The 70,993-nt window shown below is 53.0% G+C and overlaps 1 protein-coding gene and 1 long non-coding RNA gene across 2 annotated transcripts; both read left to right on the top strand.

Annotated features, from left to right (window-relative positions):
* Positions 1-34,934: 34,934 nt before the first annotated feature.
* Positions 34,935-38,126, top strand: LOC311617874 (E3 ubiquitin-protein ligase RNF113A-like; the record flags this gene model as incomplete). The annotated part of the gene is made up of 1 exon (XM_084874761.1): positions 34,935-38,126. One exon carries the CDS (start codon positions 34,935-34,937, stop codon positions 35,937-35,939), a length of 1,005 nt encoding a protein of 334 aa, XP_084730887.1. The 3' UTR covers positions 35,940-38,126.
* Positions 38,127-52,582: 14,456 nt separating this feature from the next.
* Positions 52,583-58,762, top strand: LOC311617295. The gene is made up of 3 exons (XR_014794099.1): positions 52,583-52,702; positions 52,823-52,961; positions 58,255-58,762. It is a non-coding gene; the product is annotated as an uncharacterized lncRNA (long non-coding RNA).
* Positions 58,763-70,993: the final 12,231 nt, after the last annotated feature.

Here is a 70,993-nt window from a genome sequence, read left to right as displayed (position 1 = left end):
TGTGGAGGACAGAGAGTGACACAGGCAGGTGAGGGCGGGTGATGTGGAGTCTTCGTAAGAAACAGCCACGTCCCGTGGACCAGCGTCTGCGCCGCCAAAGAGCAGCTCCCCAGGCTCAGTGGCTGACAGCCGCACTGAATGGCGATTCTCCCGTGGCCGTGGGCGTGGCGGGTGCCCAGGGCAATCCCCTCCTCTCCCCCATCAGCATCCCCAGCACAGCTCAGCGGATGATCTGCCATCACCCCCGGGCCGGCCCTGTGCATTGGGGTTCCCTCTTGGTGTGTGGACACATCCTAGTGGATACTCAGAGCTCGGCGGCCCTCCAGCCCCGCCCACGGGCCGTCTCCTGGGACAATGAGGCCTCGCGATGGGAGGACAAAGGAGGGCAGCCGCAGCCGTTAGTGTCCTCGCCTCTGAGGCCGGGAGGTCCGGCAGGGGGCGGCTTTGATACAGTCCGCGGGCGTGTGCGCGGTGAACATCCCCCGGACGGCAGGAAAGCCCGGCGCTGAGTCACGGCGTCTGAACGGCTCTTCTGTGAGGCCCGGCGCTCGCGTGGACAAACAGAGCATTGATGAGCGGAACAGTCGCTTCAGAGGAAGAGGGAAAGTTTTAAAAAGTGCCCGTGGCCTTGAGGAGACAGCGCTGTGGTTTATAACAGCCCCCTGCCCCCCCAATCTGCAGTCACATTCCAAGAAAATCTCTGCTTGGCCACACGCACCATCCGTGTCCCGCGTGAGGGAGACCCGTGTCTGCACAGGACACACAGTTAAATACAGTGTCAGCCCTGGCTGGTTTGGCTCAGTGGATAGAGCGCCCGTCTGCAGGCCAAGAGGTCCTGGGTTCGATTCCGGTCAAGGGCATGCACTTTGGCTGCAGGTTTCCTGGCCCTGGTCAGGGCGTGAGCAGGAGGCAGCCAATCGATGTGTCTCTCTCACATCCATGTTTCTCTCTGTTTCTCCTTCTCTCTTCCACTCTCCCTAAAATCAATGGAAAAATATCCTTGGGCGAGGATCAACTAGCTAACTAGTTAGATAGCTAGCTAACTAACTAACTAACTAACTGACTACGGTTCCATGTGGAAGGAGTCATGTGTCGGGCTAGTTCCCGGCTCTCGGTGTGCGGGCCCCGGGCCCAGCGCTGCCTTCTCAGTGGGGAGCACGGGAAGCCAGGGTTCTGGTGCTGAAGTGCCGTCTTGTCAGGGTCAGATGGGGGCGATTGTGGGTTCAGGTGCTGGTGACACAGCGCGGTCACTCTGACACACCCGTGCCCCCCAGTCGTTGGAAGGTGTAGGAGGACCGGGGAGGGCCCAGAGAGGGGCAGAGAGGTCCGGGGCGCCAGGCTCTGACCGGATCACAGGAACCAACCGCCTCCGAGGGCGCGGCCTGGCCTGCTGCGGGATGGGAAACACCGCCATCCCCACAGAGCGCTCCAAGGGGAGGGGGTTCAACGCAGAATAAAGTTACTTGAGATGCGAGCTGGCGCTGGGTTGGGAACTCGATGGTGGAAGTTTGGGGACAGCGAGCCTCCTTGTGGAGACGAGGTCACACTTTCCAGGTGGAAACGCCCCTCGCTGCCCCCGGAGGCTCCGGGGCCGCGGCGGGAGGGGGGCGTGTGAGCTTGTAAGAGCCCGGCCAGAGGGGCGCGGGGGGCAGACAGAGCCGTCTCCATCTGACGAGCCGATCCTCCTCCTGATTGAACCTGTCCCGTTGCCCCATGGTCCCCGAGACTGAGGGATGACAGAAGAAAGGGGGACTGTAGCCACGCAGAAACCCATTTTCTCTAATCTGGTCTTTTCTTGGGGTTTTCCCCGGTGACTCAAACTGGCCTCCCCAGGCCCTGCCTCACCCGCCCTGGCCCTCCTTAGTCACCGGCCCTCGGGACAAGCGGTTCCTTCTGGGCCTGCAGAGCGTGCCCTTAGAGACAGGCCGGGTCTGTTGACTCCTGGGACAGTTTTCACTCAGACTCAGCACAGCGTCTTAGCCTCCGTGTGTGTTAGCCCAGGAAGGCGGAGCAGCCTCACAGAACAAACCCGCGCAGAGCTGGACAGAACAGCTCCAGGCTGACATGGCCCGGGTGCAATGACCTGCCCCAGGCGCCAGCCAATCGGCAGAGGCCAGGGCTCTGACTCCATTAATCACCATGATTCATATCCCCTGCCCCCATGTAACCCGTCCCCTGGAAGACATGCGACCAGGGTTCTGAGCCTGAGCTACTGTGACTCCGGGCATGGCCTGTGTCCTGAATAAATCCTTACTTTCTTGACTCCAAACAAAACAAACAAACAAACAAACAAAAAAAACCCAACAAAAAACACACCGGAATATCCAGGTCATGGCCTTAAATACTTTACCCTGCACTCTCTGCCCTAAACTTCCAATTTCCTTCTTTTTAAAATATATTTTTGATTGATTTTAGAGAGGAAGGGATAGAGAGAGAGAATCATGGATCGGCTGCTTCCTGTACGCCCCACACTGGGGATGGAGCCCAGAAACCTGGGCCTGTGCCCCGACCAGGTATAGAACCATGGTCAACCACTGGTTTCTGGCTCAGTCCCCTCTGAGGGTATGGGGGGGATGGTTGATTGATGTTGCTCTCTTACATCAGTATCTCCCTCTCTTTCCCTTCCTGTCTCTCAAAAATCAATAAAAAAAAATATAAAAAGGGACTCGAGCTTTGCCAACATTTAATATAATTTAATTTAAATTTAAAAAAAATTAAAAAATATATTTTTATTGACTTTCTACAGAGAGGAAGGGAGAGGGATAGAGAGTTAGAAACATCGATGAGAGAGAAATATTGATCAGCTGCCTCCTGGTACACCCCCTACTGGAGATGTGCCTGCAACCAAGGTACATGCCCTTGACCGGAATCGAACCTGGGACCTTTCAGTCCACAGGCCAACGCTCTCTCCACTGAGCCAAACCGGTTTTTGCTTGCCTGCCTTTTATAAGCATATTAATCTACTTATCTATTCATAGTTTCTACCTCTTCTTGGGTCAATTTTGATTAATGCATAATATTTATAGAAAACCATGAACATGTTGAGATTGTCAGATTTCTTAATACATTTTTACTTGCTTTTATTGAATAAAATCTCATATCTAGAGTTATGTCCCTTTTCTCATGGCTAGGTTAATTAATATTTGGACTATTGGTCGCAAATCAATTACTTGGAATTAGTCGATTTCTCTTTCGCAACCTAAACAAAACCAGGCCCTCAGCATGTTTTCACCCCACCTCTTCACCCCCGTCTGCTGCCGCCGTGTTTGGATCCTCCGGGTTTTAGCTGCAGATTATTGTTAACATTTTAAACTATATTCCAAACCGTGTTCCACTGGTGTCTCTGGCTCCTGTTGGTTCTTGGGTCCCACATCTTCCCTTTTGGATTAATTTTCTTCTCTCGCTGATGAAATCCGTTAGAAAGGCCTGTGTGAGACTGTCTGTGAAAACGCCGTTATTTCGTGTTTCCTACAGTGCTGATCTGGATGGAACTGGATTCTGGATGGGAAGTGGCTCCATCGCCTTCAGCATTAAGTGTCCAGGAGAACGCGGATGCTGCTCAGAAGCTCGTTCATTTCAGGTTCATTCTCTCAAGAAGCTTTTGGCATTTTCACTTCACCCTTAAACTCTGCATTTCACAACGGCGTACAGGGAGGGCAGGCCTTTCTGCTGCACAAAGCTTCATTGTTTCATTTGGTCCGATGCATGGGACAGGGCTCCAAGGAGGCTAAAAGAACGGCTAGTATGCCCAGCTGGTGTGGTTCAGTGGTTGAGCATTGACCTATGAACCTGGAGTTCATGATTCGGTTCCGGTCAGGGCACATGCTGGGTTGAATGCTCCATCAACTTCAGGAGGCAGTTGATCAATGACGACCTCACATCACTGATGTTTCTCTCTCTCTCTCTCTTCCTCTCCCTTCCTTTCTGAAATAAATTAAAAAAGCTCTATCTATCTATCTATCTATCATCTATCTATCATTATCTATCTATCTATCTATCTATCTATCTATCTATCTATCTATCTATGTATCTATCATCTATCATCTATCTATCATGGCTAGTAGTTTCAGGGACAGGCTCAGGCAAAAGCCAGCCACCAGGGGATGCAGAGGGCCCCTGAGGCCTCTGGGCTCCCAGTTGTCCTGCGGGAGAGCCGTTCGGAGAGATACTCGCCCCGCCAGCCTGGGGCCGGCCGCCTGAGGGGGTGAGGCAGGTGTCGCCCATCTTCCTATGAGTTTCACCTCTTCACCCGGAAGTGGTTCTGCAGGAAGTCACGGAGCTGAAGGTCTGCACGGAGAACCAGGCTGCAGCCCCCAAGGGCCTGGCCGGTTCCTCTCCAAGGCCAGGGCCAGGGCAGCTTCCCCGGCCTGCGCTTTGCCCACTCCCCTCGGGGAGGAGCAGACCTCCTGGAGAGAATGCGGACACCGCACGGGGGCTGCATCTTTCAGAGCCGCTGGGCCCTCGGCTTCTAATGCACCAGCTCAACTCGCTGAAGAAGCGGCCCCCCCGAGAGCCACCTCGCCCCCCGGCCCCCGGAGCCCAGAGAGGTGGGTGTGCGGCCCGCAGGTGCGGGAGGCAGGCGTGAGAGCAGCCTCCACTCGGGGGGTCACTCTGGTGAGCTGGGGGCTCCTGGCCGTCGGCAATAAGGCGTTAGGCAGGAGAGGGACCGGTGTGCTGGCCGGTCCGGAGGAGGTTGGGGAGGGGGTGAAGGCTGAGCCGCAGGGGGAGGGCCGGAGGCTGGGGAAGGGGGTCCCTGGGCCTGTGTCGTCCGGACCCCTTGGAAGCAGGAGGCAGAGCCCGGGCCTGCATGATGGGCATTTTTAATCCCCTTGTTTCTTCCACCTGGAAAGTTTACTCTTCGTTTCTTGAAGACTTGTTTTTCTCCATGTGTAGATGTGTTCTATTTCTAGAAGTTTCCTTAGCTGGATATTGGCACTTTATGTCTTTTGAACAAACGTATTTTTCATTTCCCCCCTACATGACATTCTTAACTAATCCCTTGGCTCAATTCTCCAGGGCAACAGATCTCATTTATTTATTTATTTATTTATTTATTTATATTTTATTAATTTTTCACAGAGAGGGAGGGAGAGGGATAGAGAGCTAGAAACACTGATGAGAGAGAAACATCCACCAGCTGCCTCCTGCACACCCTCTATTGGGGATGTGCCCGCAACCAAGGTACATGCCGAATTGAACCTGGGACCTTCCAGTCCACAGACCGTCGCTCTATCCACTGAGCCAAACCGGTTTTGGCAGCAACAAATTTCTGTTTAACTGAATTTCCCCCCTGGCATTGATCAGTGAGTGTTCGGTTTTATGAATCAATTGAAAGAGCGTGTGTGACTTCTCACACGTTCTCGCTCCCAGCTGGCGGTCAGTGTGAATGCGGTGGCCGCTGACAGCTCCAGGCACGGCCTCCGTGCTCCTCCCCTCCCTCCACGCTCCTCCCCTCCACGGGCTTCACACTCGCCGGGTCCTGTGCTGTCACTTCTCTGCGGTGACGTTCCCTGGTCAGGCCCGGAGGGGGCGCCCCCTCCCTGAGTGTCCGGCTCAGTCTTCCCGCTCCTCTTCGTTCTGTTGGTCCCCCTGTGGCCGCCGTGCTCCCGGTGCTCACGGCCAGTGGCGGGCGGGGCGGGGGAGCTGTCGGGAGGGTGTCTGGCTTCTCACGTGCCTCCCAGATCCACGCCGCGTCCCACCGCCTCGTTCTGGGCCCGGGACACCGGCCTCTGGGTTCCCCTGGCAACCGCGTCCCAGTGGGTTCAGCCCCGGGGGCTCAGGGGAAATACGAGTCTGGGCGTCCCCGCTCCCCCGCCGCGCTCTGTCACTGGGGATTTCCTGCCCGATGTCAGAGCTCCTGGCAGGGCACCCTCTCCTGTGGCCGCCTCTCCTCCTGGCTTCCGGCAGCTGCTCCCCCTTCAGGACTGGGGTGGCCAGGGCTCCTCACTCCAGCCTGTCCCTGCCTCTGGACATGGTCCGTGGCCTGTGTCCCTGTGGGCCCTCCGGTGTGTGTGTGTGTGTGTGTGTGTGGGGGGGGGGGGGAGTAGGAGGATGTTTCCCTGTTGTGGCTCCTGCTCATCCTCTCAGGCTCCCGGGTGACAGTGTCAGTTGGGGGCCCATGGCCGCTGGAAGAAATGACCCCGGATCTTAGCAGCTCAATAGATGGGTTCCTCCTCCTCCTGATCTCGGGGCCCTAACTCTTTCCATCTCGTAGAATCCATCTTCGTTGGACCCGTCACTGTGAGACAGTGTTTCCCAAACTTCTCTCAGGATGAGAATCACCTGGTGGGGCTGTTAAACTACAGATTCCTGAATCCCACCTAAGAAGTGCTAAACTAGAATTTTTGGGAACATATGGGTAAAATTGTTTTCTTAACTAGTGCTCTGAGACAGCGCACTAAGCCAGTCGGGCCTGTGGGGGGCCCCATCGGTGGACACAGGCTGTGCCCGCCATGTCCCTCCCCCGCTAACTGCCGTCTGCCTCCTGGCCTGGGCAGGTGACAGCACTGAGGTGACGCTGGAAGGGGCGGGAATGGAGAGGGGGTCCGTCCTATCAGGGCGTGGCTTCAAACTACGAAAACCACGCTTCCATTTCAGGGTGTGTGTGTGTGTGTGTGTGTGTGTTTACTTAAAAAACACCTTTATTGTTGAAAGTATTACGTAGGTTCTCCTTTTCCCCCATTAACCTCTTCCAGCCCACTTCCCCCTCCAGCTCCCCCCCCCCCATTGTCTGTCCATGGGCCGTGCATAGATGTGTACACGTTCACTCTCCCCACCCGCCCTCTCCTGCCTTCCCTCTGAGGTTCCACAGTCTTCATGCTTTTATGACTTTAGGGCTTTTTTTAAAAAAAAATATATTTCTTTATTGATTTCATAGAGGAAGGGAGAAGGAGAGAGAGAGAGAAACATCAATGATGAGAGAGAATCATGGATCGGCTGCCTCCTGCATAGCCCCTACTAGGGATTGAGCCTCCAAACCAGGCATGTGTGCTTGGCTGGAATCGAACCTGGGACCCTGTAGTCTGCAGGCTGACACTTTATCCACTGAGCCAAGCCGGTGAGGGCCAGTTTTTTTTTTTTTAAATGCCCATCAACACGGGCATCTCATACAGGACCCTGAGGGGGAAAAATGAGGATTTCAAAACAGAATGTGAACCCAGTCCCAGGAGCTTCGGTTCGCTCTGTTTGAACTGGACTTTGAACACGAACCACCGTTTGGAGCCAACGTGTTTCCTTGCTGAGGTCATCTAGTTCCAGGTCCGATTCTCTGGGAAGAACCTGACGTAGAGGCAGGAGTCTGGCCATTCGGCCCCGGGCACAGCCTGTCCGTGCCCGACGTGTGGGCCGGAGGGTGTGGGTCACGATGTCCTCTTTACCGAGGTCCTCGCCCGAGGCGGCGTGGCTGCCCGGGCGCCTGTGATCCGATCTCAGGGAACGGAGGGGGAGCCACCTCCTCCGCGGGGTCCCTGCCGAGCACCTGGGCCGGGTCTGGGCTCAGCGCCGGTGCTGGTGCCGGGTCCGGGCTCAGCGCGGCGGCGAGGGCGGTGTCTGTCGGTTAGGGTACAAATCTAAAGGTGCAGGTCCCTCATTCTCGGGGACGGACAAAAACAATCCAAAACATCCCTCCCTTAGAGGAACACCACCCACACAGGTCTTAAGGCAGCAAACTGAAGGCAGGAAGTTTAAAAAAGTAATTCTTTATTGTTGAAAGTATTATGAATGTTCCCTCCCCCTCCCTGGACCCCTTCCAGGCCTCCTCCCCACCCCAGGCCGTCAGCACCCTATTGTCTGCGTCCATGGGGGATGCATATGCACCCAAGGTCTTTGGCTGATCACCTCCCCGCTTCCCTCTGACACCCCGCACCCTGTTCCACGCCTCCTGATCATCAGTCTATTTTGTTACTTAGATTCCACGTATGAGTGCGATCATGTGATACTCATCTTTCTCTGAAAGCCAGGAAGTTTCAAAGGATTGTCGTTGGCATTGAAGCATTTGGGTCATTTAATTGTCGTTGGCACTGAAGCATTTGGGTCATTTAAAAGCCTTAAAATAGGAGCTCGGCTGGCGTGGCTCAGTGGTAGTGTCGACTTATGAGCCAGGAGGTCACCGTTTGATTCTCAGTCAGGGCGCATGCCTGCACTGTGGGCTGCCCCCCAGTAGGGGGCGGGCAGGAGGCAGCCCATCCATGGTTGTTTCATTAGTAATGTTTCTATTGCTCTCTTCCTCTCTGAAATCGTTTTTTCTTGGTCAGTTTGCTTTTTACACTGAAAGCAACTCTGAAAGCTGTCCCCCACGAACCAATTACACACACCCTCCACCCGAAGCCACTGGAATGAAGCTGATAAGACGAGGCTGACAATATGTCTAATGTGCTTGGCCCTCATGTGACCCACACAACACACCTCTGCTGACCATTCCCTAGCCCAGCGGTCGGCAAACTCGTCAGTCCACAGAGCCAAATATCAACAGGACAACGATTGACATTTCTTTTGAGAGCCACATTTTTTAAACTGAAACTTCTTCCAACGCCACTTCTTCAAAATAGACTTGCCCAGGCCATGGTATTTTGTGCAAGAGCCATACTCAAGAGGCCAAAGAACCGTATGTGGCTCGAGAGCCGCAGTTTGCCGACCACAGCCCTAGTCGCACCGTTTGCAGGGAAAGAGATTGGGAAGTGGGGGGACTTGATGTCGCTCGTTAATGGAGCTGGCACTAGGAAGGCCCTTGCCCAGGCCAGTGCTCTTTCCACTCTGCGATTTTCATCATCACTGTTTGCTGTGCTTACTCTCTCTGTTTGATCTGGGAGAGACAGTTGGACAAACAGTGAGATGACTCTCACCTTGGCGAAAGGTGAAAGCATCCTCGGAGCCTCAGGGGGCCAAGACATCTCTTCCCAGCCACACATTGGTGGCTTGAAATTGGCCACGTTGGGAGTGTTTACACCATAGGAATTGGCAAACACTATATAACCCGAGACCCATTTATTAAACATTTACCAGGACATCACTGTCTGCCAAGGGCCCAAATTTGAAAATGACTAGTAGGGTGGGTTAGTACTCTGGGAAGCAGTGGTACTAGTTCACTAAAAATGCTTAAACAAAGTACCCAACACTGAGTGGCTTACCCCACAGAGACTTCTCGTCTCACTGTTCTGGAGGCCAAACCTAAGACCCAGGTGTCGGCAGGGCCAACTCCCTCTGAGGCTCCGGGGGTTCCAGGACTGACCAGCAGACCTGAGTGACTGGGGATCAATGGATTACTCTGACACACATTTCTGTGAAAGAGAGGCTAAGGGACTGCTTGGCTATAGGAACCAAACAGCCCCATTCGCCTGCCTCCTTGAGCTTTTATTGTAACAACAGCTTGAACTAAAATTTATCCTTAGATACTGTCATCAGGGTGAGTGTCCTTGAGAAAGCACATGCTTCTATAAGGTCATGTCTAAACACTAAACATAGAGATTCCATTTAAACACCTGGGGCTCGGACTGGTTTGGAAAAGTTAAGGCAGGGGCTGCCGCCTTCAGCAAGGTCCCCCTAGAGGCCCCTGACCTTTCAGAGAATCCTCCTCCTAGACTTTCCAACCAAGTCCTGTGCTTCCCCCACAGGGGAGGGTCTGTCCAGGTCTCGCTCTTAGCTTCTGGAAGCTTCTGGACAGAGGACGTATGGCTCCATTGGCCACAGAGTGTCCTCCCTGCTCCGTGTGCGCATGTCTCCTTGTTAAAGGACGTGTGTCATGTTGTACCCAACTCACCCTAATGGCCTCATTTTAACTTCATATCCTCGTCAGGCCCTACCTCCAAATACGGCCACCACGTTCAGAGGCACTGGGGGTTCGGACTCCAACATGTCCTATTTTGGGAGACAATGTTCAATCAAGCATGGGTTTTGGTTCTCTTCTATCTCTCATTGACGGTGTGGCCTTAGTTAGACACTTAGCCCCAGTTCCATAGCCAAACAAAAGGGGGTAGGACCGTGTAATCTGTGAGATTTTCTCTTCAATCCTGTGGCTTTACAAGCACACTGGCCGGTCCTGACCCTCCGTTAGTGGGTCTATGTTGCTTCCATGCTTTTTCCAGCAGAAGGAGATATTCCAGGCATTCCACGATGAGCTGTGCACAGTTTATTTAGCCCTCCAGAGAGTCTTGCAAGGTATTTACCAGAATCCTCTTTTGCTAGTTGAGGTGTCCAAGGTGAGGTCACCCAATTTGTTACAGTTCATTCTATGAGCAAATGGCAGAGCTGAGTTCTGGGTCCGTGTCTCTACGGCTCCGGAGCCAACCCCTTTATACTCTCCAACCCCACGCATCCCAGCAGCCGACAGCCTCCGTTCTGCAGCCCCTTTGCTCACCCAAGGGGTGTGCCATTTTTCTCCTTCAGGTGTCAGGTTAAGTCAGTGAGGTTGCCCAGTCCCACATGGAGAGCGCAGCGGAGGGACCTCTGAGCCGCCCTTGGGAGACCCCTCCTCTCTCAGCGGGTCTATGGTGTCGCATCCCAGGAAAGGTGTGATTTTGTTAATTGTTGTTAAGTCATGTTGTTTAAAAGAGGTTCACTTTAGTATAGATGGCCCATATTCTTTAAAAAAATATTTTTATTCATTTCAGAGAGGAAGGGAGAGGGAGAAAGAGAGAGAAACATCAGTGTTGAGAGAGAATCATGGATCAGCTGCCTCCTGCACGCCCCACATGGGATTGAGCCTGCAACCTGGCATGTGCCCTGACCGAACGTGACCTCCTGGTTCATAGGTCGACGCTCACCCATTGAGCCCCTCCAGCCAGGCAGAGATGACCATTATTCTTGTTTTTCATGGGCTGCTGGCCTCAGACTGTCCTCCTAATCCAGGGGTCCTCCAACTTTTTAAAGTGGGGGCCAGATCAAGGTCCCTCAGAGAGCTGGAGGGCCGGACTATATGAACTACTAATCCCTACTGTAACACCTCGGCTGCGCTCACTGCCCAAAAAACCTGGCGGGCAGGATCAGACTCCCCTGGGGGCTGCATGTGGCCCGCGGGCCGTAGTTTGAAGACCCCTGTCATGGACTCAGCCCCCACGTGGCAGCTGCCATTTGCTTTCTCTGATGCTGGGGAGCTGCCTGTGGAGACTTCTCTCTTCTCCTAGAGACTCCCGTGAGCCTCTGCTGGCCCAGGAGGGAGGACACCCTCTCTCTGCCCACGCGTGGTGCCATCCCCTCTGCTTGTGCGGGTGCCGGAGTGGAGCCCAGAGGAGCCACGCCCTGTGGTTCTCTGTGGGCAGAATTCCTCTTTGCACCCGGTCTGCATGTCATGGAAGGAGCCGGAAGCAGCTCTACCCTCACCTCAGTGCTCAGATGTCACCAGTGACGGGTGGCCTCCATGTCAGTCTGGTCTCTGGACTGTGGGCTGGGCTCAGGCCAAACACGCAGGGCTACTCAGAGTCACCTCCTCACTGGTGACCCCGATTGCTGAGTCACACCCACGTGGTCCTCTGGGCCGGGAGCCAAGGCCAGCGAGAAGAACTTCTCCATGTTCTCTGTACAGAGGGCGTGCGGCCGCGGAGTTAGATGGCCACAGGGGTTGGCGATGCGCTAGGGGTCGTGCTTGGCGGTGAGCAGGTGAGGAAAGCTCGGCCTCTGGTGCAGAATAGCAACCGCCGCTCGCCCACGTGGCCGTGGGGACTCAGAGGGAGGCCGTGAGGGTGTGGAGCTGTGGTCAGAGAGGCCGGGCGGCGAGTCCCAGGGAAGACGCCCTGTCCCACTGCAAGCAGAACCAGTTTTCCCGGAACCCCGTGTGTTTGTTCACGCTGTTAGCTCATCACTGGGTCCTGCTTCTGTTTGTTACGCTTCTTATCAGTTTGTCTTCCTCCTCGTGCCTGCTGGCAAGAAGGTTCTGGATGGGACGGTCAGCCCCAGGCTCAGGGGCTCGGTCAGACACTGACACTCAGGTCAAGCGTGAGGGTCACGCCACTGCAAAGACCGTCACGTGAGCCGGCGGCAGGGTTAGAGACGTGGGTGTCCTCCGGGAAGAGAGAGATCGGAGCTGCTCTCCCGTGTTCCATGGTCAGCCCGGGCCTGGTGTCATGGCCCAGGTTGTGGATCGTCATTATTTAAGGGGAAAAGCGCCGCCACATGCAGTGCCTGTCCCAGGCCACAGAAGGTCCTTGCACTGACATTTACGTGGTACAGAATGGCCGCCTGGACGCTGGGTCTTTGCTGCGTTGGGGAAGTGATGTGGGGACAGTAAGTGGTGGGGGAGGGGGCAGTCCCACATGGACAAGGAGAAGGTTGGCCCAGGTCTTCGCCGTGGGCCGGTCTGGTGGATTTTCCTCTCGCACACGAGCCCACAAACACTTGTTTGATTTCCCAGAACCCTCTGCTGATGTTATCCGGGAGCGGGAACGCTTAACCCTTAGGCCGACACCTACCGTCGGCGAGCCACCCTGAGCGCTGAGGGTGTTTGCCAGGGCATGACGCTGTAGGGGGAAAGGTTGAAGGTCAGGGAGCTGAGAAGGGACGGCTCCGGTTGGGGTCTTGGGAAGGGGTCAGAGGACGCTGGCTGTGTGGCATCGCCGTCAGGACTTCATGGGGGTCGAGTCCAGGCCGTTTCCTTAGCCACGTGGCCAGCTGTGCACGGGAGCAGGGAAGCAGCCATGTCCGTCTGTCACGGATGGCTGGCCTTCAGGATGCTGCTGTTCTGCGAAGCACAAGGTCCGGACGTCAGAGATGGCTTTGACATTGAAGGTTTTAAAGTAAAAATCACTTTCAACACCAGGGTCAGAAAGCACACAGGGCAGTGTGGGGACAGGTTCCCCCTCGTGGCTCTGTGGCGGCCGTGGTTCTGTGGGTGTCCGTGGCTTTGTGGTGATGTGGTTCTGTGGCGGCAGTGGTTCTGTGGGTGGCATGGTTCTGTGGCGGCCGTGGGAGAGACACGTTCGCTTTTGGGGATTTCAGGAAGTGAGTGGGTGCTTGGTAAGACAGAAGCAGCCGTGACCGAGTCCTACCCCCTGGGCCGGCCCCTGGCAGCCCGGCCCGGGACAGCGGTCCTTCCCAGGGGAGATGGCGCTGCTGGTGCTCGGCTCTTCCCCATCGTCCTGCGGACCTGGATGTGGCCTGTGTGGCATCCCCAGGCCTGTCTGATGTCACGTCCATGGACGTCCCCAGGCCTGTCTGATGTCACGTCCATGGACGTCCCCAGGCCTGTCTGATGTCACGTCCATGGGCGTCCCCAGGCCTGTCTGATGTCACGTCCGTGGGCGTCGGGAGGAAGGCTCTCCTGCTGTGCGGTGGCTGAGGAGGCGGAGGGCTGCGCCATCTGTGAGGGATGGGGCCGCACGGTGTGAGCTCCCTGTGGTCTGCAGAGCGGAGGCAGGCCCAGCTCCCCTCATTTCCTGGGGGCACATTCCTCTTTGTCTGGAAGCATGGGGATGGAGATGCCATGCACAGTAACCTGCTCCTTCTTTCTGCCACTCAGCCCACCCCGACTGACAGCGGGGCCCCCGGAAACTCCAGGATCCTCAGAGTGACCCCTGGAGGGGAGAGGCCCCAGTGCGGGGGGGCCCCAGAAACCCCAGGATCCTCAGAGTGACCCCTGGAGGGAGAGGCCCCAGTGCGCGCACCCTCTCCCTCCGGAATCTGCTCGGGGAACAAAGGCCGGGATCGGGGCTCCTGGCAGAGCTCTGACCCGGGCACGGGGCCCTCCCCTGGCCACGCCCGGGATTTTGTCCTTCCGGGGGAGCCCGGCAGGGAGTTCTGGTGGAAGTGAATTTTGAGAATCTCATTCTGGAAACCGGGGGGGAGATGAGGGCAGGGCCAGGGCTTCCTGGGGGACTGGTCTTTGGGGTGGGGTGGGGGGGTGGAGTGGGGAGACATAGAGAGAAGCGAGGTGTCCTCCGATGTTGGCCCCGTTGGGAGGTAGGGATGTGTGTGCGGAGTGTGATGTTGGCCATACATGGCGCTCTTTCCCCGGAAGACTCTCTCGGAGGGCGCATTCTTTCTCCGCCCTGTCCACACCCGCTGACCGTGATCAGCTCTCAGCGCCGCTCGGTGATTCTGGCAGCCAGGCCAGGGAACAGTTTCTCTGTGGAAAACTATGAGAGGAATTCAGAGGCTGTCAGGGTGCAATCAGCCATGGAGGATGTTGGCCGGGCAGGGAGCTGGCATTCCTCTCTCAGCGCTCCCGGCCTCCTTCCTCCTTCCGTAGCTGCCCATCGTCCCAGCCCGCATTCCCGCCGCATTGTTCTGCGCAGGAATCTCTCCCGGGCTCAGCCTTCCCAAGGCCCAGGCCTCAGCCCTCCATCCGGGGTGAGTTTCCTCACCGGCCCCCACGGAGGTGTGGATCCACCAGGGCAGCCATGCCAGGCTCTCTGCCACGCTGCCTGTATGCGTGCATGGGTGTGCATGGCCGAGGGCCTGGACATAGCTTTTATTTAGATGCTATAGAAGGTCAAGTTTGATCTAGCCAGAAGCTATCAGCTAAAAGAACAGGTTTGTTTGTAGATTGGGGGAGATAAAGACTCCTTTGAAATTTGAGGTTCAGTTCTTCTGAGTTTGCCTAGACCCGTGGTCGGCAAACTCATTAGTCCACAGAGCCAAATATCAACAGTACAATGTCTGATATTTCTTTGGAGAGACACACTTTTTAAACTTAAGCTTCTTCTAATGCCACTTCTTCAAAATAGATTCACCCAGGCCATGGTGTTTTGTGGAAGAGCCACACTCAAGGGGCCAAAGAGCTGCATGTGGCTCGCGAGCCGTGGTTTGCCGACCACTGTTTTAAAGGAGTGATGCTCACAGAGAATAAGCTCTCCCAGGGGCTGGGGCGGGTGAGTAACTCATCCCACCGCCCTGTGAACCAGCGTGTGGCACAGCCAGGGATGCTTTCTGTGGTTCCTCCCAGTTAGACACAGTCACCATACAGCCCAGAGATGCCGCGCCCAGGCTTATGCCCAAAGAACTGGAGGCAGGTACTCACTCCAACAAATCCACGCACACGCGTGTCCGTGGCAGCACTTCTCACAGGGGCCCAACGTGGGAACAACCGGCACGGCAGCCTCTGATAGAGGGCAAACAAACTGTGGTGTAAGCTGCCGTGGGCCCGGTCGCCTGGCTCAGGGGTTGAGCTCAACCTATGAACCAGGAGGCCACGGTCTGATTGCCGGTTGTGGCACAGGCCCGGGTGGCGGGCTCCATCCCCAGTGTGGGACGTGCAGGAGGCAGCCGATCCATGATTCTCTCTCATCAGTGATGTTTCTATCTCTCTCTCTTCCTCTCACATCCTCTCGGGGAAAAAATAAAATAAAAATACAGTGGAATGTTATTCCGCCTTAAAGAGGAAGGAAGTACTGATACATGCCAGAGTGAGGCTGAATCAGGGAAACATCATGCCAACCAATGAGGGGAGCCAGACCCAAAAGGTCACATGTTGTATGACACCGTTGGTATGAAATGTCCAGAACGGGTGAAGCCATCGTCACGGAGAGCAGATTGGTGGCTGTGAGGGTTGGAAGTGGGGGCGGAGGAAGGGAGTGCAGCCAGCTGCTCAGTGGATATGGGTTTCCTTTGGGAACGCGATGGCTAGAACCGGGCGGAGGTGGTTGCACAGCACGGTGGCCACGCTACATGGCACTGCGCGTCACGTAAACACGCCACTTCTGAGCCAGTGCTTTCCACCTCCATGAAAAGTAAGTCAGAACCGACGCCGCAGCCGGTACCCGCCGAGGACGTGCCAGGTGCCAGGCACGCACCGGGCACCGGGCATGTCCCCGGCCTCCCAGGAGCCCGCGCCGCGCTCGGAACGGGGGAAGTATTCCTCCTGTTTTACAGCCCAAACCCCGCGGCAGCCCAGGGACATTAAGCCACACACTCTCCTCTGAAGGACGTTCTAGGCTAGTCCCCGGGGTCGCACATGATGAGTCGGAGGGGGAGTGTTTTCCAGTGGCCGATGTTGAAGGAACGTCTGCTCTGAACGTGGACTGGGCGGTGAGGGCTCAGAGGCTGGGCTCTGTGTTTGGAGGAATGCTCGCAGAGAACGTTCTGGGCGGTGCAGACCGGTGCCCCAGCATCCTTAGGGGGTGAGGAGACTGCAGAGGCCAGCCTTCCCGACCGGATCCCCTGGTTAGGGCTTCCCAGAGAGCAGGCAGATGGCGTTAGGACAGACACAGGTTCTGAATCCGTGCTTGGCTGGCCTGTCATCAAATTTCCCTGTAAATTAAAAAAATATTTTTTATTGATTTCAGAGAGGAAAGGAGAGGGAGAGAAAGAAACATCAAGGATGAGAATCATGGATTGGCTGCCTCCTGCACGCCCCACCCTGGGGATGGAGCCCACAACCCGGGCCTGTGCCCTGACCGGGAATTGAACCGTGACCTCCTGGTTCATAGGTTGAAGCTCAACCACTGAGCCACAAGGGCCAGGCTATAAATATTTATTTATAAAAATTTAGCATAAACCTCCCTGCGCCAGTGACTGGGGATTTAAGGATTTTCACATACACTGGCTGGGAAATACCTGCGGAGACAGACTGCACGGTCCATTTTCCCTGTGGTCCACGCACATGTGTGATGAAGGCTTTACTATGAGACTCTGCCTACCAGACCGGCCTGCTTTCTTCTTTCTCCATTCATTTGCAAACGCCTTCCCTCCCTCCCTCTCTCCCCCACTCAGTCTCTCACTGATCCATGCTACGCATGTGTCACTCACCCAGCAGCCTCCACATGCCTTCTCACTCACTCACTCACTCACTCACTCTCAGATGGATTGCTTCATTTAATCTATGTCAATACTAGATGAAAAGCTGCTTATAAAAATGCCAACAGTATGAAAATGTGTCAAGCAAAATGCAAAAGTCCCCGTGTACCGAGGCTCCCAGCTCCCTCTCCGTCTCCGCCCACCCCACCGTTCGCAGCTCAGAGCTCGGATGCAGACTTCGGAACTCTGGGCCCGCATTTCCCATACAGATGTCTATTGTGAGGGGCTCGCGGTGCCGTGCCTCCTCACCATGCTGGATTCCTTTCCGGAAAGTCTTCCTGAAATAACAACTGCTTTGTTTTTCTGACTTGTAAACTTCTATGAAACCTTTTTATGTGTAGCAGAACTTCGCCCGTTAGCCTGGAAACTCCCTCACACTCACCAAAAAGAATCACTTTCACGGTGTTGGTGGTATTCAGTGTGGACAGCTGGCAGAGTCTGAATGTAGCCTGTGTAGTCGCTCCGAACAATAGCATTATTAGTTTCCTTGCTGTGATAATTCTATGGTGAGGATGTAAGAGATTGTTCTTGCTTTCAGGAGACAAAACCTTCAGCCATTAGGGATGAAAGTGCCTCATGCCTGTGACATACATGTCTCCCTGCTCCCCCCACACAGGGTCAAAGGTGATATTGGGGAGTTTAGGTGGGAGGTATACAGGAATTCTGAATTCTTTATACTACTCGTCAACTTTCTGAAAGGTCGAAAACGGCATTGAAATTCAAAGTCAGCAATAGTCACATGTATGTACACGAACTCCCCAGCAGACAGACATGTGCATCCCTGCCTGTTTATGCCTGCATGCATCCTTCTTATCGGGCCTTTGAGTTGTATTTTTAAAAAGATAAGCAGTGGACACTTTAGGACATTCCAGGGTTCATACCTGGCACCACGAAATGAGCATCGGCGATGGACCCGGAGAGTCTGCAGGGGGAGGGGCGCCCGGTCTCCTCCGTAAGGGAGAAAGACCGTTGAGGGCAGAGCTTGGAGCCCCGGTCGCGCTTCATTGCGCGTGGATGCTAATTGCCTGTGTTTCTTTCTTTCTTTCTTTCTTTCTTTCTTTCTTTCTTTCTTTCTTTCTTTCTTTCTTTCTTTCTTTCTTTCAAAAATATATATTTTATTGATTTTTTTACAGAGAGGAAGGGAGATAGAGAGCTAGAAACGTCAATGAGAGAAACATCGACCAGCTGCCTCTTGCATACCCCCTACTGGGGATGTGCCCGCAACCAACGTACATGCCCCTGACCGGAATTGAACCTGGGACCTTTCAGTCCGCAGACTGACGCTCTACCACTGAGCCACACCGGCTTCGGCTGCCTGTGTTTCTTAGTCATCACTGAGAACCGTCTCCCTTTCCCCTCCAAGCTAAGCAGAGAGGAACAGAACTGGGACTGTTCTGCCCTGAGCGCTCTGAGGAGGGTGAGGTGGGTGGTTTCAGAGCAAACAAAGAAGAGACAGAAGCCTGGAATTTATAACCAGAGGGGCTTAGGGCGGATCAGTTTTCTTAGGCAAGTTCATGAGGAGAAAAACAAAAACAAGTCTCTCCCCCACGCCCCCACACTGTCTCCCCAGGGACTAATGTTCTAAAAAGAGAGCAATTTTCAGCCCTGGCCTGCGTGGCTCAGGGGCTAGAGTATCAGCCTGCGGACTGAAAGGTCACGGGTTCTATACCCGTCAGAGGCACAAGCCCTGATTGTGGGTTTGATCCCCAGGAGGGGGTGTGCAGGAGGCACCCAATCAGTGATTCTCTCTCCTCCTTGATATTTCTATTTCTCTCCCTATCCCTTCCTCTCTGAAATCAATAAAAATATATTAAAAAAGAAAAAGGGAGAGCAATTTCCCAGTAAAGTGGATCCTGTGAAGATGTTCTATCTTTTAAGGACATTCCTCTCTGGTGCCATTTTTTAAGGCGCCTGGAGACAGGCCATGTGTGGCTAGTTGGGCCCGCCTGGTGGGCTGTGGTCCTGGTCGGGGCACAGACACCTGTAAATGCCCTCATGCTTGAAGCTCCTGGTTCCTTCACCCACAACACTCTCACCTTTCCCGCGAGACGGCAAGCTCTCCTTGAGAAGTGGAAGCAAAGGCAGGGAGCAAACCCCATCATTTTGGGGGGCTGGCCACACTTGCCGGTGGGTTGCCTTTGAAGGCTGTTTCTAAGTCAATGGCTCGAACCTCACGATTGCATTTCCTGTGGGCGAGAGAGTTGGGTTTCCGGGCCAGGTGACTAACGTTGGCCGAGCCCGCCATGTTAATTTCTGACACATGGGGGGCAACACCACAGACCTGACCACCGGCGGTCCTCGGGCGGTGGCTCTCAGCTGGGCTGGGAGGCAGTTTCTCAGAGGCGCCGCTCGCTGCATTCATCTCCGGAATGCAGGCATTCTCCCAACCAAGGGCACACCTGCTCCTTACCGACCACCAGACACACGCCCGCCGCCGGGCAGCACGGACACACACCATCGAAGGCTGTGCCCCACCCTGCCTCAGTTTCCCCCCTGGCCTATGCTGCTCATGGCACAAGAGTTCCATTTCCACGTCACCCTCACAGATGCTTCTTTGGTGGCTCTCTCCCAGGATGCCTCCTTTCCCGATTTCTCCCAAGGGGAGTCCCCTTCTCCGGCTGAGGGCACTCTCTCCCTACTATTACCTCACCGCCTGGAGGCGTGCAGCGTCATCTTGATGGGATAGTGTGGGCTAGCCTAGCACTAGTATCATTTATTATCATCATCATTATTTTTGTTCTCATCTAATGACATGTTTATTGACATCAGAAGGAGGGGATGGGAGAAAAGAGAAACATTGATGTGAGCGAAATATTGATTGGTTACCTCAGGAATGCACCCCGACCGGGGATTGAACCCGCAACCTAGGTATGTGCTCTGACTGGAATCGAACCCAAAACCTTTTGGTGTGTGGGATAACGATCCAACCAACTGAGCCCAACCAGCCAGGGCTAGAATATTTATTTATTTATTTATTTTTTTAATAAATCTTTATTGTTCATATTATTACAGATGTTCCTCATTTCCCCCCCCCCTCCGTTGCTCCCCTCCACCAGGTTCCCACCCCACCCTCTGCCCTTTCCCCCCCATCATTGTCCTCATCCATAGGTGCACAGTTTATGTTCAGTCTCTTCCCACATCCCCATCTCCCCTTTTCCCCGAGAATCGTCAGTTCACTCCCCTTCCATACCTCTGATTCTATTATATTCAACAGTTAATATTGTTCATCAGATTTTAAAAAAAATTGTTTTGGTTTGTAGATTTACTTGTTGATAGTTACGTATTTGTTGTTCATAGTTTTTTTTTTTTTTTTTTTTTTTTTTTTTTTTTTTTTTATCTTTATTTACTTTCTCTTCCAAAAGAACCCCCTTCAGTAATTCATATAATTCTGGTTTGGTGGTGATGAACTCCTTTAGCTTTTTTTATTGGTGAAGCTCTTTATCTGGCCTTCGATTCTGAGTGATAGCTTTGCTGTGTAGAACATTTTTAGCTGTAGGTTCTTACTATTCATCACCTTGAATATTTCTTGCCATTCCTGTCTGGCCTGCATGGTTTCTGTTGAGAAATCAACTGACAATCGTATGGGTGCTCCTTTATAGGTAACTACCTGCTTTGCTCTTGCTGCTTTTAATATTCTCTCTTTGTCTTTTGCTCTTGGAATTTTAATTATGATTTGTCTTGGTGTGGTCTTCTTTGGATTCCTTTTGTTTGGAGTTCTGTGCGCTTCCTGGACTTGTAAGTCTAATTCTTTCATCAGGTGGGGGAAGTTTTCTGTCACTATTTCTTTCAGTATGTTTTCGATATCTTGCTCTCTCTCATCTTCTGGGACCCCCATAATTCTGATGTTGGTTCGCTTGAAGTTGTCCCAGAGTTTTCTTACACTATCTTCAACTTTCTGGATTCTCTTGCCTTCTTGCTTCTGTGGAGGAGTGTCTTCTGGCTCTTTATGTTCCAAATCTTTGACTTGATTCTTGCAATCTTCCATTCTGCTTTTAGGACTCTGAATAATATTTTTTATTTCAGACAATATATTCTTTATTTCTTGTTGATCCCTTATTATTTCTAGTTGCTCCCTTATCATATTCTCATAGGTCTCATTTATTTTATCGGCCTTTTCTAAGAAATTCTTGAAAAACCTTATAAGCGTGGGTTTGAACTCTATATCCAGTCGCTTTTTGTCCTCCATTTTTTTCGTTTGTGATCTATTTCCTAGTCTCAGCATTTTCGCAGCTTCCCTGATGGGACGGGGGGGGGGGGGGGGGGAGGGGGCGGGGGGGGTTTAGGGTGGAGCCTACAGGCTTGGCTTCCGTCAGCCACGCCCTATGCGGGTCCTGAGTCTCAGGGTCCTTCAGTACTCGCTGCAAGCCCCTCTGAGAGTGAGGTGCCCTCGAGTTTCACCTGCTTCCAAACAGTCTAGTCTCTCCCCCAATGGGCCCGGAACTGGGGTTCAGTTCAGTTGGAGGTGGGATTGGAGGTGGCGTTCAGAGCAGTCTGGAGCCCCTGTCTCCTTCCCGCCAGGGCAATCCCGCGGCACAGCCAACCGTCCCTTCTCTGCGCTCAATGTGCGCGCCTCCGGGACCTCCTTTCGTTGCTCCCCCGGGGTTCCGCCTTACAGCCCAGCTTCCTCTGGATGAGCCTGGGTCCCTGGGGTCTGGCCTAGAACTGGGGTTTAGAGCAGTCGGGTCCAGGGCTCAGCTCAGTAGGAGCTCTTATCTCCTTCCCGCTAGGGAACGCCAGCCAGGCACTCAGCCGCCCCCTCCTCTCCGGCTCCGTCCTCTCCGCGCACCGCGTGTCTCCGTACCTTAGGCTTTTGCAGCTCCTCCACTCTTCCTTCTGGTTTTCTCCTTACTTCTTGTTGTAGAATTTCCAGTCAGTCGACTTTCCTGTAGTTCTGGGTAATGTCCATTGTATATTTTAGTTGTATTTTATTGAAATTGTTGTGTGCGGCTGCGGCTAGGTGTTTACCTGTGCAGCCATCTTGGATCCTCGCGACCGCTATTCCTTTTCCAGGGCCAGAGTATTATTGACCCCTCTGCATCCCTGAAGGGCAGGGATCTTACTCACCGAGGGCCGTGGTCAGCAAACGCGGATCATGAGCCACAGGCGGCTCTTTGACCCCTTAAGTGTGGCTCTTCCACAAAATACCATGACCTGGGAGAGTCTCTTTTGAAGAAGTGGCGTTAGAAGAAGTTTAAGTTTAAAAAATGTGGCTCTCCAAAGAAATTTCAGTCATTGTCCTGTTGGTATTTGGCTCTGGTGACTAATCAGTTTGCTGACCACTGGCCTCGGAAGATGCAGGAGCGCCCAGCTCTGTGCTTTTGACGTGTTGGCTGCACACCATTCTGAAGGTGTGAGCGGTCTCCGGACCCTGCGGCCCTGTGCTGAGAAGGTGTGAGCGGCCTCCGGCCCCCCGCGGCCCTGTGCTGAGAGGGTGGGAAGAGGTGCGGGCAGGAGGCCAGGAGGGGAGCGGCCGGCGTTGCTCTCTGATGGCCACGTCCGCGGGCAGCTCTAAGGGCCATCCACCTTTGGCTCTGAGTCAGATGCAATAAGACAGAATCGGCCATTAGGACTAATGCTTCTTAGCTTCTGTGGCAGGCTCACAGAAGACGTTGGCTAGCCTTGACTGGTGTCAGATACAATAAATATCGAGCTCTGGAAACGCGTAGATGGAATTATTTAGAGCAGGACTCTAGTTCATTCCCCAACCTCTGTATGTCCGGGGCGGAGGGCAGGCCTGCATGGCCCGCTCTGCCGGAGCCCCTCTCCCGGGCGGGCTCAGGGCGTGGCTGTCCCCGCCTCTCAGACGTGGAGGTGGAGAGCGCGGGCTCTGCGGAGTCCGTCCTGGGACTCACAGGAAGAAAGTCGATTTGCGCAGTGAGGTGACCCGGTCTTTCCCCTCTGACCTCGTCTCACGGCGAATGAAGTCGGGGTCCCTGCATGGCCTCCCAGGGACACGTGGAAGCAGACCACACGTGGAAGTGCGTGGTGCAGAGTTCCCTTCTCTCTCTCTTTAAAAAAAATATTTTTATTGATTTCAGAGAGGCAGGGGTAGGCAGAGGGAGAGAGAGAAACATCACTGATTAGAGAGAATCATGGATCAGCTGCCTCCTGCACACCCCACACTGGGGATGAACCTGCCACCGGACCTGTGCCCTGACCAGGAATTGAACTCTGACCTCCTGGTTCCTGGGTTGATGCTTATCCACTGAGCCACGGGCCCCCCCTGCTCTGGTTGTCATGGCAGCAGTGGGGAATCTTGGCTGAGGGACTTGAGGGGGCCATGAACCTGATGGTAACAACTCCCCGAGCAAGTGTTTCCGTCAGGGCCCGGCCCCGCTCTGCTCCCGGCCAGCGAGGAGGCCGCTGAGACCCTGAGAACCCGCGGGCCCGGCCCTCGCAGGCCTCCGGCGGCGGGAACCGAGGCCTCGGCCCGGAGCGGGCCTGGGATTGGCAGCTCCTCCGGTGCTCGGGAGGTCACAGCTGGAGGGCTGACGTTGGCGTAGAGACATCCACTCAGCTGTTCTAACCCCGGGGGAGCCGCGCAGCTACGGGGGTTTTCTGGATTCCTGGCTGCCCCCCGGAGCCTGAGTCAGGAGGCCCGGGGCCCAGGATGTGTTGGATCATGTTTTCCAACGCCCCCATATCCTGCCAGCTGTGACAGGGCGGCCGGCTCAGGTCCCCGGGGAGATGACACCAGCCCCGAGGCCTCCGTCCTCCGAGGGGAAGAGACGGTGTGATGAGCCGGGAGCCCTTGTGGAAAAGTCCCCTCTGCCCTCATGGGCGGCACGGTCACAGCGGGTCTGAGGGCGGATGCTCCGTCCTCATGGGAACCCCGGGCCCTTGTCAGGAATGCCGAGCCGGGGTCTCCGCAGACCCTCCGTCACTCCCTCGTCACTCCCTCCCTCTGGACCCGATCACCTCCCTGTGCCTCTCGGCGTTTCCAGAGGAGATTGCTTTCCATCGCACACCTGTGTGTACATCTCCATCACACACCTGTGTCCACCTCCATCACACATCTGTGTGTACATCTCCATCACACACCTGTGTGCGCACCTCCATCACACACCTGTGTGCATCTCCACCACACATCTGTGTGTACATCTCCATCACACACCTGTGTGCGCACCTCCATCACACACCTGTGTGCATCTCCACCACACATCTGTGTGTACATCTCCATCACACACCTGTGTGCGCACCTCCATCACACACCTGTGTGCACCCATCACACACCTGTGTGCACCCATCACACACCTGTGTGCACCTCCATCACACACCTGTGTGCACCTCCATCACACAACTGTGTGCACCCATCACACACCTGTGTGCACCTCCATCACACAACTGTGTGCACCCATCACACACCTGTGTGCACCTCCATCACACAACTGTGTGCACCCATCACACACCTGTGTGCACCTCCATCACACAACTGTGTGCACCCATCACACACCTGTGTGCACCTCCATCACACAACTGTGTGCACCCATCACACACCTGTGTGCACCTCCATCACACACCTGTGTGCATCCATCACACACCTGTGTGCTCCTCCACCACACACCTGTGTGTACATCTCCATCACACACCTGTGTGCACCCATCACACACCTGTGTGCACCTCCATCACACACCTGTGTGCTCCTCCATCGCACACCTGTGTGCACCCATCACACACCTGTGTGCACCTCCATCACACAACTGTGTGCACCCATCACACACCTGTGTGCACCTCCATCACACACCTGTGTGCACCCATCACACACCTGTGTGCTCCTCCATCGCACACCTGTGTGCACCCATCACACACCTGTGTGCATCTTCATTGCACACCTGTGTGCAGGACTCGTTTGCATGCCTATTTCACCCTGGACTGGACTCACCTGTTGCCTCTGGTGCGGAGAATTGTGGCTGGTTCCTTGTAGGCACTGAGTGCACGTTCTTGATGAATGAGCGATCCCAGCCCGGCTTCTAGAAACATCTGTCATGTGAAAATCTATACTTACATTGCAGCCATTCCTCCAGTTTATGAAACACACGTCATGCATTAAAGTGCCGGCCGTCGAGTCCATAAAAAGAACTGTGCGTTCTGATTTATTGTCTCTCGGCGCGCGATTAATCTGCGGCTTAGGGGTCAGCCAGGAGCTAGGAGGGGGGGGCGCTGTGGCGTGGACCAACGTGCCCCCCAGGCCAGAGCCGCTGGTGGACGCCGCGTTAAAAGCAACCGCGGTGGCTCTTTTTTCTCTTAAAACCAAAAAGTATATGTTTTTCATTTTGGGGGGAACATTTAAAAAAGCCACGTTATTCTGGTAAATCCATATTTTGTTCCATGCTAACAGTGGAAAACGAAACGATTCCCACATTTAGGTACACGTGCTGTGTCCGCTGTAAGGAGAGAAGTTGGGGTGCCCACGTGGGCCTCCTCCTGGGCCTCCCGCACCCCCCGCAGCCGCACCCTGGGACAGGGGGAGCTTGGGGGGCGAGCCCGTGGAGGGGCCGTGTCAGGGATGCATCCGAGGAAATCCTCTGGCACGAAGCAGGCGAACACACACCGAAACCACACCCCGCGGTGCCCACGGGGAAGCTTTCCGCTGACAGCACTTCTGGAGGGAGAGCCGTGCAGAGGAGGCCCCGGTTCTGCCTCCATGCTGGTTGTGCCCGGGATCGGGGGTGGGGGGGGGGTGGGAGCTGCCCAGAGATAGGGCCGACCGCCCTGGTTCTTGTCAGGAAACCTACCCTACCCTGCCCGTCGGAACGTGGAACCACACAGAGCGCAGACCGGAAGCCGGGCTGGCGTGTGTTCTGACCTCTTGTTAGAACCACTCTGCTGCCCCAGGTGAGCTGCCTCCCCGGCCCGGGGCCCGTGTCACCTTCCTTCCGCCCCCTTCTCACTGCCAGACCCCGGCAACCCGAGGGCCGCAGGACCTGCCGACCTGGAGGCTGGCCGAGATCCTCAGCACGTCTTACACGTGGTTCTCACTGAATAGTCACCCTGGTCTAAAGGCCCGAGACGGAAGACAGAGTTTTTACTTGTGATTTTTCTGGGCTTGGCCACAAACGAAAAAACATATTAAAATATTTTCATATATTTCCAGCCCCTGGCAACCACCCATTAGCTCGCTGTCTCTATGGGCCCGTCTGTTCTGGATATGTCACATCAATGGATCCGTACAAAATGTGGCCTTTGGTGTCTAGCTTTTTACCCGTAGCATCATGTTTTCAAAAGTTCATCCACCTCAGGAGGCCATTTCTCCCCAGAATAAGCCAGCTAGAAAGCTGGGACGTCTCCTGTTGACAACAGAGCAGGAGCCTGGACCTGCGGGACGAGCCTCATGTTCGTGAGCCCCAGAGGGGCCTCTGGAGGATGCGGGGCCAGCGTCCGCTCACGGAACCTGACTCGGTTTCACCCTGGCTCTGCTCGGGGCGAGGCCACCTGGGGGCCTTGGCACTTCCTCCCGGCCCTGCTTCTCGCACAACGAATGACTCTCCGTGGTGTGAACTCAGGATCGGCCCTGCCTTGCCTCTGTGTAGGTGGGTCAGTAGGTCCTGAGGGAAGATGAATCTCTCAGAGATCGGGGAGGAAAGTGGTGGGTTTCTGAACGCTGAGCACTCCTCATCTTGCAAAGTGGCCCCGAGGCCTGTGGGTGAGGCGGGCAGGCAGTGTCCAGTGGGAGAGGCTGCTGGGCTAAGACAGCTCTGGAGAAGGGCATGAAAAGTTGTGGCGGATGCCTGTGGGAATTCATCGTAAGGGTATAAACTTAAAATGATTCACCAGTCCGCCTTTTCTCTTTCATGTTTTATTGCTATTGTCTTTTCATTCTTTGCAAAACCCCTGTCTGACATCATTCCTGTGGCTTTACCTGTTTTTATGCTCTCCACCCCCTCATTTTTATATTCTCACTATACTTTTACAACTTTATCTGGAAGTCTAAGAATTCGTCCCTCTGGAATTCATTCATTCTGGAACTGGGAACTTGCATCTGCTGAACTTTAACAATTCATTTTTTTTTTTTTTAAATTTTTTTATTGACTTCAGAAAAGAAGGGAGAGGGGGAGAAAGATAGAAACATCAGTGATGAGAGAGAATCACTGATGGACTGCCTGCTGCACAAAACACACTGGAGATCAAGCCCACCACCTGGGCATGTGCCCTGACCAAGAATCAAGTTCCGACATCCTGGGTCATTACTTGACACTCAACCATTGAGCCACACCAGCCCCGCAACAATTCTGCTTTTTGTTCTTCTGAAAGGATTTTAACAGAGCCGTTACTCTTCAAACAGCCCTCCTGGACACTAGGTGGCGCTCATATGCTATTGTAAATGGATTCTCCTATTGAACCACGTAGAAAGACAATTTGTCTTCATTTAAGGCAAATACAGGAATTGGCCCTAAAAAAAATGTATGTGCTTTGTGGATCACAGACCCCCCTGCCCCAGGCTGCCTTTTCCACTACATCATCGTGATTAAGCGTCGGCACTCCAGGGCCAGGCTGAGTTCAAATACGCCTGTCACTCATGCTGTTTGACCTTGAGCCACTTCACTTCAGTGTTCTCATCGACAGAACGGAGCTAACGACACATACCTCATGGAGTGGTGGGGAGGATTAAAAAGGTAATATATATGGAAGCACATGGTGTGGTGTTTTATGTGTTTTTTTTGTTTTTTTTTTAAACAGTCTCTTTAGCATGTCCCTCTCCCCCCATCTTTATGAGACACAGCAACAATGAACATGGTGTAACTTTAAGGCGTACAGTGTGATACTTGGATCGCATGTAGAATGTGAAGTGATTACACAGTAGGGCTACTCATGTGTTTTCCTTTGTTATTGGCGTTTTTGTTTTCACGGTGGCATTTGCTTTTTTGAAAAGCAGCGATTTTCAACCTTTCCCGTCTCAGGCACCACAAGCTAATGACAGAAACTCTGCGGCACGCACCGAAAGATACGCTTCTGGCTGATCTGACAAAAAGCAGGTGAATTTAAGTTTCTTCACCCCGGATGGCTGTTGTGTTGGCTGCTGTTGCTTTTTGGACAATGTAAGGGAAAAGAGGGCAGTGCCCCTGGCTACATGTCAGGCAGTGCATGCTTCAGACATTCTCGCAGCACACGGCGGAAAATCACTGCTTTAGACAAATGTGTCCCAAATGCATTGCAGGGACCAGGCATGTCAGTCACTAAGGACCTCGTCTGAAACACAGACGTAGGACTCCATCCTGGAGTCTATTTCAGTGATGCTGAGGCAGGGGCAGGGATCTATAGCCTTTAGCAGCGTTGTGGTCATTCCGATGGCCAGCTGGATTTGGGGACCTGGGACATAGACTACCCAGGTTGGCACTGTCGGCCCAAGCCCAGAGGTGGGGCCAGAGGTGAAGGCTGTGCACATCGACAGTTTCACGTTTCCCTCCAGCACAGGGTGAGCCGTCCTGACCTCTGCCCTTTGGGATGGTCCCTATCACCACTATCCAGGCCACCCCCGGAGGAGGCTGAACTGCAACCACTGCTGTTTTTAAAAAATATATATATATTTTTATTGATTTCAGAGAGAAAGGGAGAGGGTGAAGGAGATAAAGACATCAATGATGAGAAGGAATCACTGATTGGCTGCCTCCTGCACATCTGACCGAGCCGGCAACCCAGGCATGTGCCCTTGACCGGAATCAAACCTGGGACCCTTCAGTCTGCAGGCTGATGCTCTATCCACTGAGCAAACTGCCTAGGACCCCACTGGCTGTTTCTGGCTGGTACCCTCATCCTCAGCTGACCCATGGATGCATCCAGCTTGGGTTTTTCCTCCTTCATCCGCTGGTCATAGCAGACCTCAGGAGGGGAGCTGGGGCCGTTGGGAGTCGTGATTGTCTAAATGGGGATTGCCATTTAGTGTTTTTTCCCATCACCAATTATTCTTCTTCTCTTTCTCCTTCTCCTTTTCCTTCTCCCCCTTCTTCTTAATTCTCACCTATGGATATGTATATTGATTTCAGAGAGAGAGGGAGGGAGAGTGAGAGAAACATCTATGTGAGAGAGAAACATCATTCCGTTGCCACCTGTATGCGCCCGGAGTGGATATCAAACCTGCAACCTGGTAGTATGTGCCCCGACCAGGAGTTGAACCCACACCTTCTGGTGCACGGGGGCAATGCTCCAGCCACCTGAGCCACCGGCCAGGGCGTGGGCCTCTTTTAGAAAGAGTTCCTTGTGAGTCCGTTTTGTCAGCTTCGCGCTTCGGAAATAACTGCTTTTATGACAGAGTTCCACTGAACTTCGACTTTGCGGGATAATGAATGTTTACCACTTCAACGCTCCGATTTTTATTTCTCTCCAGTATTTTAGATTGCTTCCGGACGGGCTACACTATATAGTTAGTGATGAAGCTCGATGTGCTGGCTTTCTTTAAGGGGAAGAGTCACCCATCGCCAGGACCTCTGGCTCCGTGGGGATGCGGCACAGGCTCAGGGGGGAGGGCGGGGGTGCGCTGCCTGCAGGGAGACTTTAGGCAGAGCCTTTTCCTGCTCTGGCCCCGCTCAGCTGGTCTCTCTGTGACCCGGGTACGAACCATGTCCCGGCTGTGGAATGGCTGTGTGTGAGGAGGGGCGAGGCTGTGTGTGAGCTGAGCCGTCCCAGCGCGGCCAGGCCTGGGTGTTCGAAGGGGCACTGGTGCGGCCTCCGCCTCTCCTCAGGGCCCTTTCCTGCCGTCTTGTTGCCTGAGGTGCCTCCGAGGGCCCCGCCTGTGGCACCTGGGATTCATCAGGTCTGACTTCCCTGATGCCATCACCGCTGAGGCTCCGCAGATGTCAGCTGGTGGAGGGGGCTGCCCCAGCACCGCTGTCTGGGCCTGGGGACCCCCTGTGGAGGGGGAGGGGAAGGACATGGCTCCGGCCGGAGGCTGCACAGGGCACCTGAGCACCACCGGGCAGGAAGGCGGTGCCCGCTGTGGCCAGAGGGAGCCTGCGCCCGCGCCCGCGCCCGCCTTGTCTCCGCAGGGACCGGCTGGTGAATAACTGGTGATGGGATGGGAGGGAGGCTGTGTTTCTGACTTCCTGCCTCGGCCGGGAGGGGGGCAGTGACTCCCCTCCGGGACAGCTGTGCTCCATGTGGGCGCTTGCTGCTGCTGTCAGGTCCCCCCCCTCCCCCGCCGTCATGCATCCGGGACCAGGGTGAGGGCGGAGGGCTCACGCCCCCAGCCCCTGGTCTCCGGTGCGGATCCCTCTGAAGCACATGCTGAGCGAGGCCCTGGCTGGGGCTCTGCCCGGCCCCTAGGGGTGCTGTTCTCCACTCTGACCTTTCTGCTCATCAGGATACTTAAGAGCATGGCGGTGGTGCTGCTGTTTTGGGTCCTATCGTCGTCATGGTTACCAGCAGGCCGACTGCTGTGCTGGTGTCTCATACCATCAGCCCTGCCCGGCAGAGACCGGCACCACCGAGACGCCAGGAATGGGCGGCTCCCCCAGCCACTCCCCATTGGTTAGGCAGCGGGCGCACACCTGGCCCTTCCCGGGAAAGAGCCGTGCTGGGCACCCTGGCTTTCCATGGCGTGACCATTCCAGCCGCTGCTTCCTGAGCCTTTGGCTCTGCCTTCGCGTCTGCCAGGGTCCTGGCATGTCTGCCTCACTCCCCACGGCCATCGCTTCTCCCGCTGCCCAGAGCCCCGGGCCCCCGCAGCACGCTGATCCGCGTCTAGGGAGTGCTGTGCAGGGCGGTTAGGGGTGAGCCGGGGAGGGCTGTTAGGGGTGAGCTGGGGAGGGCGGTTAGGGGTGAGCTGGGAGGGCGGTTAGGGGTGAGCTGGGGAGGGCTGTTAGGGGTGAGCTGGGGAGGGCTGTTAGGGGTGAGCTGGGGAGGGCTGTTAGGGTGAGCTGGGGAGGGCGGTTAGGGGTGAGCTGTGCAGGGCGGTTAGGGGTGAGCCGGGGAGGGCTGTTAGGGGTGAGCTGGGAGGGCTGTTAGGGGTGAGCTGGGGAGGGCGGTTAGGGGTGAGCTGTGCAGGGCGGTTAGGGGTGAGCCGGGGAGGGCTGTTAGGGGTGAGCTGGGGAGGGAGGTTAGGGGTGAGCTGGGAGGGCGGTTAGGGGTGAGCTGGGGAGGGCTGTTAGGGGTGAGCTGGGGAGGGCTGTTAGGGGTGAGCTGGGGAGGGCTGTTAGGGTGAGCTGGGGAGGGCGGTTAGGGGTGAGCTGTGCAGGGCGGTTAGGGGTGAGCCGGGGAGGGCTGTTAGGGGTGAGCCGGGGAGGGCTGTTAGGGGTGAGCTGGGGAGGGCTGTTAGGGGTGAGCTGGGGAGGGCTGTTAGGGGTGAGCTGGGGAGGGAGGTTAGGGGTGAGCTGGGAGGGTGGTTAGGGGTGAGCTGGGGAGGGCTGTTAGGGGTGAGCTGGGGAGGGCGGTTAGGGGTGAGCTGGGGAGGGCGGTTAGGGCTGAGCTGGGGAGGGCGGTTAGGGGTGAGCTGGGGAGGGCTGTTAGGGGTGAGCTGGGGAGGGCTGTTAGGGGTGAGCTGGGGAGGGCTGTTAGGGGTGAGCCGGGGAGGGCGGTTAGGGGTGAGCCGGGGAGGGCTGTTAGGGGTGAGCCGGGGAGGGCTGTTAGGGGTGAGCTGGGGAGGGCTGTTAGGGGTGAGCCGGGGAGGGCTGTTAGGGGTGAGCCGGGGAGGGCTGTTAGGGGTGAGCTGGGGAGGGCTGTTAGGGGTGAGCTGGGGAGGGAGGTTAGGGGTGAGCTGGGAGGGTGGTTAGGGGTGAGCTGGGGAGGGCTGTTAGGGGTGAGCTGGGGAGGGCGGTTAGGGGTGAGCTGGGGAGGGCGGTTAGGGGTGAGCCGGGGAGGGCGGTTAGGGGTGAGCCGGGGAGGGCTGTTAGGGGTGAGCCGGGGAGGGCTGTTAGGGGTGAGCTGGGGAGGGCGGTTAGGGGTGAGCCGGGGAGGGCTGTTAGGGGTGAGCTGGGGAGGGCTGTTAGGGGTGAGCTGGGGAGGGCTGTTAGGGGTGAGCTGGGGAGGGCTGTTAGGGGTGAGCTGGGGAGGGCTGTTAGGGGTGAGCTGGGGAGGGGGCTGCAGAGAGGTGGACAGTGCCGCCGCCATCCTGTACAAGCTGGGGGGCCTTTACAGCCTGCTGGGCTGGGCAGCGGGCAGGGGCCGGGCTCTGACCTGCCCCCCAGGAGGGATGGCAGCTGCTGCGGGGAAGGCTCTTGCCCAGGTGAGGCTCCCGGTCACAGTAGCATCTGCAGAGGCGGCAGCCGCCCCGCCGGGCGCACCCCGCAGGCCTGCAGGCCGGAGCTCACAGAGACCCTGTGACAACAGCGGGAGCTCACTGTCCCGGCCGCGCTGGGCTTCCCATGGGACCAGGGTCAGCGCTGCGCCGCCCCTGGTGGACGGAGCGGATGCTGACACAGCGCGGACGGAGGCAGCCCGGGGACCAAGTCCTCTCCGGAGGTTCGCTTTTGTCATCTTCCGGCCGCGAGTCCTGGCCACGGGGGCATGCTGTCCCCAGAGGCCGGGCCATGCTCAGCCTCTGCCTCTCGGACCCCAGCTCCCGGTGTGACTCTGAGCCCCCAGCTGCCGCCGAGCTGTCACCGGGCCAGACGTGACACCGCGGGCCCTGCTGCCGTGGGCTCGCCGGGCGCGGGTGAAGGTGAACGGGGCTGCAGACACAGACACGACGGCCGCCCCGCCTGGGGCCGCGCACCCCAGCGCCGACCACAACAGAAGCTCCGGAGGAAAGGTCAGCCGTGAAGGCTATTTGTTTTCACTGAAACCCCATCCCACCCACTTAACACCGTCTACCAGCGCGGAATCCATTACCACGTGTCAGCCGGAAACCTGACCAGGGAAGGAAAGAAGGACACAGCCTCCCGGGGGAGGGCGGGGGTGGGGGGAGCGGGGAGGGAGCCATGAATGAGCCTCTCGCCTGTCATTAAGGGTTAACGGCGGCCAAGGCCCTGCTCCTCCTCCCAGCCCCCCCCGGTCAGTGTCCCTGCTGCCACCGGCTTTCCCCGGAGGGTGGTCAGCAAGCCCGTGGGGCCCGTGGACTTGGGCCACGCGAGTTGCTCCATATAATAACCGATGACCAGAAAGTCCCAGACGTTCAGTGTTTTATGGAGCTCCGGGCGCGGGAATGCCGGCCGTGCTCTCCCGGCCTGAGTGCCGGACCTGCGCCCGCAGGCTTCTGTCCAGGCGGCGTCAGCGCGCTGGCGCCCATCGGGTGATGCCACCCACTCGCTACGTGTATGGACGTGGCGACGGGGGCTCTGAGCGCCCGCACACCCGGGAGGAAGCTCCCGGCGCCGTCCCTGCTGCCCAGTCCGTGTCTCCCTCCCCACAGGGCAGCGCGCTGCTCAGCGCCGGAGGGCTTCAGCGCTTCCCGCAGCCCCTTCGGTGGCGTTGCCCTTCCTGTCGCCGTGCCCGCTGGAATGTTCCCGGCCTGGAACCTGGGCTCGGAACGCGGGCAGCCTCGCTCCGACTTGCTGGCGGTTCTGGGAAGGCATTCCCACGCATCGGCAGGCGCTAAGGCCACCGGTCGCCCGGTCCCGTGGTCGGCAAACTGCAGCTCGCAAGCCACATGCGGCTCTGTGGCCCCTTGAGTGTGGCTCTTCCACAGAATACCACGGCCTGGGCGAGTCTATGTTGAAGAAGTGGTGTTAGAAGTTAAAAAAATGTGGCTCTCAAAATAGATTTCAATCGTTGTGCTGTTGGTATTTGGCTCTGGTGATTACTAATGAGTTTGCTGACCACTGGGCCCCATGGTTAGGATGGCCGTCTGTGGAAGGACAGTGGCATGGTGCCGTGGCCAGCGAGTGGCTCCTCCGTCGTTAGCTGTCTGTGGGTGTTGTTGGTGCCTCTGTGTCCTGCTCTCAGAGCGAGTTTCTTCCATCTGAACGGTGTGCCTGGTTCTGGGGTCAACAGGTCCGTGTGACCCTCTCTCAGCTGTGTCACAGCCACGCCTCCTCCACGCCTGGCCTGTTGACCGCCTGCCTGGGAACCCGCTCCCCTCCATCCCTGTGCGGGCTGGGAGGCCCAGGCTCGGCTTGGCTCCGTCTGCAGCTGGAACTGGCCTGTTGTCTGCCAGACACCTCACCCCGCGTGGCCCAGCGCCCGCCCTCTCCTGGGCTGCCTCCTCCCCTGCGTCTGTTCCCATAACATGCAGGACGAAGTCCCAGGGCCACTCAGGCTGGAAACCCAGATTCTTCCTCGAACCCCTGTCGCCCTCATCCTGCCCTCACCACTGTGATTGATCTCTCCTGTGCCCCCTCCGGCTCAAGGACCCCATCGGCCTCTTGCTGCTGTTCCAGCCCCGAGCGCTCCCTGCAGCAGCCTGGCCCGTGCTGCCCCCTTCGCTAGACTGTGCCCCCTTTTTTCCCTTCTCACCTGTGAATCTTAACACTTTTAAGAGTCAAATCAGGCCTCACTTTTATTTTTAAATTAAAAACACACGCACATCAATTACTTGTTTCCAAAGCCTGCGCTTTCCCGTGGTCTCTGTCTTCCAGATTCCCATTCCCCCACCCGGGTCGCACCTCCCGGCTAGGAGGGAGGGTGCCGGCCTGGTCCAGGCCTCCCTGCTCCGGGTCTGTCTTCGCATCTGACATCTTAACAACATGAAAAAACCATCTGAGCCAAAAACGGTGTGGCTCAGTGGATAGTGCATCGGCCTGCGGACTCAAGGGTCCCAGAATTGATTCTGGTCAAGGGCATGTACCTTGGTTGCGAGAACATCCCCTGTAGGGAATGTGCAGGAGGCAGCTGGTCGATGTTTTCTCTCTGTCCCTCTCCCTTCCGCTCTGTAAAAAATCAATAAAATATATATATTAAAAAATAAATTCAGTGGGGGGATGAGGACACTTATGTAATACCTTAATCAATAAAGACATTAAACACACACACACACACACACACACACACACACAGGTGGTCAGGGCCTGGGTCCGGGGACAGCTGGTCGATGTTTCTCTCTCATCGATGTTTCTAGCTCTCTGTCCCTCTCCCTTCCTCTTTGTAAAACAATCAATAAAACGTATTTTTAAAAAATCACCTGAGAACTTCCGGCAGGCCTCTCCTCAGCGGGTCCTGCTCCCATTCCCTGTCTCATGGAGCCACCTGCCCCGCCCCGCCCCGCCCCGCCCCTTCCGGTCCCCTCCCCAGCGCACCACGTGACGTCGTCCACATGACCGCCCATGCACCACGTGACGCAGTCCACGTGACCGCCGACACACCACGTGACGCCCATGTGACCGCTGGCGCAGCCGTTGGAGCGGCAGGCGATGGCGGAGCGGCTTCCTCCCGCCGAGGCCGCGGGCCGGGTGTGCACCTTCCTGTTCAGGAAGCCGGGGCGCCGGGCCGCGGGCCGCAGGCAGCGCGGGGAGGGGGACCCCGAGCCCGGGGACAGCGACGACGAGGGCAGCTGCGTGGTGCGCTCCGGAGGGAAGCGGGCGGCCCGCGGGCCCCTGGACCAGAGGACGCGCGGCGGGCGCCGGAGGGCGGAGGCCGAGGAGGAGGAGGCGGAGGAGGAGAGCGCGGCGCCCCGCGTGCTCTACAAGTCCACGCGCTCCGCCAAGCCCGTGGGGCCCGAGGACATGGGGGCCACCGCCGTGGCGGAGCCGGACCCCGAGAGGGAGCGCACGCGCGGCCGGGAGCCCCGGGAGGCGCCGGGGGCCGCGGCGGCGGGCGGCCCGGTCTACCGCGGCCTCGGGGGCTACCAGCCGCGCCTGCAGCCCCGGGACGCGGGCGCCGCCGCCTCGCTGGGCCTGGGCCGCAAGGGCCCCCTGCGCGCGCCCGAGCACCTGCGCGCCACGGTGCGCTGGGACTACCAGCCCGACCTGTGCAAGGACTACAAGGAGACGGGCTTCTGCGGCTTCGGCCTCAGCTGCAAGTTCCTGCACGACCGCTCCGACTACAAGCACGGCTGGCAGATCGCCCGCGAGCTGGCCGAGGGCCGCTACGGCGCCGCCGAGGCCGAGAACTTCGAGGTGGCGGACGGCGCGGCCCCCGAGGCGCCCTTCGGCTGCCTCCTCTGCCGCCGGCCCTTCCGGAGCCCCGTGGTCACCCGCTGCCGCCACTACTTCTGCGAGGCCTGCGCGCTGCAGCGCTACCGCGCCACCCCGCGCTGCTTCGTGTGCGGCCGGCAGACCCACGGCGTCTTCAACCCGGCCAAGGAGCTGCTGGCCAAGCTGCAGCGGCGCCCGGCGGCCGCGGGGGAGGAGGAGGACGGGGGAGCCGCCGAGGGCCAGGCCGGTGGGGGAGGCGGGCCCCCCAGCGATGGCTGCTGAGAGCTTCGGGGCGCCGGGCAGAGTCGGGGCCAGAGCAGAAAACACCCCCTGGCCACGGCCACCGAGACCCTGGACGCGATGCCACCGGGAGCCAGACGAGAGGAAGAAAAGAACTGAAGTTTGCATGGAAAACTGACCAAATCCACACCCATGACTCTGAACCCCTTACTCATGCTTGCTCATGGTCTTTGGCCTGTAAGACCTGTCAGTGGTGAGCCGTGGGGGATGGGGTCCCTCAGGGACAGCTCCCAGGTCTCCTTGCGTGAAGCCCTGCACTAAGGCGACCCGAATTCCTCCACTGCAAACAAGAGCCAACAGGAACCCAGAGCAAACAAAACAACACAGTCACTTGATGGACTTCAACTTTGTTTCAAACCGGAGCCCCCGTACAGACAAAGCTCCAGCCAGGGACACGAGCCAGGCCGCTGGTTTTGGTCAGACTCCAGCCTGAAGGAATTCACTTTGTTTTTCTTTTACAGCTCAGGGGATGGATCAGTAGAAACGAACAGCCTCGCCTCTATCTTGCTACATAATAAATGGATGTTGGGTGAAATGCAATATCTGGACGTGAACATGTGGACAACAGATGATGTTGAGATGTGACTAACATACTCATTAGGCGTTTTTAGCAAAAGCCTCCACTGGGCTCATTGTCCTGGAATTGAAATACAAGAAGTTGCCTGTCTCGTACACTCTTCCGAAACCCGGAGTCTAACTCGGATCCCTTTGAAGTCGTTTATTATGATTAATGAGTCATTTCAACATTTTGCTACATTCAAAGGCCCCCAATAAAAGCTAAAATCGAGTTCCTTGCTAATCAAGGACACCACAAAAGATTGGAAATCAGGCGAAAATGTGACAGGAGCAGTAATACTAAACTTAAAACCTGTATCAATCACTACAGATTTCAAAAGAGTTTGGAAACATTTAAGACTTTTCAAAAGTGCATACGACTGGTTTCGGGAAGGACGTGGGGAGTATTGGGTGCTATCTGGAATGGGAGGACAGCCAGTTGGCTGCTTTCTGAGCGAATGTTGTACCACCGTTTGGCATCGCAAAGCCCGGATGGGGAAGGGCCTTCTCTACCTGCCTGTCTTTGAGCTGAGATTCCCAGGAGAGGGCTGGGCTGTCACCCTGTTTGTGTCCCAGCTGATGGGACAATACTCTTCTGCTAGGGAGGCCGGTCTTTGTCCAGGTGGGGAAGGTTATCACACAGACGGAGATTTTGGGGTTCTTGGGAAGGACTCTGAGGACCCACCTTGTTCTACATTCCAGTCTCAGCACCCTGAGATAAGCTCCAGATGTCACTGCAGAGCTCGGGACGCCCATGGCAGCACCGGGGGGGACGTTCGGAGAGTTCCTGTGGGAGCCGCCAGCACAGGAGCCGCCAGCCCCGGGGCCAGAGGGCAGTGACTGCTAACCGGTCTGTGAACAGAGCGGGCTGACTACCGAGACAGGGCAGGAGTCCAGACCGCACCTTGAAAACAAACTCCAAAGTGGTTTTGAAAGTGCAGATAAGAAACTTCCTAATGTATTTCCATCAGACTTTTCTATTTGTTCTAACTAGGACTCGAAGCCCCAACCGTGTGTCAGATGGGACAGCCATTGTCTGGACACTTGTCTGCTTGTGTTACTTCCTGGTCAGAAATCCTCCCGGACCCTCCCTTTGCCTTAAGGGATGGTCCCCAGTGTTCCATGTTGGCAGGCGTGTGTCCCTTACTCCGCAGCGTCACTTCACCGGAGTCCGAGTTACCCCAACGGATCGCATCTTCAGTCTGCCTGCCTCAGTGCCTTTGCCAAGGCCGCTCGCCACTCCCCAGAATGATTCTCTTCGTTTGCTCTTGTCCGATGGAACAAGAGGGCCTAGGCCAAGACCCTCTCATTCTCACCACCTCGAGGATCACCCAGGACAGATGCCAGTTTCCTCTCGTGTACCTTTCAAAAGCTCATGCTGTCACCATCGGTACCTGCTGGGAACCCCGGCAGCTGTAAGCTCATCGGTACAGAACGCCGAGCACGTGTAGCACTGTTCCGTTGTGTTGAGCTGTGTGAATTATGCCTCCGGTAACTTGGCACCTAAAGTAGTGTGTCCATATAAACACATCATTCATTGTCCATTCTCTCTTTGTTGACCACCCTCTCCGCCAGCTCTGTGCTTGTCCCTGGAAATGCAGTGGTAAGCAATAAAGTTATGGTGCCTGTTGTTGCCGAATTTGTAACCTTGTGGGGACAGGAAGCAGTACTGGAGGCTTTCTCTGTGCTGGTCATTCTGCTAAGTGCTTGTTCACATGATCTTACTGAAACCCAGCATCATCCTTGGAGGTGAGCAGTATCATTGCTGCTGCTGCTTTTTTTTTTTTTTTTTTAAATATATTTTATTGATTTTTCACAGAGAGGAAGGGAGAGAGATAGAGAGCTAGAAACGTCGATAAGAGAGAAACATCGACCAGCCGCCTCTTGCACACCCCCCACTGGAGATGTGCCCGCAACCAAGGTACATGCCCTTGACCGGAATCGAACCTGGGACCTTTCAGTCCGCAGGCCGACGCTCTACCACTGAGCCACACTGGTTTCGGCAGTATCATCACTTCTTACAGGTCAGCGTGTTGCAGCTTACCATGCTTGTCCAGTTAACTTGCCCAAAGCCACCTGGCTATTGAGTGGGCAAGGGGAGCGTGCCCTGGTTTGACACCAGAGCCTGTGGTTTTTAACCACCATATGAGATAAATAATTACCGATATTGTAGGGGTGGCAGATACCACAGAGAGTGTGCGTTAGTGTCCTGTGGTGCTATGACAAAAATTAGCACAGAACTCGGTGGTTTTATAACAATGCAGATTTTAAGATCTGTAGGTCAGAAATTCAGCGTGGGTCTCACCAGGCTAAAGCAGTTGTAGGCATGATTTCATTCCTTTTGGAGGCTCTAGGACAGCGATTTTCAACTATTTTCATCTCCTAGTGCACAAACTAATTACTATAATACAACGGCACACCAAATATATATATATATATATATATATATATATATTGGGTCGGCAGCTAAGTAATTGCGGGTTTCACACATATATGGCTTCAGTTGAATTTTTAGGTTTGCAGACGTAGTACAAATGTAAAACACATTTTGTTATTTGATAGTTGGCTATTCAGCTGTTAATCAGTAAAAAAAGTTTTTTGATCTGTTTTGTAGTTTTCGTTTGGCGTTCGTTGAAAAATGGAAAATCAAAAGGAACATTTTCATCATATTTTGCTTTTTTATTTCCGCAAAGGGAAAACGCATCGCAAGCTCATAAAAAGTTATGTGCTGTTTATGGTGATGAAGCCTTAAAAGAACGGCAGTGTCAAAATTGGTTTGCCAAATTTCGTTCTGGTGATTTTTCACTCAAAGATGAAAAACGCTCTGGTCGTCCAGTTGAAGTTGATGACGCCCTAATCAAAGCAATAATCAATTCAGACTGTCACAGTACAACACGTGAGATTGCAGAGAAGCTTCATGTATCACATACATGCATTGAAAATCACTTAAAACAACTTGGCTATGTTCAAAAACTCGATACATGGGTTCCTCACGAAATTAAAGAATCACAGTTAACGCAACGCATTAGCAGCTGCGATTTGCTAAAGAAACGTAATGAAAATGATCCATTTTTAAAACGACTGATAACTGGCGATGAAAAATGGGTTGTTTACAACAATATCAAGCGGAAAAGATCGTGGAGCAGGCCAGGTGAACCAACTCAAACAACATCAAAAGCTGATATTCATCAAAAGAAGGTTTTGTTATCAGTTTGGTGGGATTACAAAGGAATTGTCTACTTTGAACTCTTACCACCCAACTGAACGATCAATTCCGATGTCTACATTGAACAACTAACGAAATTAAACAATGCAGTTGAAGAAAAGCGGCCCGAATTGACAAATCGAAAAGGTGTTGTATTCCATCATGACAATGCAAGGCCACACACATCTTTGGTCACTCGGCAAAAATTAATGGAGCTTGGTTGGGATGTTTTGCCACATCCACCATATAGTCCTGACCTTGCACCATCTGATTACTTTTTGTTTCGATCTTTACAAAACTCCTTGAATGGTAAAAATTTCAATAATGATGATGATGTCAAATCGTACCTGATTCAGTTTTTTGCTAATAAAAACCAGAAGTTTTTTGAACGTGGGGTTATGATGCTGCCTGAAAGATGGCAAAAGGTCATTGATCAAAATGGGCAATACAAGAAGATAGAAATCATATCAAGCATCTTCTCAGACCATAGTGGCATAAAACTGGAAATTAATTACAATAAAAATAATCCAAAGAAATCAAATACATGGAGACTAAACAACATGCTATTAAACAAGGACTGGGTTACCAGAGAAATCAAGGAAGAAATTAAAAACATCCTGGCAACAAATGACAATGAAAACACAACAATCCAAAATCTATGGGACACAGCAAAAGCAGTTTTGAGAGGGAAGTTCATATCCTTACAAGCCTATTGCAAAAAACTAGAAAAAATGGTAACAGATGAACTAACTCTACAACTCAAAGAGTTAGAAAAAGAGCAACAAAAAAAGCCCAGTGTAAGCAGAAGGAAGGAAATAACAAAAATCAGAGCACAGATAAATGACATAGAGACCAAAGAAACAATACATAAGATCAACAAAACCAAGAGCTGGTTCTTCGAAAGGATAAACAAGATTGATGGACCTCTAGCCAGGCTAACCAAGAAACAAAGAGAGAGGACCCAAATAAACAAAATCAGAAATGAAAGAGGTGAAATAACAACAGACCCCACCGAAATACAACAGATTGTTACAAAATACTACGAACAACTCTATTCCAACAAACTAAACAACCTGGAGGAAATGGACATATTCCTAGAAAAATACAAACTGCCAAAACTCAATCAGGAAGAATCTAAAAATCTCAATAGACCAGTGACGTGGGAAGAAATTGAAACCGTCATCAAAAAGCTTCCAGCAAACAAAAGCCCAGGGCCAGATGGCTTCACAGGAGAGTTTTACCAAACATTCAAGGAAGAACTAAAACCTATCCTCCTCAGACTATTCCAAAAAATCCAAGAGGAAGGAACACTTCCGAACTCCTTCTATGAAGCCAACATCACCCTAATACCAAAACCAGATAAAGACAACTCAATGAAAGAAAATTACAGGCCAATATCCCTCATGAACATAGATGCCAAAATCCTCAACAAAATTCTAGCAAATCGACTCCAGAAGAACATCACAAAGATCATACACCATGACCAAGTAGGATTTATTCCAGGAATGCAAGGATGGTACAATATCCGCAAATCAATAAACGTGATACATCACATAAACAAATTGAAAGATAAAAATCATATAGTCATATCAATTGACGCAGAAAAAGCATTTGACAAAATCCAACACCCTTTCCTGTTAAAAACTCTTAAAAAAGTGGGAGTACAAGGATCATACCTCAACATAATAAAAGCTATATATGATAAACCCACAGCCAACATTATACTCAATGGGCAAAAACTAAAACCATTCCCTCTAAGAACAGGAACAAGACAGGGATGCCCACTCTCGCCACTCCTGTTTGACATAGTTCTGGAAGTACTAGCCATTGCAATTAGACAAGAGGAGGAAATAAAAGGCATCCAAATTGGAAAAGAAGAAGTAAAGTTATCCTTATTTGCAGATGACATGATATTGTACATAAAAAACCCAAAAGACTCCATTAAAAAACTAATTGACTTAATAAATGAATTTGGCAACGTAGCAGGATATAAAATTAATGCCAAGAAATCCATGGCATTTCTATACACCAATAGTGAAACTACAGAAACAGAGGCTAAAAAAGCAATTCCATTCACCATCGCACCAAAAAAATTAAGATACCTAGGAATAAATTTAACTAAAGAAATAAAGGACCTATTTGCGGAAAACTACACGACACTGAAAAAAGAGATAGAGGAAGATGTAAGGAGATGGAAGAACATACCATGTTCATGGATTGGTAGGATCAACATCATCAAAATGTCCATACTTCCTAAAGCAATCTATAGGTTCAATGCACTCCCCATTAAAATACCAACGACATATTTCACTGACCTAGAAAGAACTCTCCAAAAGTTCATTTGGAACAATAAAAGACCCCGAATAGCCACAGCGATTCTGAGAAAGAAGAGTAAAGTAGGAGGGATCTCAATACCAGACTTCAAACTATACTACAAAGCCACTGTTCTCAAAACAGCCTGGTACTGGCACAAGAACAGACAAATAGATCAATGGAATAGAATTGAGAACCCAGATATCAACCCAAATCACTATGCTCAATTAATATTTGACAAAGGAGGCACGAATATACAATGGAGTCAAGACAGTCTCTTCAATAAATGGTGTTGGGAAAATTGGAAAGACACATGCAAAAGAATGAAACTAGATCACCAACTTACACCATTCACAAGGATAAACTCAAAATGGATACAGGACTTAAACATCAGACGGGAAACCATAAAAATACTAGAAGCATCCACAGGTAGCAAAATCTCAGACGTATGCCAAAATAACTTCTTCACTGATACTGCCCCTAGGGCAATGGAAGCTAAAGAGAAAATAAACAAATGGGACTACTTCAAAATAAAAAGCTTTTTTACAGCAAAAGAAACCATCAATAAAACAGCAAGAAAGCCCACGGTGTGGGAGATCATATTTGCAAATATTACCACTGATAAAGGTTTAATCTCCAACATTTACAGACAGCTTATACAACTAAATAAAAGGAAGATGAATGATCCAATTAAAAAATGGGCAATGGACCTAAACAGAATATTTTCAAAAGAAGACAGAAGGAAGGCCAAAAGGCACATGAAAACATGCTCAAAGTCACTAAGTATCCGAGAGGTGCAAATCAAAACAACAATGCGGTACCATCTCACACCTGTCAGAATGGCCAACATCAACAAATCAACAAACGACAAGTGTTGGCGAGGTTGCGGAGAAAAAGGAACTCTCGTGCACTGCTGGTGGGAATGCAGACTGGTGCAACCACTGTGGAGAACAGTGTGGAGTTTCCTCAAAAAACTGAAAATGGAACTCCCATTTGACCCAGTAATCCCACTTCTAGGAATATATCCCAAGAAACTAGAAACACCAATCAGAAAGGATATATGCACCCCTATGTTCATAGCAGCACAATCTACAATAGCCAGAATTTGGAAACAGCCTAGGTGCCCGTCAGCAGATGATTGGATCCAAAAACTATGGTACATCTACACAATGGAATACTATGCTGCCATAAAGAAGAAGGAATTCTCATCATTTGCAGCAACCTGGATGGAATTGGAGAGCATCATGCTGAGTGAAATAAGCCAATCAACGAAAGAGAAACACCACATGACCTCACACATCGGTGGATGATAAAGATCTTTATAAACTGATGAACCAAGAGACAGATATAGAGAAAGTAAAGCAACAGGCAGACTGTCAAATTACAGTGGGGAGGGTAGGGATATCAGGGGGAGATAATAGATCAACCGAAGGACTTGTATAAATGCATATAAGTACAACCAATGGACATAAAACTATGGGGAGGGAGGGGATGTGTGGGAGGGAGGGAGGGGGGCAATAAAAAAAAAATCAAGAAAATATGTAAAAAATAAATAAATAAATAAATAAATAAATAAATAAATAAAAAAAAAAAACAAAAAAAAAACAAAATGGGCAATACATTACAGAATAAAGTTATTTAGTTCCATGAAAAAATTGTCTTTGATTTTCTTTAAAAAATCCGCAATTACTTAGTTGCCGACCCAATATATATATATATATATATTTTTTTTTTTTCTGATATACAAAATAAGTATAATTTTGACTTATTCGCACATGATTACTCTTGTCATTTTTTATTTGGCAATCTAAGGGAGAAGATTGTCCCTTAATGCCTCTGACCAGAGAGTCAGGTATTGCATGTTTAAAAATCCAGCAGCAGCTAGCGAGCTGGCTTCTCTCTGACCAGTCCTCTGTCCTCCCGGGTCTCTGACCACCAGCCAGGAACATCCCCTGCTTTTAAGGACTCGTGTGATTACATCAGCCCCATGTGGACACCCCGGGCAGTTTCCCCATCTCAGGATTCTCAATCACATCTGCGTAGTCCTGCTTGCCATGTGAGGTAAAATAATCAGGTCCAACGATTCGATATCTTTGGGGGCATCATTCTACTGACCGTGCTGTAGGGAGTGCACCAAGGGAGCAAATGGAGGTGGAGGGATTGCTCAGGCTTCCTGGGGGGGTCAGGCACCCCACACTGAGGGCTGAGCAGGTGTGATTCCCTGCAGAACCGCCGGGCTGGGGTCGTAGCAGGTCCGAGGAGAGGCCTGGTGGGGTCAGTGGCCTTTCTGCAGCTGGAGCGGTGGCAGCGGCCAGGTCCAGAGGAACATGCCTGGCAGGCAGGGTGGGCTCCGTCATGATCGTGGGAGGAAAGGGCAGTAGCTGCCAGGGTCACGTAGCAGACACGATGGACTGGATTTTCAGATCCTGGGCTGCTGTGCCGAGCAGGGTTTGTAGGGAGCGGGAGTGGAGCATTTAGGAGGGCACCCTATGGCTCAGGTGGCACCATTAGGAGGGCACCCTGATGGCTCAGGTAGCAGACGTTGGGGGCCTGGGCCAGGAAGGCGCTCTGCCGGCGGAGGGAGGCCGGGCTGGGTGCCTGCGGGATGTGGAGGCAAGGAACAGACTTGTAGGTTTCTAGGTGGGGCCGCTGGGTGGGGCCTTCATGCTGACACGATGGCCGCTGCAGGAAGGCCAGGCTTGACCGGAGCCGTGGTCAGAGCCAGTGGCTGCAGAAGGAGCAGTCACATTAACAGAAGAAATTCTGCTTAGGGACCAGAGGCCAGAGCTGCGTGGGCAGAGCCATGGCCGCGGTGGACAGAATCACCCATTGGGGCTCTTCTGATTATTTGTAAAGCCCACAGTGCTTCAGGGGGCCACGTGCATGCGGTTGGCATGTCTTCTGGAAACTATGCTGACCAATGGTCCTGATGGTTCGGTTCGATTCAGGGCAGCAGGTTTGTGGTATTTCAGCCTGTCCATCGTGACCACTTGATTCTTCCCCCTCGGTTCACTTGACTCTCCTGCTCTCTGCCTGGGAGTCTGGTCTGTGGACGCAGTGACAGCCCTTGCTCTTTAAGAAGACCCATTTGGGTTTTCAGTAAATACATACAGCGATGCACGTTTCAACAAAATTAACGTCGTGCAAACTGAAGATCTTTGGGAAATATGTTTTGGTATGAGTCAATTATGGGATTAATCAAGAAAAGAAGAAAAACACCCACAGTGCACCCTGGGATCACAGAATTGTGTGCAGGCACGCTGGTCTGTTCACCCTGGGACGGCCACTGTCTCACACTGGGGTGGGGGGAGGGGAAATTTTGGGTGCCCAGTCTCCCTGGAGACTTCCGTTTGCACCTTCCTTCAGCCTGTTTCAGAGGTTCTCCAGCTTCGGCAGCGTAAGAATGACCACACGGGTCCCAGGCTGAGTTCCCCATGTAACAGTCTGCGGACGCTAACCTTTGCCTTGGCTGCTGACTGCAGCACATGCTCCCCATGTGGACGGGTGGGACGCAGGGCCCCGTGGGGCTGTGACAAAGCTGACGTTGGGAGGTGTTTCGGCAGCTGCCCCAGCGGAAGGCTGAGCTTAGAGGGAGCTGCTCTGTGACACTGACCACACCGCTAGGAGATGGGGAGCACTTTGGTCGTTTCCAGTGAACAGACCGCGGGAGAGCAGAACAGCGGGACTTTCACGTTAACTGTCACCGTCAGTGCCAGCCTGCGGGCACCTAGGATGCGTGCGGAGCGGTTCCGTGCCATGTGCAGGGCCATGAGCGTCACCGAGGGCCGTGCCGGCAGAGCCTGTGTGATTTCATCATGTGATTTGTGCCGGCAGAGCCTGTGTGATCTGTACAGCCGGGTGCTGGCACCCACACTGCTCCTGGCACACAGAGTGTCAGGCCCGACCAGGCCCCGCTTCCAAGCTGTCACTCCCCGTCACACCACCACCTGCCATTTCAGATGCATTAATTAGAAATTCTGTGACTTTGTGTCATCTTCGTTATATTTATTTTCAATGTTTTATTAAAATATATTTTTATTGACTTCAGAGAGGAAAGGAGCGGGAGAGAGAGAGGAACATCAGTGATGAGAGGAAATTGATCGCCTGCTTCCTGCACGCCTCACACTGGGGATGGAGCCCACAACCCAGCCTGTGCCCCTGACCGGGAATCGAACCCTGAGCTCCTGGTTCATAGGTTGATGCTGAGCCACGCTGGCCGGGCAGCAGCCACTTTACAGTCACACTGTCACCTGCCATGTTCAAATGCATTTATTAATTTGACATTTTGTGGCTTTGTATTATTTTGGTTATATTTACTTTCACTGCTATTGTAGTTTATAGTTAGGGAAGAACTCTAAGCTGAGGGAATCTATTCTCAGGTTCTGGTGGGTTGATCGTTAAGAAACATCATAATTTAAACCCTGCGGGTGAAATGCTTTTGGCGGTGAATAAAAGTCACCTTGGGGTGCAGAGTCCAGGCTTCCTTCACACACTGGGCACGCCGGGCCTGGAAGATAAACTGATGATGAATGTGGGGATTTTTTCTATAAAAGGGTCTATGTCTTGCTCACCTTGATGGAATATCACCGTTATGCTGTTTCTAAGCAGAAGGAGAAAGAGTGAAGCTGCATGTGTGTGGGAGCCAGCTCCGTGGGGAATGGCACCAACTGGAAGTGAAATCCTTGTTCCTTCTGTGGTGTCCAAAGCGCTGACTCACAGTGCCAGATCCCTGTGGAAATCTTCGTGCGTCTGTAACAGGTTTTCTATTCAATACATGATAAAGTCCACTTAGTAAAAAATCCCACCTGCACCCTAAGCAGTTTCGCTCAGTGGATAGAGCGTCCGCCTGCGGACTGAAGGGTCCCAGGTTCGATTCCAGTCAAAGGCATGTACCTTGGTGCAGGAGGCAGCTGATCGATGTTTCTCACTCTATCCACGTCCCCCAGTGAAAAAGGCCAAGTTCCTGGACGCAGGGCCGGTGCACGTGGCCATCTGCAGACTCCAGTCTTTGGAAAGCGACCCTGCCTCCCTCCCACTCCTTGACTTTCCACGGCCTCTCGGTGACTTCCGCTGGTCACCACCGTCCACTCCAGGACCCGTGTCCAGGGTTATGGTGGGTGTGTGTCTTCAGACCAAGCCCCTCCCTCCCACAAGCCAAGCCATCCCGTGGGCCCCTCGGGGGGATTCTGGGTGAGTGCCGATGGATTGTCGTTTGAAGATGGATGTTCTGTTATAAACCCCACAGGCAGTGCTAGCCAGGAAAGCAGGTTTGGGTTGGTTGTTGGGGTAGAGGGTCACAGTGCGTTCCAGTCTTTATGGGAAAAGCCCAGTGCCAAAACCTGGCAGGCGGGGTTTGAGCGCATGGAGGAGCTGGGAGTGGGACTGGAATGCGGGATTAGGTACAGTCGGATGCTCTGGAGCCTGCGATGCTCACGGGCTGTCCCAGCCATGTGACCTTTCCCGGCATCTCCATTCCCTAATGAAACATCTGTGACATCTGCCATTGCATTTATCTTCCGCATTTCCTTCCCGGCCATTGTCTCGCATTCTCTGCTACTTCATTAGTAATGATTTTCCTGACAGTTCCCTGAACGTCCTCTGCATCCAGGTGGGGGAGATGGATTTCTAACTAATCTTTTCTGGCACAGACATGGTTCACGCGGGAGGCCACCTCTTCTCTCTGTTTTCCATTTGTTTTCCTCCGTGTTATCTGACGTCAGCTTGTCAGGACAAATTTCAGTGGCGAGGGAGCAATAATGGCCCCGTGATATGGAAAGATGGGGAAGGATCGTTTTTTAATTCAGTGGACAGATGCTTCACTTCCTGCGTCTGAAATAGTTAGCCCGGCGCCGCCGCCTCCGGCAGACAGGCCGTGGACATGGCCGTGGACCCAGCCCTCTTCCGAAAGCGGGCTCTGCACCCAGTGACGTGGGCGTGCTGGCTTCTCAGCTGTGGCTCCCCGAGGCAGTGCCCACGGCCCCTCCTGTGATGCTGACCTTGTCCCCCGCCCGCACCCTCTCTCTGACCCTCACTAGAACCCTCTCAGGCCGTGCCTGCCCCCTCCTGGTGAACGGGAGCTTGTAGTGGCTTGACTCTTTTTAAAAAATCCATTTCGAAACCCACGTGGAGACCAGCGTGACCAGCTCTCCAGAACCCCAGGCCCAGTATGCACCACGGCCACGGCCACGGCCACGGGACCGTGGCCATCGCCATTTCCCTCCCACAGAGGCGGAGGCTCCCGGGGATTACAGCGCCAGGAACCTGCGCCCATGCGGGTGGGGAGGCTGAGCTGCTGCGGCTGCAGACGGACCTCGGCGTCCAAGAGGCGAGCGGGATGGGAGTCCGAGCTCCAGAGGGTGGCGGTGGGCTTTCCTGGTGTCACCCCCTCTGTGGCTCTAGTTTGCCTGTCCATCAGAGCGTCACCCTTCTGTGGGTCCCTGCTGCTCTGTGTCTTTTTTTTTTTTCTTGTTTGTGAAACCTAGGGAGAGCATGCTTTTTATTTATTTATTTTATTTTTTAAAATATATTTTATTGATTTTTTACAGAGAGGAAGAGAGAGAGATAGAGAGTTAGAAACATCGATGAGAGAGAAACATTGACCAGCTGCCCCCTGCACACCCCCACTGGGGATGTGTCTGCAACTAAAGTACATGCCCCTGACCGGAATTGAACCCAAGACCTTTCAGTCTGCAGGCTGACGCTCTATCCACTGAGCCACACCGGTTTGGCATGGAGAGCATGCTTTTTAAATTTTTATTTCAAAGTGGAGAAGTTTTCCTTCTTCCGCCATCCTTTGTGTGTGTGAGTGAGAGAGAGAAGGAGAGAGAGGGAGAGAGAGAGAGATGGATCCCAGTTAGTCACAATTCTTTTAAAAATGTCTATATAGGCACAAGGCACGTAACGACAAAGGGAAGGACGCAGGCCGGACAGGTGCCCTCCTTCCTGTTGCGGAAATCCGGGGACGCTGTGCGTGACTTTTCGGGATGGAGGTTGGCCGGTGTGGGAGTCAGAAACCTGGACTTGACCTCTGCGGCCCCCAGAGACTGGCTTCTGTGTCCTGTCCTGTAAAAGGGAGAGGCTGCCTGAGAGGTTTCTACAGTGGCCTCGGCTCTGGCCTTCTGCACGCTGTGTGATGACCGTGATAAACACTGCATGCGGCTCAGGTCCCGGCCACGGAGCCCCCAGGAGGACCCGCTGCGGGGGCAGCGTGGGGAGGCGGGCGTGTGGCCGGGCAGGTGAGTGGCCGGGCCCGTGGGCCGCTCTGGAAGGGTGTCTCTGCCCGGGCCCCGCTCCACGGGGGACAAGGGCACGGTTCGAGCCAGAGGGGGAGATTTCTCTTCGCCTGAGCCAGAGATTGGCTGCTATTATCAGACACTAATGGCCCTGATAAGGGTAATCAGATAGCCTGCAGAGCGGGCTCCGCGCTAAGTAACCTGCGCCCTCCCCGCAGGAGACGGGCAGCAGGACGTGCTGGGATGGATTCTGTTCTCTGTAAATTTTTAATCAGCTCAAAAATTTTCATGAACAATTTACCCCTTCCTCCCTCCTCCACCCTTTTACTTGGCTTCTTTTGACCTTGACCTGAAGTGGAAATGAGACCACACACACACACACACACACACACACACACACGTATATATGTACAGTATATGTGTACACACATATGCATAAATATGTATATGCAACATATAGAATAAACCTATCTATGAAATAATGATCAACTGCTAAGGGAAATTTTGCATAAATCACAGACTTTTCACGGCTGTGGGGTGTGAGGCTGTGTAGATGAGCTTTCTTCAGCCCAGCATGTATGTTTTGTAAAACTGAACCTCAGGATTTTAAATATCCAGTTTCCGTTGCCTATCACATCTCTGTGGCCGTGAGGGGTGATGGCCAGCCAGGAGGGACTCTCTGACCCCCGGGCGGGGTGGACGCTGACATTTCAGTGTTCCCCCGATGGCGATGCCTCCCTGCCTGTCCAGTGGCCGGGACCCCACGCCCGCCTGTCCCTGGGCTGGGGATGTCTCACGGACACCGAAGCCGCCATCCACCCTCACTGCCCGTCCTCCGCTGGACTCACGTCAGGGTGCGTGGCTGTCAGGACGTTTTCTCCCCCGGCTGTTCCGCCAGCTTCAGCTCTGGGCAGCGTCCCTCCTGGTCAGCGGAGACCAGGGAGCCCCTGGGACCAGACACGGAGGTGGAGCGGACTCTGGGGCGTAGTTTCCACAGCCCTTGCAGAAGGACCATGGGTGGAGCGGGTTTGGCAGGAGACCCCCCAGAGTGCAGGCCTGATGTCCCCTCTGCCCCGACGTGACCGCCGCCGGGCACGCCCGTCCCGGCTGAGCGTTCGCGCGGGAGCAGCGTCCCCAGGCCCCCAGGCGGCGGCGTTCCTGAGGGCCAGCTGGCAGCCGCCGGGAGGAGGGAGCCGGGGACGCGGGAGAGAGTGTTTAAGCACAAAAGGGAATCGGCGGCTGAGGCGCCCGAGCTCTGCAACAACTTGGCGTCGTGCTCAGAGGCTTAATTTCAAGAGACATTGATCCCCGATGGCGGCGGTAATGCTCTGATAAGTCCCGCCCGTGCTTTGTGCTAAGGCGGAGTTAATCAGGGCTCCCGAGGCCTGTGATGCGCTGGAGCAAGCACACTCCGGGACCCGCCGGTGCCAGCGGGGGCTCCCGGGGGGAGGAGGGAGGCGGGAGGGGGCACCTCTCCGGGCCCTATGCTCATCATCTTTAAACGAAGGGCAATGCCTGCTTTGTCAGCTTCACAAAGTTCTTGTGAGGATCGAATGGGATCATGGCTGTGGAAGTGCGGTATGAGATTGTGGTGATCTGCCCTAGCTGGTGTGGCTCAGTGGATAGAGTGTCGGCCTGCAGATTCAACAGTCCCAGATTTGATTCCAGTCAAGGGCATGTACTTGGTTTCAGGCATATCTCCAGTGGGGACTGTGCAGGAGGCAGCTGATCGATGTTTTCCTCTCATCGATGTTCTAGCTCTCTATCCCTCTCCCTTCCTCTCTGTAAAAAAATCAATAAAATATATTTAAAAAAAAAAAGATTGTGGTGATCTGTGAGCTGCCATTGTTTCGTGGTAGATGTAGTGTTGGAAGTCGGAGCAGGGAGCCAAAGCTAACATCTGCCGAGAGACGCGCACACAGGCCTTTCCCGTGTGTAGTCATGTGGGGGCGGGGCCTGATCTGACTCACAGCATCTCTGATCCATGTGTTATTGAGCCAGAGACACACAATCCACACTGAAGCAGCCACGGGGGCATGTGAACAGGAGACCGGAGGAGACTGTGGGTGAGGTGTTTGAACGGGAGCTCTCTCAGGTGTGGGTGACGCTGTGGGTGGAGCGCAGGCTGAAACGAGGGACAAGAGCTCGCGTGCTGAGTGACTGAGAGAGAAAAGCCTTCTTGGTCCGGTGGGCCTCTTTGTTGAGGTTCCGCTGGTGCTGGGTACCTGGGCAGTGGCTGGAGTCCCTGGCTGGAGCTGGACATCTCCAGGAAGGTGGGCGGTCACCTCTCATCATCTCATGGTCTGTCTGCTCACGCATGTGTATAAGCAAAGTGTACCCCTGCACCGCCCAGTACGCATAGTTAAGAGTATAGATAATGTATTTTGAAAAAGTGAACTGTCTACTAATATGTCTTAAGTATATTTATGTCATCCTACATAATAAAATAGTAATATGCAAATTGACCATCGCTCCAACACACAAGATGGCTGCCCCCATGTGGTCAAAGATGGCTGCCTCCATGTGGACACAAGAGGGCCGCCACAAGATGGCCAGCAGGAGATGTTAGTTGGGAGGAATCAGGCCTGCTAGGGAGGGCAGTTAGGGGTGACCAGGCTGGCAGAGGAGGGAAGTTGGGGGCAACCAGGCCTGCAGGGAGCCATCCTAGGGGTGACTAGGCTTGCAGGGGAGGATAGTTAGGGGCAAACAGGCTGGCAGGGGAGCAGTTAGGTATCAATCAGGCTGGTGGGGGAGTGTTAGGGGTGATCAGGCAGGCAGAAGTGGTTAGGGGCAATTAGGAAGTCAGGCAGGCAGATGGGAGCCAGCAGTCCTAGATTGTGAGAGGGATGTCCGACTGCCCATTTAGGCCCAATCCCACGTAGGATTGTCCCTAAACGGGGAAACAGACATCTCTCGAGGGGTCCCAGATTGGAGAGGGTGCAATCTGGGCTGAGGGACACCCCTCTATCCACCCCTGCAGAATTTCGTGCACCGGGCCTCTAGTAATAAAATACTAAAGAAACGATTCACACAGTTCTAGCCTCAAAACCTCTAAAAAACTCTGCTTGACGACGGTACAAGGAAGCGGGCCATCTGCTAAGGGAGCAGCAATGGAAGATGCCTACGCAGCACCTCTTTGACCCGAAGTCTGAGCCATCCAGCTCCATCCGGATTGGCGTTTGGCTGCTGGAAATGCTTGGCAGGGTGGAGTGTTGTGGTTTCATTTGATCTCTCGTCATATTAGGCTCCTGATTCCTGGCCCCCCGCCCCCGCCGCCCCGAACTATAGGGCCTCAGATTTGGTGGGCCCCGCCCGGATTCCAGCACTGACTGGGCTTTTGTGTTCCGCTCAGAGCGGGGGATTGTTTGGACAAATAATTCATACCTCTGATGGGAAGGGAAGGGGTGTTTCAGGAAGGCGATGATCTGTTCGTGTGCCAGGTATGGGGGCCCAGGCCCCCGTGTACCGTGCATTAGCCTGTCCATTAGGGGAGCTGCCCTTTATGGGATGGTAGCTGGCTGTTGGTTGGAAGACTAAAAGTGGCTCTAAATTTTTCACAGCTGTGGCAGGAGAGAGGAGATGACACAGCCCGGGAGCGGCTGGAGTGGTGAGCAGTGACCGATCCCGTTCCTCGCCCAGCCCATCCCCTAAGAACCACCGTTTCCTCCATCCCTCTGGCCAGGCCGGCCCGGGCATGAGGTAAGGTGGGCGGGGCCTCCCTGTTAAGACAGAAGGGCCTCAGAATGCCTCTCTTCTACATTCTCACTCTCTTTTCCTTGCATGTCCCCACAAATATAGAGACATTAGCCCAGAGGTGGGTGGGAGGGAGGGCAGAGGGACCTAGGCAGGTGAAGGTAGCATACCTCCACAGAGAAATGCCTCAAAGAGGGTCTGGGCGTCTTATGGCCAACGAGGACATTGGTTAGGTCCGTGGTCGACAAACCACGGCTCATGAGCCACATGCGGCTCTTTGGCCCCTTGAGTGTGGCTCTTCTACAAAATACCACGTGTGGGCACGCACGTACAGTGGGATTAAAACTTGGTGGCCCATGCGAGGAAGTTGGTTTTCGTCTGGGCGAGTCTATTTTGAAGAAGTGGCGTTAGAACACTCAAGGGGTCAAAGAGCCGCATGTGGCTCGCGAGCCGCGGTTTGCCGACCCCTGGGTTCGGTGGTTGTGGAGGGCTCCGTGAAGGGCAGGTAGCCGTGGAGATGGGAAGGAGTTGGAAATTAGGACAAACATCACCCAGTTCATGATGTACATAGGCCAAGGCCTTTTCACATTTTTTTTTTTAAACCAGAAGAACCACTGACAAGCTCTCCGGAGTCCTTGTGCTCCCAGAATAAAGGGCTGGCGGGCCGGGAGACTTTCCACAGGGCGCAGTGGGTCCCAGCACGCACACTCCTGCACCAGATCGGCCTACGCACCACACACAGCTCCTTCTCTCTCTCCATCTCCCTCGCTGTAGCGATTGGTCTCGGCGTTGCTTGGAAGCAGTTTGTGCAGTGATCGTATCGAGCACCTTTCTGCAAACAGGACGATCTATTCTACAGTGGCTGCTTTCCAGTTTTTTTAACAATCCGTCCTTTTTCTCTTTGTCAGCGGAAAGCTTATTTTGACAGGCGGTGGGGGGTTGTGAATTGATATTATCCTAGCGAAATGCAAATAATTCATGACGCGCATGTCTGAATCACGAGGACAAAGCCGATCGGCACACGGTTCTGGTCCGTCCCAGCGGCTTTGTCTGGACGGCGGTCTGTGTGAGCGGAGCGGTTCGATGGAGTGTATAAACGAGAAATGATGGTTTCAATGCTGTCAGCTTGGTTTGTCTAAAAGAAGCGGTTCTTTACAAAGTGAGATGTTCTTTGGGCCTGAGGAGGAAATAAACAACACTTAAAAGTTACCCCCAGCCGAAACTGGTTTGGCTCAGTGGATAGAGCGTCGGCCTGTGGACTGAAAGGTCCCAGGTTCGATTCCGGTCAAGGGCATGTACCTTGGTTGCGGGCGCATCCCCAGTGGGGGGTGTGCAAGAGGCAGCTGATCGATGATCTCTCTCATCGATGTTTCTAACTCTCTATGCCTCTCTCATCCTCTCTGTAAAAAATCAATAAAATATATTACAAAAAAAAATTCCCCCTCAAATCCAACAAGTCCAGCTGTTTGCGGTTTCCTTCAATCCCAGGCTCTTCTATCAGTAATGAAAAATTTGGAGGCTGTTAATGAGCATGAGGTCAGCATTATATCACTTGTTTCTAAGGAGGGAAGGGGGACTTCTTCCCTTGGGTAGGATGTAGAAAGTCTTGGCCAATGCTCTTGCTATAATAAATTAAAAAACAGCCGAAACCGGTTTGGCTCAGTGGTAGAGCGTCGGTCTGCGGACTGAAGAGTCCCGGGTTCGATTCCGGTCAAGGGCATGTACCCTGGTTGCGGGCACATCCCCGATAGGGGGTGTGCAAGAGGCAGCTGGTCGATGTTTCTCTCTCATCAACATTTCTAGCTCTCTATCTCTCTCCCTTCCTCTCTGTAAGAAATCAATAAAATATATTAAAAAACAACAACAACAACAACAACACACCTATGAATTTATAGGCACAAGAGTGCTAGGAGAGGAATTAGGACTAACTAACGTAAACTCTCAGGAGAGAAACCTCCAGGGTTACCTGGTGGTGGTTAGCCGTTCTCCACCCCACTGGCATTTCCCAATTCTGGGTGTAAGGTGAGAAAACAAGGCCCCTTTCTGAGAGGAGAGAGCCTGCACCAGACACGTGGCCAGGGACCCCACGAGGACACCTTTACTTTGGAGCTGCCTTGTGTGGAGGATAGAGAGCTAATTTGAAAACCTCCCAAGGTCAAAACGAAAACTCTCAGAATCTTCCAGGACCATGAAGACCAAGGTCCTGCCAGGATCTCAATAAAAGGCTAGGACGTCCGTGCCATGGCAATAAAGGAACAGCAGAAGCATAATGAAGCTTGCTAAACCCAGTCCATTTCCATCTCAACACCTTATTGGATTGAAGTGATTTGTCCTTCACAGTGTCTACCTAGGAGAGGAGAGAGAAGTTCTCTCTGATGGAAAGTAAAACCATATAGGGTCAGTATCTTTTTAAATTTTTTCTTGTCTAGTAAACAATTAAAAAATTACAATCATGCAAATAGGTAAGACAGCATGACTGATAATCAAGGAAAACAACACATAATATAAGAAGACCCATGGATGACCAGTTATTGGAATTAGCAGCCACGGAGTTAAAATATGCATGATTCATGTGTGCAAAATAGAGGAAAAATGAATAAGAGAGATAAAAGGATGGGTAATTGCACCAAATAATTGAAATCTATAAAGAATCAAATAGATATCCTAAAGTGGGAAAATACAGGGAGGAGCAAACGTATGTTTACAATTGTGAGTATGCCAAACACAGAGTTTATTCTTATATTTATTAAATTATTTTCTATATGAACAACTGTAAACCTACTTTTGCCCAGCCCTGTACAATATCTGAAATGAAGAATATATGGAGCTTAATAGTTGACTGGAAATAGCCGTACATAAGATTAGGGAATTGGAAGGCAAGTCCACAGCACTCAAGTTCCGACATAACGGTAGATATGGGAGACCCACGTGGAATATGATAAAAGGTCTGATATACACAGAACGCACAGGGTGAATGAAGAGATATTTTCCAATGATAATGGCTGAGAGTTTCACCCAACCGAATCCTTAGATTCAAGGAACCTCCAGCAATGGCAACGCAAAGAGAGCCGTGGGGGACACGTCACAGTAGAACAGTGAAGACCAAAGTACAAAGTTACATCTTGAAAACAGCAGGAGAAAGATATTACTGTTAAAGGAGCCACCTCTGCGCCCTGGCTGCAGGGAAAGCTTGTAAATCGAGCTTGTGTCGAGGGGAAGCAGTATCTAAAGGAGGAACTATGGACAGCGAGGCTCCGGGAGCCGCAGTGCGGGGTCTCAGGGCAGCAACAACGCTGAGGCTGGGAGCCCAGGCCTGTTGGCTGCTGAGCACAAGTGCTGCTCTGAACTGTCTGTCCTTCACTCGGTCCCTCCTGGCTCTCTGTGAGACACCCGGTACGTAAGACTGTGGGAGGAGGCCGCTACTTCTGATCGGTGCCTCAGGACGGCCAGGCCAGGGTGTGGGAGAGAGAGGGCGCAGGAAGGCACTATCTGTGGTGGTGACGCCCTTGCTGTGCTCTGGCCGCCAGCCCGGGAGCTGTCCCGTAGACTTCCACGTCGGTTGGTTGACTTGCAGCTCCTCCATCTCACGTACCTTCCCTTCCCATCAGCGGGCTGTGTGTGAACAGGGTTCAACAGACAAAAATTAAAAGAAAAATCTAGCTACCTAAGAGTTAACAAGTGGACTGAGGGATAATGCATTCTTTATGTTCAATAGTAAAACAAAGCCCATTCCAGATTTAAAAAAATATATGTGTGGTCCTAGCTGGTTTGGCTCAGTGGAAAGGGCGTCGGCCTGAAGACTGAAGGGTCCCAGGTTTGATTCTGGTCAAGAGCACATGCCTGGATTGCTGACTTGATCCCCAGTAAGGGGCATGCAGGAGGCAGCTGATCAATGATTCTCTCTCATTATTGATGTTTCTATCTCTCTCTCCCTCTCTCTTCCTATTTGAAATCAATAAAAATAAATTAAAAAAATGTATGAGTAGTCCACCATGGGATCTGGTTGTGTACATGCTTATTTTAACCCACACCCACAGCACAATTTGAAATGTGATAAATTCATGTTTTAGATTATGCAGATAATATGGGGCCATTTTGGGGAGAGAGACTTTCAAACGAGTGGGTTTCACTCTGCCGGCCTTCTCAATAGGATGACCACGGTGCAGAGCCTGCCTTCAGAGTGCTTCCCAAGGGCTCCCGACTCCCTCCCCTCAGCCCGCGCAGGTGACACAGGAGGGCCGGGGCAGGCCGAGAGAGGGCCTGGTATTATGTACCAAGGGGATGCTCTGCTTTCTCGTTTTTATTCTTAGTGTATTATCTTTTTATTTTGGTTTCTGTAGTTTATCTAGGTGTAGGCAGGGGGATTAGAGGATTCTGTCAATAAACCATTGGTTAGCCCTAACGGGTTTGGCTCAGTGGATGGAGCGTCGGCCTGTGGACTGAAGGGTTCCAGGTTCGATTCTGGTAAGGACATGTACCTTGGTTGCAGGCACATCCCCAGTAGAAGCTGTGCAGGAGGCAGCTGATGGATGTTTCTCTCTCATCAATGTTTCTAACTCTCTATCTTTCTTCCTTCCTCTCGGTAAAAAAAAAAAAAAAAAAAAAAAAAAAAAAAAAAAAATCAATAAAATATATTAAAAAAATAAACCATTGGCTATTTGTCAGTCTCTCAACAAATATACTTATGATCATAATGATCAACTTAGTGTGTTCGATGTCAGACCTATATATTTGTGTGTTTTTTTTTATTCCTATCTGGTTGCCTAATGGCATAATATGCTGCTTTTCGTAGACATTGATACCAAACCAATAACAGCTGTCAATTAAAAGAAGTTTTCTGAGATGAAAGCATAAAAAAATCATTGGAGGAATAGTTACCATAAACTGGTTCTCTGGGTTTAATTCATGGCGAGAGTGTCTCTGATCTGTAACATACCAGACGCATGTTTTTTCTCTCAGGGTCAGTCTCAGAAGGCTGTGGAAGGCATTGTCTTGAATGAACTTCTTTCAATAGGGAAGTCTCTCTGCCCTCTACTTCCTTTTATTGTCTTACTAGAGGCCCGGTGCATGAAATCCGTGTAAGAGCAGGCCTTCCATCCCCTGGCTGCTGTCACCGGCTTCCTTCTGGCACCCGGACCCGGGCTTCCTGCAGCCTCGGCTTCGTCTGGAAGGTTGTCTGGAAGGACGGCTGGTCGAATTAGCATATTATGCTTTTATTATTATGGATTATTATAGGGTTTTGGTTGGGTTGAACAAGAGAGACAGGGATTGAATAATTGTTATTGTCACGCATTTCTAGGGCACCAAGAGCAGAGCTTGTTTCAGTCAGAGGAATAGACTGCCTGAGGCCCTCTTTACCATCCTTCAGCCCTGTCCGCGGGCAGAGAAGTGAGCACATGTCAATCAGAAGCAAGCACCAGCCCGTCAATGCGTCTGACCATGAAAGTCTCTGCTCTTCCGATGGCTGCCTGATCTATAGGGTTCTCTGAGTGGCACATCATTCCCATGCTCCTCATGGTTCAACGTCCTGAGCATCGATAACACATTGTTTTTACCTAAAGTAATTCTCAACTGTGCAACTTGAAAGTGATTATTTTAATCAAGATTAAAAAAAAAAAACCCCAAAACTTTTCATTGGTTTGTCCAGAGTGGATCAGTGGTTGAGTGCCAACCCATAAACCAGGAGGTCACGGTTCGATTCCTGGTCAGGATACATGCCTTGGTTATGGGCTCGATCCCCAGTGTGGGGTGTACAGGAGGCAGCTGATCCATGATTCTTTCTCATCATTGATGGTTCTCTCTCTCTCCCTCTCTCTTCCTCTCTGAAGTCAATAAAAATATATTTTTAAAAAAACAATCAAAAAATTAAAAAAATATATTTTATTGATTTTTTTACAGGGAGAGGGATAGAACGTTAGAAACATCGATGAGAGAGAAACATGGATCAGCTGCCTCCTGCATACCTACTACTGGGAATGTGCCCACAAGCAAGGTACATGCCCTTGACCGGAATTGAACATGAGACCTTTCAGTCTACAGGCCTATGCTCTATCAACCCAGCCAAACCGGGTAGGGCCCATAAAACTTTTTATTGAAGTGGTTATAGGCACAGATAAGCACCCACATTACAAGTCTACCATGACTGTTAGAAGACCAGTGAGTTTTCCTAAAATGACCACCAGTGTAACCAACTCTAGATCAAGGCATAGAGCCTCAGCCACACCCACACACCCTCCTGGAGCCACGGTTCAGTCTCCCCATGGCCTCTCCCATGCATCCCCACGACCCTGACTTTCAACAGCAGGTTTGCGTGTTCTGTGTCTGTCCTGTCTGTACATGGAGTCACACAGCGCGTATTGCTTTGTGCTGGCTGCTTTTGCTCAGCATTACAGACGTGAGGCCCTCTCGCTGCGCGGGTGTCTGGTAGCTACTCCCGGGGGTTGTCTGCTCTGTGGCCGACAGCAGCACTGGTTCCCAGAGCCTGGCTGCTGAAGGCGGTGCTGTGAGCATCTGTGATGCTTTCCCGTGGCCATGCGGCCACCTGGCTGTCCGTGGTGTCCGGGAGGCCGTCTGGCCACAGGGCAGGCCTATGCTCAGCGTTAGCCGGTGGCTCTCCGGTCTCCACAGGGGTCAGAGCCACGCGAGGGCTCGTTAACCCCCAGGCCCCTGGCCACACGGAGAGTCCCTGGTTCAGCACGCTGGGTGCGGCCCAAGCATCTGCCCTTCTGGCAAGTTCCAGGTGATGCGGCGGCGGCTGGGCCAGGAACCGCACTTTGGAAACGTCTGCTCAGCAGATGCCCCTGCCAAGCAGCTTCCAACGTATCTGTGCCGGTTTACCGTCCCGCCAGCGGCGGAGGAGGGACCAGGGCCACGTGTGGTACCAACCCCCTCCTCGCACACCGTCTTGGTCTTCTGTGTGAAGTGTCTATCCACGTTCATTGCTCTTTTTTAAAAAAGGGAGATGTGTACTTTTAATAGAATTTTTTACAGAGAGAGAAAGAGGGAGGGAGAAGAGCTGGGGGCGGGTGAAGGAAAGCATCTGTTTGTTGTTCCTCTTATTTATGCGTCATTGTTTACCGCTTCCTGCGCCCTGCCTGGTGACGGCGCACACAGCCTTGGTACGCCAAGGATGAGCTGCTCGGCCAGGGCCTTTCCTCAGTTCTCTTTTTATTGTGTTGTCTTCCTTTGTCTTCTTTTAAAAAATAAATACATTTTTATTAATTTCATAGAGGAAGGGAGAGGGAGAGAGAGATAGAAACATCAATGGTGAGAGAGAATCCTGGATCGGCTGCCTCCTGCATGCCCCACGCTGGGGACCGAGCCTGGGCCTGTGCCCTGGGCCTGTGCCCTGACCGGGAATCGAACCGTGACCTCCTGGTTCATAGGTCGACACTCAACCACTGAGCCACTGAGAACCAGTTCTTTGCTGGTGTTTGTATGGTGGCCATGTCACTCTCTTCAATGTGGTGAGGAGAAATTCATGATTTTAATGTGATCTAACTCACCTCTTTCTATTTTAAGGTTAGTGTTTTGTGTGTTATGTAAGGACTCTGCCTACTCCAGTGCCATGAAGATGCTCTCATATCTTTTCAGAAAGATTTACTCTCCCCTCCTCATATTTAGAGGAAAAACTCATCTGGAATTGATTTCTGTGTTTTGCTGAGTTTCATGCACTAATCTTCCTTAAGGCCCTGTTTAAAATTCACCTCTCAGTACTGGTTTCCAGTACTTTGTAAGAAGATCAATGCCATACAGCAACCTTCAGAGAATGCAAGGGACCCCCCCCCCCCCCCGGCCCCCTGCAATTGTATTGAGAGCAATACTTCACGTGTGCATGCCCGTGTTCATTCAGGGCAGCCTGCTTTCGACGGGGCCACATTTAAGGCAGCGATTGAAACTTTTAAGTAACACAAAGCACCTTTTTTCATCTCGTGCCAAAACTGTAATGCCCGCCATAATTTATATTTAATTTTTAATACAGTTATCTATCATGAGTGATTATGTGGGCTGCTCCCTGTTATGTGGTTTCTCTGAAGACTGTGGGCTCTTTGTGCAGCCACGGGAGCATTACCTGGCCGGGAGGCCCGCTCCGGAGGAGGGACGGCGGGAGGTGCGGAGTCGCGTTTTTTCGCTTGAACTCATCGAGCGCCGGCGTCTGGGTGCTCCGGGCCGGAACAAAGCCTGCTCTGTGCGGGGGGATGTCTCAGCACGACGGGCGCTCCGGGATGCATACCTTCAGGACGGCTGGGAGAACTGATTAAAATGCTCCACAAGCTTGGCCATGCCGTTCGGAGCAGCCTGCTTTCTTTGGCCGGCGGCGCGCTCCGAGGGGCGGGAGGGCCTCCCGGTAGCCGGGGCCGGGCTGGCCGAGCCGCTGTGCACGGAAGGAATGATGTTTGGCTTGGGGAGCAGACGGAGGGCCCTTGGGGACTTTCAGGAAGGCGGGAGGCCGAGGGGGTGCGTCCTCGGAGGCTCAGACGCTCTGTCTCACTCCCAGGCGCTGGCCCCTGCCCGCCAGCACCTGAGGCCAGGCCTGTTCCCACTGGGTCTGCGTCACCGGGGGCAGAGCAGTGCGTGGCCCTGTAGCTGCTCAATTAAAGTGTCAGAGTTGAAAGTAGGAACGAATCCATCCTGATGCCCGTGGAGGGTGGAGTGCAGGGGTGTGCGGTCGAGGGGCTGGTCCGTGGCTTCTGTCTCTGCCCTCTTTCCTCTGGGACCCGGCGGAAGGGCCTCCTGCAGGGAGCACTCAGGCACTGCCCCCCGGGATCCCCACCCCAGCCCTTTGGAGCTTGGAGGCTGCAGAGGAGGTGGATCTCCCCGCTCTCCTGCACCTGCACGCCCCCTCCCTTGCGGGTGAGGAAGAGTCAGAGATGAGCCCAAAAGGGGGAACTTGTGAAAGCAGGAGGCTTACCGTGTTCCTTCCGGTCACGGGTGATTTGGGAAAGATAAAAGTAAGATAAAGGACAGGCCAAAACCGGTTTGATTCAATGGATAGCGTCAGCCTGCGGACTGAAAGGTCCCAGGTTCGATTCCGGTCAAGGGCATGTGCCTTGGTTGCGGGCACATCCCCAGTGGGGGGTGTGCAGGAGGCAGCTGACTGATGTTTCTCTCATCGATGTTTCTTCCTCTCTGTAAAATATCAATAAAATAAAAAAAAGATAAAGGACAGGTAGTTATGAACACGTCTCAGCGCTGTCAGATTACCAAGAAGGGCCCCATCAGGTGACCAATATTTAATCAACAAGCAAATGAACAGACTGGGTTCTAAGTTACAAGTGGTTAGGACTTAATCGAATTTAAAATGTGGGTCAATAGAGGCTTCCTACGGGCTTTGCTTACGTGTGTTTGAGGTCTCCATGCAACAGCTGAGAGGAAGTGCCTGTTCGGGGCACTGGGCCGGAGGGGGTGACATGGGCACCCGGGCGAGAGGGCCGGGCACAGGGGGAGGGCGGCGGCGGCTCCTCTGTGGTCTGAGGGAGAGCGACAAGGGCCGGCCATGTCCCCGTGATTGTCCACCCCGGGGCCCGGGGGCCAGTCCTCGCCGGTTTGGACTAACCAGGGGTCCTCAAACTTTTTAAAGTAGGGGCCAGATCACGGTCCCTCAGAGAGCTGGAGGGCCGGACTATATGAACTACTAATTCCTACTGTAACACCTCGGCTGCGCTCACTGCCCAAAAAACCTGGCGGGCCGGATCAGACTCCTCTGCGGGCCACATGTGGCCCGCGGGCCGTAGTTTGAAGACCCCTGGACTAATCTGAGCCCTGTCGCCGGGCTACTGAATGGAGAGCGTTGGCCCAAACCGCCCGCCGTGTTTTCCTTCTCAAGCTGGTCCCGCCCCCGAACTGAGAGACACGCTTCTCACACGCTCCTCATGGACAAAACCCCACTCTGTGTTCGCCGGTTAGTCCTGCTCCAGCTCCGAGGGGAACCCCGCTGCCCGAGGGAAGGCGTCCTGTGGCGCCTCCTGGACCTGTAGGGACCCTTTAACCCCACCACGAGGTGAGAAGTGGATACACAGGCATAGAAACTTCTAGAAGGGCATCCGATCTTGTCTCTCCACTTCCCCAGGGGAGCGTTCAGCTCCATGCTTCCTGCAGTGAGGATGTGTGCGGGTGTACACTAATTTCTCTCTTTTTCCCCTTTCTATTTTGTGGTCACTGGTAGGCTGTTGACTTAGAATATCTATACCTCTATGCTACTTAAGAAAGTTCTAGAGAAATTACATAATTCATCATTTATTTATCCTTGGACATTAGAACACTAAGGGTACTTTTCTAAGATGCGCCATATAAAACGCCGGCTGATACAGTTGATGAGCAAGAAAACTGCTTTGATATACAACCGGTTTTAACTCATCAGGCATGTTATAGGATCATTCTAAAGTCTCACTTAGCTAACAGTGATAACGATAGTGTTACTAATTAAGAAGTTACCATGAGCAGCCTGTTTATTGAGTACCAGGCCTTGCTGTTTTATGCAGACTGCTTCACGGAAGCCGAGGGAGTCTGTGACATAAGCATCACAGCGTTTCACGCTCTGGGACAGTGAGGCTCAGGGAAACGGAGCTCCCTGCCGGACGCAGTGAGCCAGGGGCCGGACGATGAGGTCGAACGAGCCTGTCTGACCCACAGCCCGCGGGAACGTGGCTCAGCAGAACCGCCGGGTTCCAGAGGACGCTCCCTTCGGGGGGGGTGTGTGTGTGTGTGTGTGTGTGTGTGTGTGTGTGACAGCTGCTGTTCAGGAGGAGGCGAGGGGCCTGGGAAATTCCAGAGGGCACATCACGGTCTCCTGCTTTCATAAAGGCCCTGTAGAGCCGTGAGTGTAAGGAGCGGCTGAAAAGCTGTCCCTTACTCACTGGACAGTCATGTAACACGCAGGGGAGGTCACTGAACAGCTAGGTGTGCTGGGCAGCGAGCTGAGGCCCAGCACTGGTCCCAGGCCGCTCTCCTGTCCGACAGCCGAGAGAGCAAGTCTGTCTGGGCTTTTCCTTTTCTTCCCTAAGAACTTTCCTCCCTCCCTCTCTCCCTCCCTCCCTCCCCCCTTCTCTCTCTCTCTCTCTCTCTCTCTCTCTCTCTCTCTCTCTCTCTCTCTCTCTCTCTCTCTCTCTCTCGATTTTTGTCCGGCTCAGGCAATGCACAGGGCATGAGCAGACTGTGTCTTTGAAAACCCAGCTCCTTTTCTTTCTGTTCAGAGGGGAGCAGCAGGCAGGTTTCTGGCTGGACCTGGGCAGGAAGCGTTTGGAGAGCCGTCTGGTGGGAATGCCTTTCCCTCCCCGGCTTAGCATCGCTCAGTGCCTCCGCGGACACCGAGGAGGAGCGGAGGAGGAGAGCGCGGCAGAGCTGCTGTCAGCCAGACCACCTGGGCCCGTCCCCCTGCGGCCCCGGGAGCTCCCTGCCCCGGCCGTCCAGGGAACGGAGATCCACAGCTGGAGGCTGTTGCTATAGGTTTCTGTTTTTCCGTTTCAGCAAGATGTGTGAGCTCCCCGCACGAAGAGCTGATGCATATAAAGCCCTGATGTTTCATCACCGTCCACCCGTCAGCTCACGGCCCAGGCCACATGGCGGGCACTCGGTGGGCGCTCTGGCATCGGCCACAGGTCCCGGCACGGGCCGTCTCGGGCTCCTCAGTGGCCGTGGCCAGTGGTCACAGGGCCAGGATGGGGCAAGCGCATCACCATCTGAAAACCAGTGTCTGGGGCTCTATTAGTATTTAACATGTTCCACTGGTGTTTTCATACCAGGCATTTAAAAATATTAAGTTCATTATGAAAGACATTTTGTATCATATTTTTTTTTTTTTGTCATCTTCTTTTTTCCTTTTTAGCATATTCGTTTTTTAAAATCTCTTGCCCCAATTTGCACGGTGTGCAAGGCGAAAGGGACGGGTAGAAGGTGTGAGCGCTCAGCGGCTTGTCAGAGGAGGGAGGGTCACTCCCTCCGAACCAGGCCCCATCGCTGTCTGAGCACACGGAGCCTTCTTATGGGGCTCCGGGTCCCGGGTGGAGGCAGCGATGGCGGACCCTGGACAGCCGCGGCTGCTGGCCTGGGCCGTGCTCTGAGCGCACCGTTACCTGTTCCTGTGCTTTGTGAGCTGACTGCCCGGGAAGTCCTTGGGGATGTAACTCACCGGGCTGCTCTCAGGTTCCGTGGCGGAGTAGCTGGGTTACGCACGGACCCCTGAGAACGTGCCTGTGGCTTCTAAGGTTTCTCCCTCCTCTGAGAAATGCGAGCCGCGGGTATTTTTGGAGATGAAGCGGCGTGGAGACAGTGATCTGTGGGCCTGAAGCCTCTCTTTCAGGCCTTGCCTTTGAAACGGTGCATGTTTTCATGCTGAGAAACTCCCTCTCACTCGGCAGCAGACTCGGGACTGTTTGCTCGGTAAGTCACACGGGGGCTGGCGGCCAGAAGCAACAAGCGCCGACCTGCCGTCTGCTCCGTGGGTGGAACGTCACGCAGGCCGTGGGGGCCCGGGACCGGCCGAGGGGCGGCTCCTTCCAGGTCCGCACCCGGGCTGCGGGCCACGCGGGCCCTGTGTCCACAGGACGTGGCCCGAGTGTAGGGACAGCAGGGGCTGCCTGTCCCTGTGGTTCAGACTCTCTCCGGCAGCCGGACCACACACCAGGGGCAGGTTCCTGCTGATCGTTCCCGTGGAAAGTCAACCCACGGAGGGCCACGGCCTCGCCCTCAGCCTCACACAGGACGCTGCACTGCTTAACCCCGTCCTCCGGCCTGGGGCTGCTAATGTGAAGCAGAGAACTTGGACCCGGCGGTGCCTGCAGCCCGTTGTGCCCCTGGCATTGGAAACGCTGGCAGCAGATCACTTTCCAATCAGTGTCACTGCCCAAAGCCAAGGCTGGGCGGTCTGAGGGAGAGCTCAGTCAGCTGCCTGATTAAAGAAGCTCGGAAAGCCAGGAGCCCGGCTGGGAGCAGGAGTATTCTCTCCCCCTCCCCCAACTCTTCCCCTCTCTCGCTCTCCTCTTCCTTCCAGATGGCAAAGACTCTAAGCTGATTCCCAGGAGTTATTTCTCCCCTTTCCCATTTCGATAGAACCCCAGTTTTTAGTGGGGTGCGTGGACCTCTTCCTGGCCCCACTGCACACACGTCCCAGCCGCCTCTGCAGCTGGCTGGAGATGCATGGGCAGCGCCAGAGCAGGAACAGGTGTGAGGGTGCGCCTTCACCAGGGAGCACCTCCCCTCTGCGTCTCCTCTGGTTTAAACAGGATGAGGTAACCAAGCACCTGAGACGGTGGGGATGAGGGAAAGATGCGGAGGATGGGAGGTCAGCAGGGTTGACCAATCTGGGTCCCCGACTCCTTAATGGCCCCGTATCAGCCCCGGACTGTGTGCCCTGACCACCGTGTGAAATGGGAGTCAACTCTGTGTGAACCACTGCTCTGCTGGGTGCCCGTGCCCCGGCAGCTGTCCCCGTGTCCAGCCACCCTCTCTTCCCACGTGACCTCCCCACTGCCTCGTCCTTCCACCCCACCCTCCCCTGCACCAGCGGTTCTCAACCTTCCCAATGCCTCCCCCCTTCAATGCAGCTCCTCATGTCGTGGTGACCCCCAACCGTAAAATTATTTTCATTGCTACTTCATAACTGTGATTTTGCTACTGTTAATGAATTGTAATGTAAATATCTGTGTTTTCCGATGGTCTTAGGCGGCCCACAGGTTGAGAACTGCTGCTCTAGAGCCTAAGGCCATTGGAACACACAGATATTTACATTACGGTTCATAACAGGAGCAACATTACAGGCAGGAGGTGTAGGTTTTGGGAGTCATGAGCTAATGGGTGGTAGCCCAGCGTGTGTCCGTGAAGGCTCACCTGGGAAGAGTGTCTGATGGGAGTCAAGCAGAGGACTCACAGTCAGTGAAACAGGATCTATCTCATCTCATCTATCTATCTATTTATCTATCTATCATCTATCTATCTACCTACCTACCTATCTATCATCCAAGTGATCCTCCGCCCAGAGGCCGCTCAGCCCCGGAGTCTGCAGACACGCCTCCTCTGTGTGGCCGCCTGACCACTGTTTCCGGAGGAACTCATCTCGCCCTCCTCACATTCACGGATCACTGCTTCACAGGATTGGTGTAGCACACAGCTTGCTATGCCATGTCTGGTTGTAGAGATGTTGTCTGTCACTTTGCAGGCTAGGGGGAGTGCCTTAGAGACAGGACCCCTTTTACTGAACCTGTATCCCTAACACAGTCCCTGAGTCAGGCCTCCGGGCAGCTGCACAGGAACAGTTCAGTGGGGGAAGAAATGATTTAATTTCTGTTCTATGTATTATCTATCATCTATCTATCATCTATCTATCATCTATAATATCATCTATCTACCTATTATCTATCATTTCTCATCTATTTATCTATCTATCTATCATCTATCTATCATCTCTCATCTATCTATCTCTCATCTATCTATCATCTATCTATCTATCTATCTATCTATCTATCTATCTATCTATCATCTTCCTACCTGTCATCTACCTTCAAGTCTTTCAATCCTGGCCACACTATTCATTTCTTTGCAAAGCTTTTACATGAAGCTTCCCTTTTCTGAATTAAAGAGCAAACACACACCTCAGTGGAATTTTGGAGAATACCCCTTTTCTCTTCCCATTCTTCCTTCCCGCCCTTCTCATTTCACATCATCCTGGGCTTGCCTCAAAGTTCAAGGTCTTTTTCTAAAGTCATTTGCTGATCTTTATTCATAAACTGGGGTTCTTAATCAGAGATGGTTATGGCTTTGGAATTTTGTTTTCTTTCACATGTGATTATTGAGGACATTGGTTTTGAATCAATATCATGTGAAAAAAAGGAAGAAGATTTAGTGAAAAAAATTATTTTTTCAAGTTGTCTGCCATTTAAACCAAAGAGTTGATCTTGAGGTTCCAATAAAAATCCTGTTTTATCTGTGGTTTTCTCAGACTTTGAAGCTGATTTTACTTCTGTCATGAATTGTTGGCAGTACTTAGCTTTTGGTTTAGCATATTTCTTACCTGTAGGTATTTATTCATGCTGCCCAACCAATGCCAACAATTTTTAAAACAAACAAACAAACAAACAAACAAACAACAAAAAATACCCACAAAAAACCGAATGATAAATGAATACTTTTTTGTTACCCTGGAGCATGTATTGAAGTTAAATTCTAAATCAGCTCTTTTTAAAGGGTTAAAATCTAAGGATTATGAACTTTCTTCTCTCTCTTTTTTTTTTTTCTTTCTTCAGAATATCAATAGTTCACCTCTTTCTTTTGGAGGCAGGAGAAGGTATGATGTGTGAATATTTGTGCATACATTTAAGACATTCTGATGTAACTGTAAGCATATCAGTTAAATTATGTTCGTCTTATTTTTAAAATAATTTCTTTATTAAGATATAATCTCCCTAACACACAATTCACCCATTTAAGGTCTCTAAGTCGATGTGTTTGGTGTATTCAGAGTTATGTCACTCATTCGTCTGGATAAGGAAAGTTGGAGTTCTTAGTTCACTCACGTCCAGGTTATGGGGTTTCCAGGGCAGTTCCCATAACTTCTGTGCTTGAACCCCTCAGGTGGGCTTCTCAAATACGCACAACCTCTCCCCGCTGCGTCAGGGCTCCTGGGTGGTCCCGGTGTCTGCACGCTAATCCCCGGGGATCATGTGCTCACTGTTCACTTAGAACCCTGCTCAGGGGAGCAGTTCTAGGGGGCAGTGGGGATCACATAACAAGGCGGTCGGCAACACCGCCCAATATGAGGAGGAGGCATAGCCCTCTCCATTGCTGCAGGAGATCCTGGGACCGTGGACTCAAAGGGGAGCCACTTATACAGGAGCTGTGTAGACTTCAGTCTTAAATTGGCAACTGTATTTCAGTCAACACTAGTCATTACTTAACATCTCCATGGCCAAATGGACTCTAAGCTCCTGGAGGGCAGGGTCTGTTTGCAGCCATATCTTCCATCATGCAACTTGGTCGCAAGAAATGCTCCACCTGTCCTTATTAACTGATAGATAGGAAAGCGACCTGTTAGTTTGAGGCAGGAATTGGACATGACCCTGCACACGCCCAGCCAGAGCACACGCCCTCGCACCCTCACAGGTGTTGTGCAGTGACTGCAGCAGGAGGACCCCACTCTGCTCAGAACCAGAGAAAGCCAACATGACATGAGTTCGCGTGGGCACTCTCATTCGCCGATGGAGCAGGGTGGGGTACAGCTCTACTGTTGATTTGAAGGTATTTCTCTCAATTGCAGTTTATGTTCAATGTTATGCTGTATGAGTGTCAGGTGTACAGCATAGCGGTTAGACAATCATGTCCTCTACAAAGCATTTTCCCTGATATGTCCAGCACCCCCTTGGGGCCATACATAGCTATTAGAAGATGACGCACTGTTTCCTGGGCTGTACTTTATATCCCAGGACGGTTTTGTAACTACCACCTGTACGTCTCAATCCCAGAGCCCCCCCTTCTGGCAACTGCCAGTCTGTTCTCTGTGTCCACGTGTCTGTTTCTCTTTTGTTGGTTTGTGTATGTTATTCTGTAGATTTCACATCTCTTCTGTCAAAGTGGGACACCGGTTAGGCCTGGCATCTGCATTTTATACCAATTCCCCAGGGACGCCCATGTGGTGGACCCTCCGGGAGTAGCAAGGGTCTAATAGAATTGGAAGATAAAATGTCGAAGGAATAGAAGCTGGGAGCATGTTTCGTAGTCAAAATTCTGACCACTAAACCAAACCAGCATGATGATCATTAAATTAATTCTACTTTTAATATCATTTTTCCTAACCAAGGAAAGGAAGGGCATGGATTTCTATCAGATTTCTCTACAGGACAACTTGGCATTGACTCTGACTTCTTAAAATTGTAATTTTATTGATTCTTCATTTTATTAAATAAATGTTCCTGGGGCTTGCTCTAGCCGGAGAGGGAAATGAGTTTTCAGTGCAATTTTCCTGCCATCTGATGCTGCTTGTTGAAGTTCAGAAGAAATGTTTATTTCTCCTGGACCAAATGTTTATTTCTCCTGGGCACAGAAAGTCATCACAAAAAAAGGGAGTGACGTTATCACATGTACGAAGACAAACGAGGAAAAGTGCATTTGGTTACCATGGCAAGGTTGCTGTGATGGTTAATTTTATGTCCGTTTGACTAGTTCCTGGGTTCCCAGACATGAGGTCCAGCATGACTCCAGTTGTGTCGCTAGTTGTGCTTTTGGCTGAGAGTGACGCTGAAACTGGCAGAGTAGGTAAAGCAGATTGTCCTCCCTCGGGGGGTGGGCCGTATCCGAGCAGTTGAAGGCCTGGCAGGAACAGAGAGCCTGGCCTTCCCACCAGGAAGTATCACTCCTGCCTGGCGGCTCCTGAGCTGGGACATGGGCTTTATCCTTCTTTGCTCTTGAGCTGAAACGTTGGCTCTTCCTGGGTCTCCAGCGTCCCGGCCTTCGGAGTGAACCTACGCGTCTGCTCTCCAGGGTCTCTGACTTTTGGATTTGAACTAGAACTATACCATCAGCCTCCGGGCCTGCGCCTGCCGACTCATCCTGAGGATCTTGGGACGGTCAGCCTCCATGATCACGTGAGCCTATTGTTTATGATAAGTTTCCCTCCCTTCCTCCTTCCCTGTCTCCCTTCCTCCTTTCTTTCCTCCTTAATAGTCCTGTTTCTATGGAGACCCCTACTATAGTTACATTATAGTTCTCTCTCTCATTTTGTTTTTTGCATTTAAAAAACGGGCTGTAATTTCCATGGTGTTTGGAAAGGTAGGACTTTGAGACCATCATGTTTGGTGCCTCAGCAACTTTTTGTTCATCAGCTCTCCCCCGAGACCAGGAATGAGATATGACTCGCATGTGCTGCAATAACACAGCCCAGCCCAGCCTGACCAGTGTGGCTCAATGGTTGAGCATCGACCTATGAACCAGGAAGTCATGGTTCGATTCCTGGTCAGGGCACATGCCCAGGTTGAGGGCTCGATCCCCAGTGTGGGGTATGCAGGAGGCAGCCGATCCATGATTCTCTCTCATCACCGATGTTTCTCTCTTTC

Source organism: Pipistrellus hanaki (genome assembly GCF_964339955.1).
Source record: "Pipistrellus hanaki genome assembly, chromosome: 2".
Classification (NCBI taxonomy): Eukaryota; Metazoa; Chordata; class Mammalia; order Chiroptera; family Vespertilionidae; genus Pipistrellus; species Pipistrellus hanaki.
Note: the sequence above shows the minus strand (reverse complement) of the source record. Positions and strands in the feature narration are given on the sequence as shown.